The sequence below is a fragment of the Gossypium arboreum genome, chromosome 9 (assembly GCF_025698485.1).
Source record: "Gossypium arboreum isolate Shixiya-1 chromosome 9, ASM2569848v2, whole genome shotgun sequence".
NCBI lineage: Eukaryota > Viridiplantae > Streptophyta > Magnoliopsida > Malvales > Malvaceae > Gossypium > Gossypium arboreum.
This window is the reverse complement of record NC_069078.1, coordinates 4,521,106-4,593,194: the sequence shown is the minus strand read 5'-3', so window position 1 is coordinate 4,593,194 and position 72,089 is coordinate 4,521,106. Positions and strand designations below refer to the sequence as shown.

Sequence of the window (72,089 nt, the reverse complement as noted above, 5' to 3'; positions counted from 1 at the left end):
TCTTTTAATTAAATGATTTTAACATATTTGTAATTAAGTACCAAGAAAAAAAAAGAGAAAGTACTATGTTATTGGAGGGGTGAAAAAGTAATTAAGCACTAAAAGTGCTTTTGGGAGAGGAAAAGCTAAAAATTTTAGCTTCTCCTTTTCAGAAGTGCTTTTCAAAAGCACTTCTGAAAAGCTAAAAATTTCAGCCAAAAGTAGCTTGTTCTGCACAGCTTTTCTTCTAGAAGTGCTTTTGGAGCCAGAAGTGCTTTTGAAAAGCAATGCAGAACTGGCCCTTAGTTCACCAGAAAAATCATACCCAGTACGATTGAGCACGATTTTCCGAACTCCCCAAATATTGGATATGGCTTTATTTTAGAATTTTTGAATGATAAAAAAAATTGAAAATTTGCTCAAAACACGTTTATCCGTTTTAAAATGGAATGCTTCATTGTATCAAAACATTTGTATGAAAAAAGGTTAATGAGCATGAAATAATAGGATACAACAAGTCGCAATTAACAAATCCACAATTATGTACAATTATTCTAAGTAAAATGACCAAATCTTAATCATAGATGACGAATAATCAATACAAAATGATATACAACAATAATTAACAGGACATAATATAAAATGATCCATAAAATATGTACAAAATGAAATGGAATTAGAACTTAGCATAGTATAGGACATTTTCAAAATAATGATGAATTAATTAACACATAAAATAAGTTGACAAATTGTTATGAAAACTAAAGATATATAATTATTTGACTTAAATATTGTAGAATAAAACATTTGAATCGAATAATATGCAAAACATTTCAAACACACATTTTAAAAATTGATAATATGCATGGTTGCTTAAATAACATATAAAATATAAAAGAAAAACATGATAGGATAGAGTGTACATAACAAAGAAAATCATATTTACAAAATACATAAATTTAGCGATGTATATTTATAAAACTGTATTTATAAAGGAAATTTAAAACAAAATATAACATAATTTTATATATAACAACTTGATTTGGATTGATGAAAATAATACATGTATAAGGATAATAAAATATGAGAGTATATACAATAAATAAATGGTACGACTTAAAATATAGTTCTTAAAAGAAACGCATTATACACATGAATAATTTTAAAGAAAAAAAATATATATATATATACGTAAAAGAAATATTAATTTGAAATCAATAATGTAGACTATAATAAAATAATTTAATATGGGTTATATACATATATTTTAGAAATAATTAAATGTTAGAATATCATGAAATAAAAATATGAATTGTAAAATTAACTTAATTTTATCACATACTATGCATTTAATAAAAATAATTAGGTACAAACTTAAAAAACTATATATTTAAAAATATCATGGTTTTAATAATGTATGTAAATTAAATATAAATATCAAAATATATGCTTAATGATAACTTAAATAATATATTAAATATGAAGAAATAATAATACATGGCCAAGTATAGTACACATAATAGATTTTCTTTTGAGACATGCACATATGATATATGAATAATTATTTATATAAACAAAATATGAAATTAATAATACATATAAAATTAGATTATCTTATAAATTATATACATACTATTATACTTACAACATTTAGAAGAGATACTAAATAAAACACTAAGATAATATAACATAAAGAAGCGTTTCAAGATGATAATTTTGTAAACACAAAATGAATTTCCCAAATAACCTTACATACATATTTAAATATTGAATTTTAAAACAATAAGTATTCTAAATACGAAAAAACCATTAAAATAATATATGTACAAATATACACAAAAATATTAACAAAATATTATATAAATTACTAAAACAATATAATGTAAAATAGCTTCAAAATAATAGTTATATAAAGTGAGAAACATAATTTAGCATGTATATATATGAAGAACCAAATGAATTCTCAAAATCATAGTGAACAGAAGACTTGATTTAAATAATATAACTGCCAAAGTAAAAAAAAAATTGAGTTAAAGGTTATGCAAAATAAAAGAACTATAACCTAATTGAAAATAAAATATAGAAGAAGCTGTTAACAAAGATTAAATTAATTTAAAAAATTAAACGAATTTTAAATAATACGTATCATAAATTAAAATCTCAATTAAGCTAGTACATGTACAACGTTGAATGCATGGTAGACTATACAAATAAAACTAAATTAAAATTGAGTTAAAATAAGAAGGAAAATTTAAAAATAAAACTATTAAAATCAAAATAGGGACTTAGACGTAATGCCTGCAAATGTATAAGGACCAGAATTGGAAATAATTTACATTTCAAAATGCTGAATTTAGTCGTGGATCAAATCGCGATAGTGTACAAATTCCCAGACGAAATAAAAAAATAAGTGTAGCATAGGTTGGATCCAATTGAAGATGGACATATGGGGGAAGGATCAGACGTGAAATAGCCCATTTAAGATAAAAAAAAGCGCAGATCCGACTTTTGCATCGGGTTTACACGCGGACTTTTCCATTTCAAAAAGCGCCACTTTCTACAAAAGTCTTAATGCCTTTTTCTCTTCTTTTAGATCAGCCATTTTTTAACCTAAATTAACAACCCTCAAAAATCAATTTGCTTGGGTTTTTTGCATCTGTCGAATCCACCATTTCATTTGGTGGTCAATGGCGCACCAGCAGCAATAGATGTTGCCTTTGGACCCCCTTTCTACTTCGATCTCAATGAAGTGAACGGAGATCGGTGGCCGATTCGCAAAGTGAGACTTGTTTTTCTCTTCTCTTTATTTTAAAACACAGATGATGAAAACAATGGCAAGAAAATATATAAAAAATAACAGAAGAATTAAAAAGACTAAAGAAAATCACCTTTTTAAAAATGCTTTTAAACTTTTCTATTCAATATCTGTATATTGTATGTGTGTATGCATACAGTGTGCGTAATATGCGTCCCTTTTACAGGTACATTTGACGGCTTTTTGTAGCCGGATTTACAGAGTAAAATAAAAAATAAAATTATATTTTCTTGCTGTCAATCGCTGTAAATTCTGTTAGCTTCTTTCTCGTGCATTCCTTTGCTGTTTATTTTCCTTCTTGCAGGTTCCGTTGACATAGAGGAACGGAGGTGCACGTGCGATGTAGAGAGGCCACTCGTGAAGGCTGCGGCACGAGGTTACTGACTTAGGGTTTCATTTTTTGAAACTGAAGCTTGGATTATTTGGGCCATTGGACTGTGTATTTTGTTGGGTTTAGGTTTTTTAATTTGAGCCCGTTATTTTTGGTTGTTGGGCTATGTAAGAAATGGACATTGGACTTTTTTATTATTATTATTTTTTATATTTTGATTTGTTTTTTAGTTTGTGTAAGCCCGGGCACAAATTGGGTCTTACAGCTGCCCCTCTTTGCTTATTGTCATGTAACGAGAATAGAGCAAAGACTTTAAATAGGGTCAATTTTACCCGGTTTTGCTTAATCTTGACTATAACCATAGGGAAATAGGACTGGTGACTTAAATCTGCCCCATTGCCAATATCCTCAATTTGCTCCGCAACTGCCAAGGGAGATAAGATCTGTAATATTCAGTTTGCTTCCTTGCTACCTCAGGAAGATAAGACTACAATTTTCAACCCGCTCTCTTGCTACCTCAGAGAGATAAGGTCTTGAGGCTTAAATCTGCTCCATTGCCGGTACATGGAGATAATATTTGCCTCTTCCAATCTTCAATCTTCAGTCTGCTTCCTTGCTACCTCAGAAAGATAAGACTTCAATCTTCAACCTGCTCTCTTACTACCACAGAGAGATAAGGCTTGGGCTTAAATCTGCTCCATTGCCGATACACGGAGATAAGACTTGCCTTTTCCAATATTCAATCTTCAGTCTTCTTCCTTGCTACCTCAAGAAGATAAGACTTCAATCTTCAAGCTGCTCTCTTGCTACCTCAGAGAGATAAGGTTTGGGGCTCAAATCTACTCCATTGCCGATACATGGAGATAAGATTAGCCATCTGCGAAGATCTGCTTCGCTGTAGCTTCAGGGAGATAAAATCTTCAATTCACAGTCTGCTTCCTTGCTACCTTAGGAAGATAGGACTTACTCTTCAACCTGCTCTCTTGCTACCTCAGAGAGATAAGGCTGGTGGCTTAAATCTGCCCCATTGCCAATACATAGAGATAAGATTTGCCTCCAATCTTTAGTCTGCTCCACTGTAACCTCAGGAAGATAAGACTTGTATATCGAGCTTGCCCCACTGCAACTTTAGGGAGATAAGGCTGGCGACTTAAATCTGCTCCATTGCCGATACATAGAGACAAGATTTGTCGTCTTTGGTCGGTTCCACTACTTCTTAGGGAAATAAGACCTACAATCTTCAACCTACTCCACTGCCACTTCAGGGAGATAAGGTTTGTAATCTTTGATCTATTCCACTGCAACTTCAGGGATATAAGATCTGACTTCACCGATGTTACTACACCGTCCTCTTGGACCTATCCTGTAGACTTGGTTTCATGTATCATGCTTATGCTAACTAATTAGGATGCTATGATCAAAATGAATCAAATACTCCTAATTAAACGTGATGCTTATGACACATAATTAGGATGCTATGATCAAAATGAATCAAATGCTCCTAACTAGATGTGATACTGATGTCAAATAATTAGGTCGCTATGATCGAAATGAATCAAATGCTCCTAACTAGATGTAATGCTGATGTCAAATAATTAGGATGCTATTATCGAAATGAATCAAATGCACCTAACTAAATGTGTTATGAATGATATATGAATGTAAAAATGAAAATGATCTTTTTTAAATGATCTTTCTTTTTTCCTTTTTTCTTTTTCTTTTTTTTTAAAAAAAAGCTTAAAGTATCATTGCTCATTGTTCACTAGAGCATTATCACTGATTTATTATGTTGTCATCTTGTTCAGCTGGTATTCTTGACAAAAAACCCAAAGAAACAATCACATTCTACTTAGCAAGCTTGCCCCGCTGTAATTCCAGAGTCCCTTACACTGTAACTTCTGGGACATAAAGTTTGAACTTCCCACTGCAACTTTAGGGGAATAATCATTTGATTTCTTCTATCCATCCTGCTATAACTCAGAGGTATAGGATCTTCAATTAATTTGATCTGTTACACCATTCCCTGGGTATAATGAATAGATGTATATGCCTGATATCTGCATGAATAAAGAATGCCATTTTTTTCTCAAGAATAACCCCATTGCTCATTCATTGCCCGGATTATAACACCAATGAATATCTTTGACAGAAAATCTAAGGAGATAATCTCATTTTGGGCTTTAAATATTTTCAACCCTTAAGCTTGGTGAGTTTTAAACAATAGTCCTATTTCAGGCTCTTGTATTATTTAGAAACTCCCCAAAGTAATATGCGAAACTTCCTTTATGAAAGTATTAATAGTCCAAAAATCATTATTTCAATGCAAAATGCTTGAAAAAGATCATAACCATGGACAAGAAAGGAATTAATTGAGAACATAGCTCGAAACAAGCAAGCAAATGCAACCAAGAAAGAAATCTATTAGGATGTGACCTGAAAAGAACAAGGTAAACAAAGATAACAAACAAAAAATAGGTAAAAATAGAAAGCTAAGTGCCCCAGATATCGCAGCTTGAGCTTCTCTGTACCAACTTCTTGAGGACCATTCTGAGCTCAATCTGTGTTTATGGGATCCGGAGTACTTTGTCAATGCCCCAAGACGTAACATTCTTCTTTCATTGTTAATTCAAGCATAGCAAGACTATTGTATGCCCCATTTTAATCCAAATCTGAGTCGCCCTTTTCGGGTTTTCAACTCAAATCCCCTTTGGTCTCAAAGCACCCTTTGTGGGTTTTCGCCCTGGCCTCTCATTTTTCTTTATTTTTCAATTTCTTTGATTGATTCTTTCTTTCTTTTTTTGATTTTTTCTTTTTATTTCTCTTTTTTTATTTTGATTTTTTTTAAGGTCTCAAGGCGCCCTTTGCGGGTTTTCACCTTAGCCTCTCCCATTTTAGGTAGAATACTCTTTGACTGCATTTTGAATTCCCGGAACTAGGCAAATCCTTTCAGTCAATATCAGTACTCCTCAAATATAGGCCGTCTTTACTACATAAGGTCCCTCTTGGTTCGGCATATTTCTTCTTTTGAAGTCCTTTTGTATAAGAAAGATCTTCTTCAACATCGAGTTCCCCTCATGGAGTTTTTATATCATTCATTTCTGGTGCATTGGACCATGATAGAATCTCCTCTCTTCGAATTCAATTGATCATATCAATTTTAGATCCATTTTGCCTTATCCAACGTCAACTCTGACAAGACTCGGAGAAAAAAACCTTGTCTTCAAAACCTATTTCAGTTCTGTAAATCAATGTGTTGCCCCGGTGAAGGTCCAGGCCCATGTTCGACAAATATAGAGGGTAAATGATAACTTCTTTGTGCCAATCCTTATAAGACTCAGTCATTTTTCACTATGACCCTTGTACTATTATTTGCTTTACCTTTTTTGTTTTTTATTTTTGTACTTTTGTTTTTCTTTTTGAATGCCTTTGCTGTACTGTGATATATTGTTTAATCTTTGAACAGATTGCACACTTTTGACATTGTGCAGCTTTATTTGAAAGTAATCATTTCTGTCATTACTTGTCACATCTTTTTTTTTGGGGATTTGATAATTATCAGTCTTGTAATATTGACATATGAAGCGACCTTCACCCTCTTCGTGGAGTAATCAATGGCTGTCAAGATGCATATTAGGCGAGAATGGCTCAATACATGCCCCATATAGAGAAAGTTTGTGAAGAAATGAATGAAGCTTGTTTCCCTAAATACAGCTTAACTAATGCAATCCCCTTCCATGGTGGATCAACAATACTCAAACCTCATGATTAGCGTGGCTACCATGAAACCATTAACATGTGTCCTTCTGGCACGGTATAGACATTTTGTATCATCCACAGATCTTAATATCTCAAGTATATCTCGACATTATCATATGAAAACATCTTTGAATTATTGAAGTAACTCAAAGGCGATTCATTTTGTCCTTGTGGTGACTCAGGTTTCAATCTTTGTCCCTTGCTCACAATGTCCATTGACCCTTCGTAAAGTAGGATCCGTTTTTTTCCATCTTGTTCTATCGTCCTTAACAAATCAGGAAATAAGTCACAATCTCTGTCATCTTCAAAGTCCTGAGATCCGCTTAAACACATATCTCACCCCAAAAGGAAGTCAATTACAGCGTTGCTCATGTCATTGATATCTGGGGATCTATTGTAGGTACAAAGGCAAATTCCGAAGAATAAATGATTCTAAGAATAATTATTTGTATAGTATGATCATGAATAAAGAATGAAAGCATATTTGAAAATGGTCCAAAGAAAAAAAGAATATAAAAAGAATGAAAGAAAAAAGAATGTATTTTATTGAAATAAAAATTTTGGACACAAGCCTATTTCACAAAAGGATTCTTATTGCCCCTAGGCTAAAAATAACAAGCGCGTTTTGAACATTACTTTAGATTAGCTCTAAAAATACAGGGATCTTTTCCACAGTCCTATTGCTTAAAACACCCCCAAATACATAAAGGTTTGGAAACTTTTATTCCCTGGACCTCTCCTTGGATATGTCATTCAAATTCTCTTTGATAATTAGTGGTTATAACCCTTGGCTGACTTATGTTGACCAATTCGGACGATTGAGCACGATAGCACTATAGCACGCACAATAATTGCCTGCATCAATACCTTCAACACCAATTTATTTTACACAAACACCATAGCACGCACAATCATATTAAACACCGATGTCGCCAGCAACATCGACACATCTATTATCACTGACAATTCCCACCTTTTATTCCCAATCAGCCTATGCAACACCATACAGTCATCTGTCGATAGTGTCGCAAAAACCCCCAGTATTATTTTTCTTCCAAGGTGGATCATCCTCACAACTATTGACTCAAATAGAGGGATGTATAATGGGCGGCTAAGACATAGTCGTAGTCAACCACGAAGGAAGGAGATGAATATGGCAATCAACCCCGACGTGCACATGAAGATGAAAACGAAGTTGATGAAGAGCCACCAACCCAAATAGTGTGACAGAACCTTGATGATCATTCTATGATTCACTAAACTAGACTACGATCACGACAAAGGCAAGCGCATCTATCAAATGATAGTATAGCTATGGTGAGTTCAGAATATCGTATCCACTAGGACTAAAAGTACTAGTATTAACTATCTTTCTATTGTTTAGCCTAAAATAAAAGGGATTTGTTTTAATCTAAAATTAACAAAACTAATTAACTAATGAACGTGACAGAAAGCGAATTGGGAAAAATACTTGAAGAAAACTTATAAGGAAGACAATACCCAGGAAAGAATACTTCACTTATTATTCTAACTCTGAATCAAACGATTTATTCACTTGTCTTGATCCGTAGAAATCCCTAAATTATGTTAATATCTCTTTCGAGACTAAGAACAACTTACTCTAGGTTGATTAATTGAAATCACTTTCTACTTAAAACCCCTATCATCGCATTAACTCGATTTATGGATTCCCCTATTAGATTTGACTCTAATCCGATAGATTTATGTCGTCCTATTTTTAGGATTGCTTGCAACTCCGCTTAATTATGCTAGATCTACTCTTAAACAGGGACTTTTGCTCCACTGAATAAGCACATCAAACTTGGAATAATATCCTGAAAATATTAAAACAAGGATTAAGAACACATAATCAAGAACAAGAACAAGTATTTATCGTGTAATTTAGATAATTAAATAATAAGATCCATCGTAGGTTTCATTCTCTCTAGGTATTTAGGGAGTTTAGTTCATAATGTAAAAAGAAAACATCTCAAATTTAGAAAAACAACAAGACACAAAAAACCCAAATAAAATTCGAGAGAAATTTGAATGGAGATCTTCAATCTTGAGGTGGATCTGCTTCTGAGATGATTCCAACTGCTTCCTTCGAGTAATTTCTGCTTTCTACTTTGTGTGTCCCCTTAGGTCTTCTTCTAGTAAGTATTTATAAACTTTTGAATGCTCAGAAACCCTAAAAATTGGCTTTTTCTGCATGCTTGGGAAACAAGGAGCGATATTGACACGGGCTGGCACATGGGCATGTGGCCTGCCCGTGTGGATCCTAAAAACTTAGATTTTGGCCCCTTTTTCGTTCCGTTTGCTCCCAAATGCTCTCCTAAGTATAGAAACATGAATTTAAGGGATTAGGAGCATCAAATTCACTAATTTACATCATTAATCATCCTTAAACGCATTAAGAATGGAATTAAAAGATGTTATATTTATGGTTTATCAAATATCCCCACACTCAAGCATTTGCTTGTCCTCAAGCAAAATCCTCAACTCACAATTAAAATTAATTCTTCTCAACTTATAATTTTCATGAATAATGTTTCGAAATAATTCACAAATAATCATGCATTAAAAATTCAACTAAAAGAGCCCTAAAGATTCAAACAATCCAAGTCACACATTTTTTTAAGATATGAAAACATAGGTATCTCCCCTTATCTAAGTAATTACCTTTAATTCAATATCGACAAGATTTTACATCCTCACTAAAGATTCACTCAAATCACTCAAAATGTTTAAGGTTCAAAAATTAAGCACTCAAAAGTCAATTATAAAAGTCATTACCATAGGCTTGCATGAAAATCAAATCTCCACCACTATAAAATGAGATTATAAACAAATCAAAAGGTCTTTAAAAGGTTGTAATAGGGATTGGGTTGAAGGTGTGGATAAAGGCCGAAAAGAGGGTCAGAATCGAGATCAAATTGATAAATTGCCAAGCTAGAAAAATAAACTAATGCTAATTTACATCAATCAAAACTTATTCACTAAAAACACGAGCTTCTCATAATATGAAGTTTAACTGTTCAAGCTCAAAAATCATAAAACTAAGTAATAATCAATAAATAAAAACATGTATGTATCTTCTTATTTTTTTTCTTATTTTTTTGTTTTTTTATCAAAAACAAATAACTTATCAAATGAAACAGAAGAACATAGATAGGCAATTCATCAAATCAGATCTCGACAAAAATGGTATCAATAAAATGGGAAAATTTCTCAATGAATCAAAAATAATGAGTTATGGGTTAACATTAATGGGTAATCAAGAAATGGTGTGGTAGGCTCAAAGGGGTTCACTAAAGGTTAATTATGAATGTAGGCTTTTATGGGATAAGTGGGTTAAAACCTAAGTGCCTTTATCATCTCAGTATATCAAACCAAAGGTGTGGTCTCAACATGTATAATCGAAGCAAGTTCTAGAATAACAATTCAATATTGATGCACTCATAACCAATAAAAAAGTGAGCACAAAAAGTGTATGCTCTAAAGGTTCAAAATCTCTCAAACATTATGGTTTATGATGTCAATCTTGCGAATTTCAAATTTCAAGGTAATACCTCAATTTTGGGAAACAACCTAAAATTTTTAATTCTGAAAATAGACTTATCATGCTTTATTCTCTACTGTCTTAAATTTTAAACCATCAATGCACAAATGCCTATGAATTTAATCCAAAACATATCAATAAAAATCACAAATCGAAGAAAAATTTATTCGAATAGTAACATGAGAAAATTACTTAAACACAAGACATAATTCAGGGATTTTCTAATAATTCTATAGATAACCTCCCCATACTTAAGATGTACATTGTCCTCAATGTACAAACATATATAATCACAGTATAAACAAAATATCATAAGAGAGGGAGAAAACTGAAACAGCCCTGAATATTGGATGAAATCTCCAGAATAGTGAAAAGCGGAATTGTAGTCAAATTTAAATGTAACTCATGATTCCGAGCAAACTAACAAGAAAATAAACAAAAATAATAAAGAAAATTAAGGGGTTATAACTCAATTAGAAACAACATGTAACGCCTAAAAAATTTAGTGTCTTTATTTTTGCAAGCTTTGACATTAATATCATGTTTTCTTTATGGTCTAGTAATCTGGGTATGTTTAGGGGTTTTTAGGAAGCTTGGGTTCAAGTATGGCCTTTGGCAAGATTTTGATTTTTGCTCTTCTGGAAACCTGGATGTTAGCTGATAGGGCATATTTTAAGTTGTGTTTGTTTTGTGACACAAGAGATCTTGTGGCTTGGTGGCAAGTATGACTGGGCATGGTGAGAGCAGGAGTTAGAATTCCATAATAAGCATTGGGATTTTATTTTGCTATTTGGGTGTCAAGTCTTTGTGGTGGATTCGAACTCTAAGGAGTGGTTGTAGACTTTGTAAAAGGGGAGGAGTATCATGGGATAAGATGTTGGTTGTTGGGGATTTGGAGGAGGAAAATGTGGAGAGATAAGGGGAGAAAATCGTGGAGTTGGTGAGGGGAAGAGTTGTAGCCAAATTAGGGAATTTGAGTGTGCAATTTCGGCTAGGGAACTCATTTTTGGTGTTTTTTTGACAATTGGTGGGTGTGGGAGCCGGGTTTCCTCTTTGACATTTTAAGATTTGTTCTTTTGACCTTTTTGGCTTCTTTTCTCCTTAGTGTCATTTTCACAAGTGACCATTTGGACTCTTTTTCTTTTGTTGGCATTGTCTTCAGGTTACATTCTTGTTACCTTGCTGAATTTCCCATTTCTCTTCTTTTCAAAATAGCCGAATATAGTCTCTCTTTCTTTCTCTAAGTCATTTCAATCTTTCTTTTGATTTTCTCTAAGCCGACCATTTTTTCTTCTTCTTCTCTTTAAGTTTCTTGTCTGCCACTTAGTGTTGTGGGATTATTTCGGTACACTGGAGTGTGGTGGTATCGATTTCATAAATATTTTGGTAATCGATAAGTACTCGTAAGATCTCCTTTTACTATTCGGTCAATTCTATATGTATTCAATTTGTTTATTAGACTCTGTTTTAGGGGAAGCCGAATGTTATGTTTTCTTCTTATCGATGCTAATTGCAATTCTTATTTATTCTTCATGGTGCATTGAGCGATGGTTCTAGGGATCTCAATGGAGTAAGGTGATCGTGAAGCCATAGAGCTTTTCTATTCATGAAGCCATAGAGCTTTTCTATCTCTTATCATTCTTTTAAGGTAAACTCAACACCTTGTTTTAGATATTGGCCGAATACTCAAATGGGTTATAGGGAAACATTCTTTTAACAAGAAACTATTATGGTGTAGTTAATCGTCAGGTTGCAAGGGTTGTTTTGGCTGGCGATTTTGGAGGGATTAGTCCAGAGCATCTAATCGTGGTAGGTGATGACTGTTTGATCGTGGTTTTAGTTCTTGAGAATATTAACAGTTGTAAGACTGAATAATTAATTTGGATGATGTAGGTTGGTGTTCAAGGGGTGATTCGTAGGCTTTCACAAACAGGTGTGTAACTGTACATCCAATTTTTCTACTGTTTAAATGTGGGATAAAGGTGTGTATTCACACCACTACGTTACTGTGAATCGGCAAAAGCTGAAAAGCCAGAAAGCCGAAACAACTTATATTAGTAGGTAATCTAATTGATCCATAATCTAATCTAAATTGAGAAAATCAATTAAAAGACTATTATCCCATCTATCAAGTCCAAGTAGGAGATACATTGTCTTGAGTATCGAAGCGGGTGACTCCAGCAAGATAGAGACATAGGTAATATTGTCTGGATTGACAATACATCAGACAAGACCCAAATAGAATAATTCCTAGATCCATTTATGGATTTATTCACTTGTGGCGTTCATAGTGTGGCTTACTTCAATCCGGAGTAAGTGACGGACTATGTGTGTGTAACTCGTATACTTTGATGTACCGAAAGCATAAGTTCAACCTGTAGTTGAGTCGAAAGCTAGTACATTGGATATAGGACTTCTACATGATATAGTTTCACTTCCAATAATGAAATTCATAGTCCGATAAAGGGTAAATGATATCCTCTCATTGGCATTACATGATAGATGGAAAAGCCACGTAGCCACGGGTAATGTCTAGGACAAATAATTTAATTACTATGTGTTAGTAATTGACTTTTTCATGAAGATGTAATGGTTACCATGAGATAAAATAGAATCGTATTGGGTAAATGGATTTAACATAAAGAGATTAAGGATACCCTATGAGGGTAACACACATAAGACAAGGTAATTGGACAAGCACTTGATTAGTAGTTATCGTAATGATATATAATAAGGAGAGCTCGGTCATGGTACTTTAGTGGAATGACTCAATGACTAAATAATGTTAGTAGACGAAGAGTCAAAACTTAATTACACATCATTTGAGTACTAATTATATATGTCCAATTGGTTTCTCCGTTAGCTCAGTATAACCTTGATGGTTTGCATTTGAATTGATTAGATGAATATATGAAAACAATGAATTAGAGAAATATATTGCAAGTATCACTATCCACAGTGAATGTGCTTTCTTGCTATGAGCAAGAGATGATTTAGAGATTAAATTAATTTCTTCGAAATATTATTTTATTGGTTGTAATTAAATAATTTAAGTTTGAAGTGAAACCTAAATTAAGTAGTCATCCCAGTCTTGTTGAAAAGGTAATTAAATTTGTTTACTTATAGATTCTAGTATGGTAAAGTTGTCATGACTTTAACAGAATTAGCATTGCATTGAGAAACTAATTCAATTAAAAAATTAAAAAATTTCAGTCAAAAGTATGATAAAGAGAGAAACGCGAGAGCTGCCTTTCTATTCAAAGCATTCCTTATTTGAATATGGCTAAAAATCTCTCCAGATAATTTTAAGGGATAATCTTTAAAACTAATCATCTTTCCAAAAATGTAACCTAAGTTAAATCCCAAAATTTTTCTTTAGTTGAATTTATTAAATACTATTATTTAATAAATTTGATAAATTAATTTTCAAACCATATAAAATATATGTGATTCACAGTATTTTAAATGGGCTTCTCTTTATATGTGCGTCCAATACACCCATATATGTAAAGTACATTTATTTAACCTTGTCGAAATAAATTACTAAGAACATTTCTCATATGATAGGTTGAATATAAACCCAATTATCTTGGATTCTACTTATTCTAACTAGAGGGTATGATTCAGTAGGATATTGTAACGTTGCAATAATATTAAAAATAGTGAGTCACATATAGCAATGTATCAATGACCCACAAAATTTACACTCAAATTTACACTCAGAAAAGTTATATCACGAGCCCGAATTTGAGTGTTAACTTTTAAGTTAGTCGTGGTTGAACATAACTTTTTTGTTGATAATATAATCAAGTAGTATATCTTTTTGTTCATGATATTCAGATTAAACACAAGTCATGAAATAATCACACTTGGATAGCCGAATCTTTTATTTCTTGATTCTCGAGTAAACTAAGATAAATAAATGAGTATGATATCACATATCAACTCTTTTGTGTACGGCCATGCATTTCTAGCCTTAATCAAGGGGCCTGAGTTATCGCTCCCATTATGTAGAATGAATAAATCCTATCTTAGTCATACATATTCCTCTACATGAATTGTGACATGCCAGGAATGGACTTTATAGTGCAACCATTTACGGAAGACATTTGGATGTGCCAAAGTATGTAGTTGTCTATGTTGGAACTACGATGACCTGTCGTCTAAGAATCTTACCTACTATTATCACTATGAGAATTGTTGTGACTATTACATAAAAATCCAAGAAGCATTCTCATGACGGTAGTGGTGGAGCCTAAATTTTTTTTTTGGGGGGGGGGAGTCAAAATTAAATTGTATATTTTTACGATAGTATCGTAAAAAATGCAATTTCATCATTTTAATAGCCTATATCTTTATAAATTTTAAAAGGTTAAATCAAATTTTTTTATCATTTTTGGGGTCCAAAGTGCAATTTTATCATTGCTAATTTAAAATTTTATAAATTATAAAGGGCTTAAATTAGAATTTTACCATATTACGGGGGGAATGACCCCCTGGGTCTCCACTACGCTCCGCCACTGCATGGCGAGTCAGTTCAATACATTGTTCTCTAACATGTACTTATGCATTGACTTTGAAATCCTCATGTCAATGACAACACTTTGTTATCAATCAACTACATATCAATCTCAATGCATTATTATTGTCCAAGCCTACAATAATACTTGACTAAGGACATTTAATAATAGTTCTATTATTCTTAGGACTATATTATTAAACAGTTTATTTAATACACTGAAATAAAAACTAAAATAACAATGATAATGCTTTTTATTAAATTGGGTGAGCAAGTATATGATTACTGTCGAAACCCTTTTTCATTTTTTAAAAACAATAGGGATCGACTTTTGAAAACAAAAATGTGTAGTCGCCACCAATCTTTTTATTTAGGTGTGATTGGATCACCTAATAAAACATTTTAAATCAATTTTGGTCTACACAAATTCAAAGATGGGTTCGGGAGTCGGTTACGTATGAGGAAGGGTTAGCACCCTCACTACGCCCAAAAATTGGTACCAAAGTGATTCGATGCTATCCTTATATCAAAGATTTTAAGAAGAAAGATCTTTTAAAGCATGATTCTTTAAAATGTTTGAATAGTTTAAATTAGTAGTCGCAAATCTCTCATTTCAAAGATATGCAGTATCATACCCAGTACGATTGGATACGATCCTTTATACCTTTAAAGACAATTGATTTTTGACTTTTGAAAATTCGTACGCTAAAATTATAAAAAAGTTATCCAAATATTTAGTTCACCGAAAAATCATACCAAGTACGATTGAGCACAATTTTCTGAATTCCCCAAATATTGAATATTGCCTTATTTCAGAATTTCTGAATGATAAAGAAAATTGAAAGTTTGCTTAAAACGTGTTTATCCCTTTTAGAATGTAATGCTTAATGAGTTGTATCAAAACGTTTGTATGAGGAAGAATTTATGAATATGAAATATAAGTCACAACAAGTTGCAATTAACAAATCTACAATTATGTATAGCTATTCTAAGTAAAATGTGACAAACTCTTAATCATGGATGATGAGCAATCTATAAAAAAATGATATACACTACAGGAAAACAGACTTTTAGCGGCGTTTTTTTTTGCCTTTAGCGGCGTTTTTAAGCGCCACTAACACTTTTAGAAAGCGCCTAAAAAAACGTCGCTATATACACCGCCGCAAAAATTAGTGGCGTTTTTTAGAAAAAAATGCCGCTAAAGATCAGGACCTTTAGCGGCGCTTTTTTTAGAAACGCCGCTAAAGACCAGGACCTTTCGCGGTGCGTTTTTCTAGAAACGCCGCTAAAGGTCTCGGTCTTTAGCGGCGCTTTTTTTAGAAACGCCGCTAAAGACCAGGACCTTTAGCGGCGCTTTTTTTAAAAAACGCCGCTAATTTGCCCAATTTTGCTATATATATTTTTGCACCTATATCCAACCCTCTTGCAAGAAACTCAACCAAAAACAGCAAATATACCATGAAATCCAACCAAAACCTGCAAATTTAAATAATACAAAATTATACGAAAAATATATTATATAAATTGTAAATGAATATTCAAAATATTCTTAAAATAATGTTTAAAGTTACAAGAAAACAAATGTTTAAGATGGCGGATTTTGAAATTGCTGGAACATAGTCATCATAGACTGAAGTTGTAGCTGGAGTTCATTGTATTTTCTTACTCGCCCGCCTCCTCATTCCGCCTCCGCTCTAAGTTGAGAAATTTGCTCATCTGCTAGCTTGTATCTCGAACTATCTCGATCTTTTAGCCTCGAACTTCACTTGACTTTGACTACCGGAAGGCATGTATTGGTGCGAGGTGGATCCAAAATATTGGGTCGGGTTAACACCAGATCCTTGAAATCTAACCCGACCATACCTTTCAGGACCCAAAACTTTATTAATAATTACATTATCAATATTCTCAAAATTAACAGAACTATCGATCAAGCGATAAACGCTTCATACTCGCCTTCTTATCTTTTAGTTTCTCCTAATAAATCACCAAAGAGTTAGAAACGAAATATACAATAAAAATGAATACAACATAACATTATTTAAATTAAACTAATAAAACGCATTTAATTAAAACATTATAATTAAATATTATAAATATTTATAATGAATCAATTTTATTAAGTAAATATACCATAATTTCTGCAGATCGGTGTCATTGGAGTTCTATCTTTTTTCACATGCGTAATGTCAAAAAGTCAAGGCGTCCAACTTTTGACCAGACAAGGCTTCCTACAATATAGTAGTAAAAATATTATTTAATAGTAAAAAGTCATTAATACTTGATAGAATTAATAAATCCATAGTACCGTGGCCTGAGCTACACAAGCAAAACTTCTCGACCCTGCAGTGTGCGTAAATTTTTGTTTTTGCCTGCTGCTTGTTCCAACTCGCTCACGGTCCTACATAATGAAATTATTATTACGTATATAGTAAAAACTATAAACCGAAAAATTTATAAGAGTTTGCAAGTACATAATACCTCTCCTTTCTTCGAATTCCAAAATCGAACCGCATCTTCCCATTGGTACCTCAGCATTCCCGGTGGGACATTTTGCAATTTTTGTTCGAGGCTCATGGGTTTTTTAAAATATTCTTTTTTCAAAATGCTTTTATTGTCTCTCCATTTTTTACCCAATGCCTTCTTGATATAGGCATCAGAGACCTCTAAAGCAAACCTCTCCTAAAAAACACAAGTTTAGAAAGTAAATATAGATGAAAATTAAACCAAAGTATTATAATTACATTAACGTTTTGTTACCTTAATATTAGAGAGAGCTTGATTTTTATTGCTATCAGGCATGTTATGCCATGATTCATAGTTGATGGGCAACATATTTGCATTTCGTGCTATAATGCCCAAATAGCCTGCTAAAAGTCGAGCTTCTTGTCCAACAGGCTGACCATGGCTGTTTCTAGTTACTTTGACACGGTCGGCAGAATTTAAGTTATATAAATCTGTTAGGAGCATACGTCCTCGACCTCTGCGCGTCCCACCATTTTCAGCTGAAAAATAATATATTATTACTATATTGAAATTTAAAAATAAATCAGTAATGAAATTTAATACAATTTGTAAAATAAACTTAACATTACTTTGAAATTCCACAGACTCGTCAAGTGTATCCGGCACGCTTGAAGATCCAACAACTATCTGTTGTTCAGTACTTACTTCTTCCGAATTTGTATTCTGTATAATAGTAAGATCTCTTAATCTTCTTCTAGGCATTTTTCCTGCAACACATAAAACAGTTAAAATTTTAGTAAGAAATAACAACAATAGCAAATATAAAATAGTTAAATTATATAACATGACCAATGCTAAAATTATAACATTACATATAAATAAAAAATCATAAAATCTTACTACATCATAAATCGTAAATATCTTCGTCCACATCCTGACGAACCCATTGAAATTGTGTACTAGTACTAGGGATATCTTCATTTAAGTCTTGTTCTAGAAAAGGCAAAGTTTCAGAACTTTCAACGATGTCATCTCTATTTCCATTCCCCATGTCAAACAAGTCTCTAGAGGTGTTTCGGAGTACAAAGTACCAACCCTCATCAATTGGATCTTTCAAGTAAAAAACTTGTTTAACTTGAGAAGAAAATACATACGGCTCGTCTATCAAATGTTCTCCAGTGTGAATTAATCGAGAGAAATTCACCATTGTAAAACCAAACTGATCATTTTTAATTCTGCGAGTAGTATTAGCATCATCCCAATCACATCGAAATAAGACAACTTTCCATTTTCCATAGTAATCCAAGTCAATAATGTCGGTTAGAAGTCTGTAATACTCCACATTTCCCTCGACAGGATTACTGTCCCTAGCACTAGCGTAACTTGTAATTAAAGAATTAACAACTACTCCACAATTTTGAGTTCTCCTCAATCTCTCGCGGTATTTGGTATGAAATCTGAATCCATTCATAATGAAACCACTATATCTTTTTACAACTCGATTCGGACCTTGGGAAAGCCATTTAACTTCGTCATTAACGACATTCCCACACCAAACCTATTGAATCGAAAGTAAATTGAGTAATTATAAATGTTATGAGAAAACATTATTATTTGTCAATAAAATGTTGAGTTGCATACCGTTTGACTTAACCATTCATGAAAAGATTCTGCGAATAACCTATTAATCTCGGGTTGTTGTAATCTTCGTGAGCGTGAATGAGATCTTGAGATTTGTTTGTACTCACTATATTAAAAACATGTTTAATTCGTTAAAAAATAAACAAATCAAAAAAAGATGAATATTTATCATATTCTAGAACTTACTTGCGTAATTGTTCAAGTGCATCATGGTGGAAAAGAACATATCTATGTGCTTGTATCCAAGATCGGTCATCTAATTCTGCAATTTCAACTTTGCCAATTGGTTCTCCATAACTTTGAAATAAATAAGTTTCGGCCAAGTTAGGATCTGTGACAGCCCCAAATTGACCCTAGTCGGAAAATGGTTTCGGGACCACGAAACCGAGTTTTATCAATAATTAAAGGTCATATTCTGTGTTTATGATGTGCGTAAATGTTTGTGTGGTAGTTCCATACTTTAATTTGGTCAGTGTATGTGAAATTTATTAGTAGGGACTTATGTGAGACAATTTAGAAATATGCTAGGCAAGTGTTAAAATGGCCTATTAATACATGTGGGAAAGTGTTTGTCCTTGCATGTCAAATTAGCCAAATTGGAGCATGATGGTGGCCATGCTATGGGTGGAAACATGTCTCCAACATGTTAGGCTAGTGATGTATGTAGGAAACAATAAAATAGAAAGCTAGTATTAAAGAAATGGAAAAAGAAATATGATGAAAACAAAGAAAAAAAAAAGAATGCTCATCTTTCTTCTCCATTGCCGTGACTTGAAGGAGGAAGAAGAAAGGAATTCTTTTGTTCATGATTTGGCTTGGATGATGCTTAGGAAGAGGTAAGCACTTTGAAATCCTTGGAAATTTAGGTATAAATGAGGTGATTAGTTCAAGTTCTACTCATTTCATGGATTAAATTTGGTTGTTTGGAGGTTTGATATTCGGCCAAGTAGTTGAAGCTCTTGGTACATATGTTTTTTTTCTTGAAGGTTGAAATTGGTTTGTTCATAAGGGGGGGTGCCGAATGTGGCCATTGAAGGGTCTTAATGAACAATATATGTGGCTTGGGTTTATAACATTCGGTTAAGGAATGTTGTGTGCTAGCAAGTTTGGTTTAATATTAGATGTAAATCACTTTGTATTTGATGATTTGAAGAAAATAGTGAAGGGCAAATTAAAAAGGTGTTGGATGAATTTTTAGCTTAGTTGTGCTTAAGCATTCGGTCAATTATGGGCATTGTTGTAACCTAATTGTAATTTGCAACTCTTAATTTTGAGATGTGAAGCTATGCTAGAAGAGAAAAGAAAATTCGGCCAAGTGTTCATGGGAGGAAACTATGTGTTTGAAAGAATAAAAATGATACTATAATTGATAGTATAGGTATTCGGCCATTCAATCAAGTGTATAGGTGATGTTAGATCGAATTTTAGCACATTCGGCTATATAAGTATACCCATTTATGATATTGCCTTTGATTGTATAAAATCGACTAAAATGGGTAGTTAGTAAGGGTGGTTACCTAATATACGAATATGTATATGTGTATGTGTGATTGGATTTTTGATAGTATGGTAATTACATAAGGCTATTAGCCGAATAGCTAAGAACATAAGGTAGTAAGATAAAAATTTTACCATGTCGTTCCGTATGTCATAAGATCATTAAAATGTGGATACCAATATATGTACCAAAGCGGTTGAATGAGTTAATTTATTTGTTTAAGCTCAAGATCCTAAAGGAGAGGCGTCCAACAAGGGGAAATCGAAGGTCATCGAGTAGCCGACTTGGAATTATTTACCCAACACAAGGTAAGTCATTAAGCATATATTTGGTATTGATTTAAATGATCATAATATCTATGCGATTGTGTTTAATGAGATGATATGTATATAAAATGTATGTGTATGGAATGATGACATTGTTGAATGTATAAAGGTAGTAAAATGCGTAGAGTGTTTAGTCTCGGCACTAAGTGTGCGGGCAATAAATGGGCACGGTGACAAGATTGGCACTAAGTGTGCAAGCTTGAAAAGTATGGCACTAAGTGTGCGAACTTAAATTATATGGCACTATGTGTGCGAGCTTAAATCACATGGCACTAAGTGTGCGTGATCGATTATTAAGCACTACGTGTGCGAATTTAATATATATATATTCAATCGATTACTTACATGGAGGGTGTGACCTTATCGAGTTGATCATGGACAGCGGGAAGAGTAAGTACCTTGAGCTCATGGTGAATAGGCGCTATGTTCATGCTCGGGGTTGAGCTTGGTAAGCTTTAAATCTATGTGATGATTAAAATTGCAGTCACGTAAATAAGGTATCATGGAATAGATGAAAGTTCATTTGCTTGCATGATTGTGGTGAAAATGAGTTGATGTATGGAAATGCCTCAATCACCCTATTGAATAGTATATGAAATGTCATTGGGTGAATTAGTAGGAGATTGAACCGAAAGGTTCAAGGGACTATGGTATAGTTCGGTATTGATGGAGTACTTAGCCTTGTTTCATTGTTTCACTTTGTGATAATTTTGCTAATGGATGATTGTGGAATGCTTATGACTTACTGAGTTATATACTCACTCGGTGTTTGCTTGTCACCTATTTTAGGTCTCTTGGACTCGTCTTTCTTTGTGTGCTCGGAACCGTCATCGAAGTCATCACACCGGCGAGCAATCTTTTGGTATTATCTTCTTAGTCGATCTAGGAGAACATTTGGCATGTATAGGCTCTTTGTTTTGTGAAATTTTGGGTTGTAAACTTTAAGCTATGCGAATATGGCCTATGTGGTCGGTTGAGTGGGGTTCTAAAACTCATAGTCGTGAGTCTTAGAAATCTTAATTTTGATAAGGTGGTCATAATTTGTGTTATGTATGATGGATTATTAGTAAGATCATGGAAGAATTATGAAATAGGCATTGTTTGCTTTATAGCAATGATGTTGACAAAGAAGATGATGTGAGATTGAAAAATCACTAAAAATAGTAGAAGTGGAATTAAATAGTGAACAAATTATGTAATTGAACCTTGATGAATCTACTTTCATGTGGGATAAAATAAACGGTCACATGAGTTGGATTTTTAGAGATATTCAAGTTTTTAAAAGCAGGGCCGAACGGTTTCGGATCCCCGTTCGACTTTGAAAATCCATTATAAATTAACCAGAGAGAATTAGAAGTTATGCTCTATATGTACAGATTCCTTTGTGAGTCTAGTTTCTTTAGAAACAAACTGCATAAGTGTTGGAGCCCTTTACAGGAAGATATCAAAGTCGTAATGCGCAAAGGTCAGTGTAGTCGAACCCTGAAACAGGGGAGACTTTAACTAATAAACTGTACTAATTGGCTCGACCAAAAATTCTAGAAAAAATGTAAATGTAATTATGAGTCTAGTTTCAGGAAAAATTTATGGCACTGGTTTTCGAGTTCTGGAACTCTAGATATGATTTTTAAGGTGACAGTGATGCAGTTAGCTAGCCTGCCTGGAACAGAAAAAAAAATTTATAAAGGGGGAAATAAGTGAAGTAAGCCCGGTAACACCTCGTGTTCAACTCCGATGACGGTCACGAATTTGGGGTGTTACAGGATCATTGAGTCCGGCATTTCTACTTGGTCTATTCAATCTTGTTTCAACATCTTCTAAATATCTAGAACAAAATGTCATACACTCCTCTGCCAATTAGCCTTCAGCAATTGATCCTTCCGGATAACGCTTGTTACGGCAATAAGACTTCAATTTGCTTAGGAACCTAAACACCATATACAACATTATCAAAACTGGTAACTATAGGTATAACGGTGAATGCCTTTGAAATAAATTAGCACCTTTCAATTGGATACATCCAACGATAGAAAACCGGCCCACCAATTATTGCTTCACGAGGGAGATGAATGACAAGGTGCACCATAATAGTGAAAAAGGAAGGTGGAAAGATCTTCTCCAAATTGCATAATGTCAAAGCGGCTCGATCTTGTACTTTTTCAAGTTCTTCAACATTCAGAACTTTTCCACAAATTGCTTTCATTATATTGGACAGTTCAATTATATAGGACGTTACCTTCTTTGACATACAGCACCATAAAGCAACTGGAAGTAGATCTTGCATCAGGATGTGATACTCATGTGATTTTAATGAATATAGTCTTCAATCTTTAAGACTTACACATCGAGATATATTTGATGAATACGCATCCGGAACCTTTATATCCTTCAACACCGTGCAGAACATTTCTTTCTCTTCCTTTGACATTGCAAAAAATGTAGGCGGCAACCAATATTTTCCATTAGGACGTACTTGGGGATGAAGATCACGCCTAATTCCCATATGAACTAAATCAAGTCGACTCTGAAGATTATCTTTTGATTTACCATCGATGTTCAAAATTGTCTGGATGATGTTCTCGCAGACATTCTTCTCAATATGCATCACATCAAGATTGTGGCGTAATATGTGATGCTCCCAATAAGGCAACTCAAAAAAAAAATACGTCTTTTCTTCCACAAGTCCGCCTCATTAGGGTCATCCTCCTCGCCGATTCATCATCGATTCATCCTCGATCGTCTATTTGTTTGCTCGTTAGATGGTTGATTCACTTCCGTGAATCGAAATCTATATCTTTTAACATGAATAAGATTTCAGATCCAATGGTCCTTCAGAGATTTTTTCAACTCTTGATCATCAAATAAAGCCTTCTGAAATCTATATCTATGATTTTCATCTAACCACCGACGATGCCCCATATAGCAGAACTTCTTCCCATTATATAACCACTGTGAACACGTTTGAGTAGCACAACAAGGACAAGCATAACGTTCTTTGGTACTCCAACCAGATAAATTCGCATATGCCGGGAAATCATTAATTGTCTATAGCAAAGCAGCAAGTAGGTAAAAGTTCTCCTTTCTCGATACATCATACGTCTCAACACCCGCCCATAATTGTTTTAACTCTTCAATAAGTGGCTGCAGATATATGTCAATATCATTTCCGGGGCCTTTCTCTCCGGGGATAATCATAGATAATATCAAAGAAGATTGCTTCATACAGAGCCATGGAGGCAAATTATAAGGAACAAGGACCACAGGCCAAGTACTGTACGAGGTGCTCATAATTTTAAAAAGATTAAATCCGTCAGATGCTAACCCGAGCCTTACACTCCGAGGATCACTTGCAAAGCTTGGAAATTTATTGTCAAATGATTTCCATGTTAAAGAATCTGCAGGATGCCTTAATAATCCATCATCCGTTCGTTGATCATGATGCCACGTCATAAACTCGACTGTCTTTGACGACATTTATAGCCTTTGAAGCCTTGGGATTAGCGGGAAATATCGCAAAATCTTGTTCGGCTTTCTTCTTGACTGTGGCCTATATTCATCCTCATTAACATCTTCTGCATCTTTATTCATCCAACGAGATTTACCGCAAACATGATAAGACTGTTGATTTCTCCGATCACCCCAATACAACATGCAATCATTTGGGCAACTATGAATTTTGTTGTACCCAAGGCCCAAATCTTTTATCACTTTCTTCATGTCTTTATATGATTGAGGGATTTTTGCAAACGGAAACATTTCTCTCAAAAGCTCTAACAGCATTGTCAAAGAGTTTCCGGTCCACCCTCCCAAACATTTTAAGTGGAAAAGGCGAATATAGAATGACATTTTCGAAAATTTTAATCCCTCATAAAGTTCTTCATTCATTTCACCAAGTAACGTGTAGAACTTCGCTGCCTCTTCATTCAGTTGTTCATCCGGTACACTTCTTCTCGTTTCCATAAAAGTATTCCCACTGATATTATAATCATCGGATGCAACATAGTTTGGTGGAAATGATTGGAAACCTTCACTCCGCATATTAAATGCATCCCGCATCATACCTTCCATGTCATCTTCTAACATATCGACGGTAACCAAGATAAGGATAACCACGATTAATCGTCGAAGAGGCTCCACTAGGTGTACACTCTCCATGGAAAATCCATTTTTATACCCCGAATGAAGCCATCAACAATTAGATGTTCGTAGACAACTTCACGATAATGCCAATAGATATTGCCACACTTCTTACACGGGCAAAGAATCATATTCTCTTGGCTTGAATTGTGAAATGCAAAATCTAAAAAGATTGCAGTCCATTTTGATACTCGTTGCTTGCCCTTGAGAAATTCATCCAAGTCCTATCCATTTCGTAGTTGTTGAAGTCTAAAGTTGGCAATAAGTTACACGGGTAAGTTGTTTATTATGTAAGTCTTGATATGATATATATTTATGTTTTATTATGTAGATTATGTAAGTTATGAAATTTGAACTTTAAACTATATGCTTTTAAGGAAATTATTAGATTAAACTACATGTATTAGTTAAGTTATGTAAGTTGTTATGTACGTTATGTGAGTTATGTAATTTATTTAAGTAATGATCAATATTAATACTATTTTGATAAAATTAGTTATAATATATTTAAACAATGATCAATATTATTATATTGATAAAATTATTTATAAGTGGCCCATCAATGTTGAAATTTTTAATTCTTTTTTAAGGTCGATAGAATTATTTGTAAGCTCCATAGAACTTTGTTTGAAATCTTTTTTATACAAATACATTTAAAAATATTAAATATTAAAATCAAACATTATTAATATAAAAAATAGTAATTTGAATATAATAATATCAAAAAAGAATCATAGTTTAATTTTTATAAGTAAATTGGAAATAAATTAAGGTTATATAAATATTCAATAGTAAATGAGCTCGATATAACTTTTTTCAAGTCTTTTTGAATTTTTTAAGATTTATCATACGTGGCGTTGTTACACCTAGGGCGGATCCATTATATCTTGCAGCTCGATATAAGGCAACCCGTCAGGTTTCCAGCCTATATACTTTGAATCTTCAAAATATTTAAAATAAGGTTGGAGATAAGGTCAGCTATTGTTGTAATTCTAATGGACAAGCAAGTTACACGGTAATAAAATTAATTCATACCTATTCATACTTAAGTTGAATCAAATAATAATTAAGTTGAACCAAATATAAAAACTTATTCATACTTATTCATACTTCAAGTAATAATTAATACTATTTTGATAAAAAGTAGTTATAACTTTTAAAGAAATTTAAAAATATTAAATATTAAAATCAAACATTATTAATATAAAAAATAGTAATTTGAATATAATAATATCAAAAAGAATCGTAGTTTAATTTTTATTAGTAAATTGGAAATAAATTAAGGTTATATAAATATTCAATAGTAAATGAGCTCGATAGAACTTTTTCAAGTCTTTTGAATTTTTAAGATTTATCATACGTGGCGTTGTTACACCTAGGAGGATCCAATATATCTTGCACTCGATATAAGGCAACTTTGTCGGGTTTCCAGCCTATATACTTTGAATCTTTAAAATATTTAAAATAAGGTTGGAGAGAAGGTTAGCTATTGTTGTAATTCTAATGGACAAGCAAGCTACACGGTAATAAAATTAATTCATACCTATTCATACTTAAGTTGAATCAAATAATAATTAAGTTGAACCAAATATTTAAAATTAATTTGGAAACAAAATAGTTCTACTCCAAATGAACCAGCAATTAAATCTTTACAATATCGCAACCCCAAAATATTAATTTTTCCAAAATCATCATGATAAAACTATTATTGATTAGAATTTTGAGATAAAGCCTACCTTAATAAAACGTACCTGGTCTACTCCACTCTCACCAGCAAACAGAGGTTGGAGTCAAAAAAGTAATATTTGTTAAGTAATTTAAAGTGAAAATGCATAGAAATAAGGAAAAAAATTTAGCAACGAAACCTGTACGTACCTAGAACAAATGCCAATGGCTGTGGTGTATTTAGTTGCATCAAATATTAATTCAGGTGCGTGATAGTACCTAGAACAGATGTATGATTATAAGAGTAGCACCAAATATATTTCAGTTTAAGCAAATATAAAAACTTTATCTATATCAGTTTTGCAAGTGCCCACTTGTACCAGGATCAAAGACACTGCCAATGAAGCTGTACACCTCAGCAAAATCTGGCAAAACTGCACAGTAAACACATAAGTTGGATAGAAACATGAAAACATACCAAAAGAACATCTAAAAAACCAAAATGGAATCACCATTATTATGTAAACATGAAAATGCACAGCTTTAAACAAACCAACCTTGCATGTGCAGAATCATACTCCACAAAACTCATAAACATTAACTTCTCCTAACCAGAATACCAACCTTATGTTTACAGAGGCCTTGATGAAAACTAACATAACTATCGTCCAACTAAATTCAAATTAAACTCTAGCTGAGAGGTTAAACCTGGTACACCCAAGTCCTAAACTCCTTTTGCGGTGATTACATTGTCAGAAACGAGATGGCATGAGGACAAAGGAATAAAGCCCATTAAAATGAGAAACACAAATAACTATCGTTTGAATCGAACACTAAGGCACTTTCCTGTCTTAAAAGAATAAACAAATGCTGTGATATTTTTATTTTTCTGAATTCTGATACACATCACACATAACGTTGTACATAAGTTTCCGAATGTTAAATCATTGTCATAATCTAAAGACTTAATGTCTTTTAAATTTTAATTAAGATTTATGATAATATATTAAATTAAACATAAATCTACATCGTTAATATCAAATCCAACTCTTGCCGGCCCACAAAACAAGTCTCAAGAATATTCCACCCTATTACCAAATTAATGATGTAAATGTACATTATTCGGACAAAAAACATCATATTTGATAGAAATATAATAAATTTTAGGTTAAATTCATAAAAACCATTTTAATAGGACCCTTGAAAAAATTATAATAATGAAATGCAATTGTTTAAGAAACATTGGATAATAATGATTTGAATTTGTTTAAGGGAATTAATCATGGAGAGTGTTGAAGATTAAATAATGATGGTGGCTAGCTAAAGCTTGAAAGCTAAAAAGAAAACATAACATGTGAGAATGGGAATCTATTTGGGGAAACATGGAATCTCCAAATGAACCTAGAATGAGGGGGATACATAGTCTAATTGCTCGACATCAAACCAAATGAACTCAGAAAAAGAAGCAGGTCTGTAGCAAGACAAACCTTGGAGGAAAACACGGAGCTACGTAATCATAAATATCTCCAAGCTAATTATCAAAAAAAAAAAAAGAAAAAGAAAATCACACGTATCAAATACAAAAGAAAATTTCTCTAAAGAAAAGGTCAGAACTAAAAAAAAAAAAAAAAACTAAAAAATACTACAAGCAAAAACTATTAGCAATCAAACATGAGCTCCCATGATATACACACACGTGTATGTATGTATGCATGTGTAGAGGATATGAAATGAATAACTATTATGATAGGCTACAGAAGTCAATGTTGAAAGTGCAGCAAGAGATGAAGTGTCATGAGCGTTTCACAAAGAATATTTGCTATGTGCTCATCAAGATATTAATACCATATTAACCCAGAACAAGAAACCTTTAGACTATAACTTAAATGACAGGCATAGAAAGATGACTTAGATAAATGTGTTTTTAAAGTCCCCAAATGGCAATTTAGCCAAAATTGCAATTATACTATGTAAACCTAGAATCTAATTTCAAAAAAGAAAAATAAACATGCAAGTTTCTTAACAAAAATATGATAAGACGACAATTGTAGAAACCCCATATATCATAAGCTTAGTATGATTTGATTTTTCTAAAGGAAGTAAAAATTCCTTGTTGCAACTACTCAAATCATTATATCATATCTAATCTTTCCCATTATATGGAATGATTTACATTAAGTAATTTATGTATTATATTGTGGACTAGGGCTGGGTAATATAAAACTTTGTTGTGTGTCAGAACTTTGCAAATCATGCTGCTATCAATTATCTTTCAGCTAAATTGAAGCATGATTGTGAATTCCATGTAAAACCTTTATTAAGCTTCTTCTAAGTTTATTTTTCTAACAATGTTTTAGTTTTTATCACTAAGTTGAAGTGTTTAAATAATTTCTATGCAGAACAGCAACCAATGTACTAAATTACCATATTTGGGCTATTTTGAAGTCCTTTGAGTAAGAATCAGACACAAAGTTAGAAACCAATATAGTGATCAGTTGAGCATACCGTTTTAACTTCCTCCAGAGCTACTTTTAGGTCCTTGTAGACAAGCTGGGGTTAAAAATACCATTAGAATCATATGAAAGGTTAAGAAGGATTCAATATACCATTCTCATGTACTAAGTTGATTATTACGAAAAGTACCTCTGTCAAAAGGTGGTTGAACCGCTCTTCAACTGTCTTCCTTATTTGCTCATAGCATTTATCCTTGTAGCCTTTCCCCTGAACCTTCAACTTTTGCTGTGCTAAATTTTTAGAAGAAGCTGCAGACTTGGTGGATTTTCTACATTGTCATAAAGGATAACTTTAACATATAATTATTAATTGATCATTCAAAAGCGTTAACAATAGTTTGCAAATAAAATATGTGGCAGTAAACAATCACACCAGATACATACTTGCCAGCTCTGACCGTCGACGAGAGGAAAGGGAAAATAGTTAGGGATTTCGGGTATGGGGGAACAGATTAAGGGAAAAAAAAAAGGGGACTTGGGGAAAATGTTAGGGATTTCGGGTTTGGGGAATTAGGGGATGATTTAGGGAAAAAGAAAGAGGTGTTTGTTTTAGGGATTTGGGGAAGGAAGACGAGATGGGGGAAAATGACTTAGCAAAAAAATGAAACCGATTTCGGGTAAAGGGCATAAACCTCAGGAGAGAAAAATCGACGCCGTTTCAAATAAGGAAAATTTGTGGCGTTTTCAGCAACGTGCCGCTAATAAAACCTGTAACGCCCCAATTTTCGGGAATCCTGTGAATGTTGGCATAGGTTTAATTATGTTAGTGGGCCTCTAGAAAGCCCAAACTTAAGATAGAACCCGACAATTTTAGTTAATTTTTGTTCCATAAGAAAAAGGGGGTGAAATTATGAAATAGAACCTATGTGAAAATGTTTGAAAATGCTATAGGCTAAATTGAAGTGGCCAAATAAATAAATAGGAGTACAAAATAGGAGGATTTGCATGACAAACCTCCTATTTTACATGAAGTGGCCAGCCATCATGTTGTTGTAGACAAAATGTGCACTTGATATCCATAATTTATGGTACAAATTGATACAAATTGATAATAGGTTAGGTAAATGTTTCATGATAATGGGTTAGGTAAATGTTTCATGATAAGAATTTCATGTCTTTTGTATTAAAGAATTAAATGGATGAAATATGAAGTTTTATTAAAAGAAAAAGGGGTGAAAAGAACAAAGTTTTGTCCATCTTTGTTCATCATAGCTGAAAGTTAGAGAAGAGAAAGGAGAGGAGAAAGCTCTTGAGTATTTGGTCATTAGGAGGAGGAAAATTGAAGGTAAGTTCTTGGTACCTTGCTTCTATTTTGAGGTTCATGAGTTCTTCTTGATTCTACCTTAACTCTTGAAGTATATTTTGATTTTTAGTTGTGTTGTGAGCATTTAGTCATGAATTAAAATGAAGGAAATGGTTGTTGTTTCATGTTGTTTTGATGAAAAATGGAAGATAGGTGAAGTTAAGCCAAACAAATGAGCATGCATGTGCCTTAGATGTTAAAGGGAAAAATCAGCTAACATGTTGTGCTTTAAAATGATGAAATGGAGATTATACTTAAGTAAAATCATAGATATGTGATGATTGATTGGTGATATACATGTTTAAATAACATGCATGCAAGGTATGTGTGAAAGAGTTGATTTGGTAATAAATCTGCTTGGGACAGCAGCAGTAACGTGACTTTGGAAAATCACCATAAATTGTGGGAGATGAATTAGAAGCTGAATAAATTATGTAATTAAAGCTTAATGAGTCTAGTTTCAAATGGAATAAACAAGAACATATTTTGAATTCTGTACAATGAGAAATTTGATTCGTAATGAAGAGTGGTCAGATTAGTCAAACAGTGAAACATGGGAAACTTTAAGAAAAATCTGGTATTGATTGGCCAAACCCAAAATTCTGAAAATTTTATGGATAGAAGATATATGAGTCTATTTTCACGGAAAATTAACAGCACTTGATTTGGAGTTTCGTAGCTCCAGTTATAAATGATTTAGTGACTGTTGCTCAGGAAGACAGCTTGCAGTGAAATTATGATTATGTGGTAAACATTGACAAAAATTTGTTAATGAGTTGCTCATTGATTTCTTATATAGGTGTGGTTGGCCGAATATTGTAAGGGGTTAATACATAGTTCGTATTTGAATAGTTAGATTAACGTGTTAGTAATCCAATTGTAGGCGTTCGTGTGTGGATCTCGCCGATATCGCCGCAAAGCAGTGTGTAACTAACACCCTCTTTCTTAGTCGGATCGACAAAAGTCGAAAAGCCGAAATGCCGAAAGCGGTATTTTGTAGATTTGCGAGTGTGCGAATGCTCGTGAGGTAAATCGATTAATGTTTTTGGTAAACTGCAAAATTTGAACGCAAAGTGCATGATTTACGTGCTAGATATTTTTGGGCTTAATGGGCCAAAATTGGAATGATGGGCCAACGGCCCAATTCGTAAGAACCCTCGATGCGTGATTACGTTAGTACGTGAAAAGTAGGAATATGCATGAAAAACCCTAAAATAGATAAATTACTAAAATACCTTTAAAAGTGGAAAATTTACAGTTTTACCCCTAGTAGATAAATTATCGAAATACCCCTAGGGTTAAATTGACCTAAATGCATGTTTGACTGTTGTTATTTACTGCATGCCATGTTGTTATTATCTGATGCATGGGACTGGGATATTGACGGAGGAAGTACTGAAAGTGGCTTGTCCACGTCTTGGAGGCTTTGCCTCAATTTATCATAATTGAGCGTTAAGGCCGCAATCGTGGAGTGTTAAATGGGTGGGTTGAGCTATTCCCCACATGGAGTGTATGGTTGGTACGGTGGAGTGTAGTGGTTGGTGGGTTGAATAGTCTCCCAAATGGGCTTGCATATGTTTACTGATGTTGCATGTATTTTGAAATGGGCCTATGGGCCATATTGTTATCTGAATAAGGGGTTAAGGCCCAGTTTATTGTAATCTGAAAAGGGCTCTAGTCCAGTACCACTGTTACCTGAATGGGCTTAGGCCCAATAGGCTTGAGCTGACTTGGGCCTTGAATGGGTTTTCCTTACACACTGGGTTTTCCTTACACACTGAGTTTCCCCAAACTCACCCCTTTTAATTTCATCCACGCAGGAAATCCCCAACCATAGTGGGCTTGGAGCTGTGAGGGAATTCGGAGTGGCCACCCGTTCTGAAAGTTTGATTTTCTTCTGGTGAATTGGACATTCTTTTAATTACGTTTGAGGTTTTGGGCTTTTAAATGTAATAAGGTCGCTTATTTATTTTTGATGGTTTTTAATATGTATTACTAAGATAGGTAATACTTATTTTAACTGTTGAAATTGGATAACTTTAGGGCGCGTTTTCAAAAACAACAGTTGTTTTCAAAATAACACGACAACAAGCAAAGCTTCCGCAATGAAAGTATTTTCCAAAATTAATCACTTTTCCTAAAAATGACTTAATCGAATCGGTTTCCTAGAAATATCCATGACGTTAAGGTGTGGCAATGGCGGTATGCATGTCTAGGATTGGATCCGAAGGAGCTTGGTATTAGCGATCAGATGGACTCACCACCTCTTTCCGGTTTCCTACCGGTGCACATGACTTCCATTCACTTTAACCCTTAATGAATTAATCTTTTGAACATCAAGTACGATTTTCTGGACTTAGAATGGACAAATTTTTTTTAACGTTTTTGATGTGGCATGCCGGATCCGGCCATAATTTCTGGGCCGGGTTTGGGGTGCTACAAGACCTTTTGCGGCGTTTTCAGCAAAGCGCCACTAACACCTATTTTATCTACACTATAAAACGACGCCGTTCTAATACGCGTTGTGGAGTTTATTATAGAAACGCCGCTAAAGCCACTACTATTCAGAGGAAACGACGCCGTTTTACTCTAATGTATAATGAAATTTTGTGACGTTTTCTAAAAAAACGCCGCTACTTTCTATCTTTTGCGGCGTTTTATGTATAAACGCCGCTAATACCTGAATATTTTATACAAATTGATCAAAATTTAAAACTATATATTTAGAATTTCTTTTAAATTATATATAAACCCTAAAACCCTAACTATAGTTGAAACTTTAATTTTGATTTAATACACATTTTAAAATACATATATATTATGTATGCATATATCAATAACGTGTAAATATTTTACAAGATCTAGATCAAATTACAGTTCATGTACACAATTGCATACTAAACCACTTTTCATATATATATTTATATATATTTTAAAATAATATTTTATATATATTTATCTTATATACATTTATCTTCTAAATTAAAATCCAAAATTATACTCTAAATTTAAAACCCTAAACCTGATACTCTAAACCCTAAACCTTAGACCACAAACACAAAACCCCTAACCCCAAACTTTAAACCCCAAAACCATTCGGTAACCCCTAAACCAACCATAACTCCTAGACCATAAAGCCCAAACTATTAAGTACTCTAAAAACTGTTAACCCTAAACCATAATAAACATATTTTTGGGAATTGTGTGGCCAATGTTAGTGTAGTACAAATTAAAACACATATATATATATGTTTATATTCTTATATTAAATAATATGAGTACGTATATACAAAAATATAACATGAATCTTAGTAAAATCCAAATGTTCTTCATTAATTTCTAGCTAATAGTATCATTTCCTTAAACCCTAACCTAAACTTAATTTTTAACATATTTTATTTCGACATTCTATTTAATCTAAATATATTTAAACAAAAAAAATAGATAATTAAAATACACAATAGCATTATTATTTATACAAAGTTACATAACTTTAATAAAACAATTAATTCTCTATTGGAACACTCTAGTTATAATGTCCACGATCCGTAAGATATTTCTATGTTATATAAGCTTGGAAATTATACATAGTTCAACAAATGCTAATTTCACATTCAAAATCACCCTTTCTTAATAACATCCTAGCGGTAAGAATCTGGAAAGGAAATTATCTCTTAAGAAGTTAATAATTGTCCCATTATAAACTTTAACCCTAACCTTTAAACCCTAAATCATAATCCATAAACCCCGAATTCATCATAAACCTTCAAATACTAGTTAACTCCTAAACCTTAAACCATAGTTAACTTATAATTAAACCTGCAACTAAACCATATATCTTAAACCATAAACCTTAAATTATAATGATAATTAAGTCAATATTTTAAATTCAATACTATCTCTTTTATGATTATATAAGAAAATATTTAATATATTGTATAATCATAAATTTTAATAATTATTGTTTTAGGGTTATAGATTAGTGTTTATGATTCTTTTGAGGTTTAGGGTTATGAGATTTTAGCGGCGTTTACTGGCGCGCCGCTAATGCTCAACTTTTAGCGGGCGTTTTAAAAGCGCCGCTAATGCTATAACTTTTAGCGGCGTTTCTGAAAAGCACCGCCAATGCTCGCTTTTAGCGGCGTTTTACCGAAAGCGCCGCTAATGCTATGGCTTTTAGCGGCGTTTTTCGAAAAGCGCCGCTAATGCTCTGGCTTTTAGCGGCGTTTTACGAATAGCGCCGCTAATGCTCTGGTTTTTAGCGGCGTTTTACCGAAAGCGTCGCTAGTGCTCAGTTTTTAGCGGCGTTTTTTTTAGAACGCCGCTATTGCTCTGAATTTTAAAATTTTGGCTGCGGTTTTAATAAAACGCCACTAAAAACGCCGCTAAAGCCCTATTTTCCTGTAGTGATACAACAATAATTCACATGACATAATATAAAATTGTAGCACCCCAAATCCAGCCCAGAAGTTATGGCTGGATCCGGCATGCCACATCAAAAACGTTAAAAAAAATTTCTTTTCCATTCTAAGTCCAAAAAATCGTACTTGATGTTCAAAAGATTAATTCATTAAGGGTTAAAGTGAATGGAAGCTGTGCACCAGGTAGGAAACCGAAAAAGAGGTGGTGAGTCCATCGGACTGCTTAAGTACCAAGCTCCCTTTGGATCCAATCCTAGACATGCATACTGCCATTGCCACACCTTAACGTCATGGATATTTCTAGGAAACCGATTTGATTAAGTCATTTTTAGGAAAAGTGATTAATTTTGGAAAATACTTTCATTGCGGAAGCTTTGCTTGTTGTCGTGTTATTTTGAAATCAACTGTTGTTTTTGAAAACGCGCCCTAAAGCTATCCAATTTCAACAGTTAAAATAAGCATTACCTATCTTAGTAATACATATTAAAAACCATCAAAAATAAATAAGCGGCCTTATTACATTTAAAAACCCAAAACTTTAAAAGTAAATAAAAGGATGTCCAGTTCACGGAAGAAAATCAAACTTTCGAGCAATGTGGCCACTCAAATTCCTCACGACTCCAAGCCCACTATGGTTGGGGATTACTGCGTGGATGAAAATAAAAGGGGTGAGTTTGGGGAAACTCAGTGTGTAAATTAACCCAACCATAGCCTATATCACAACCCACAAAAAGAATAAGTTGGCCTTAGCCTGCAGCAATTCTGAATAAAGCCCATAGGCCCATAATGAGCGTAATGATATTACATGTTTATGCAGAAACCCAACCATATCCAACCGTATACACCCCCGTACCAACCTTACACCGTGTGGGGAGACAACTCGACCCACCCAACCGCTACACACCATAGAATTTACAGCATGGCTGCCAGAACAGATAATGTGACAGAGTCACCAGATACAGATAATCGTGGCAGAGCCACCAGAACAAATATATGTGGCAGAGCCACCAGATCAGATATTTGTGGCAGAGCCACCAGATCAGATATTTGTGGCATAGCCACTGAACGCTTCCTCCATAATATAACCCATGTCCCCATGCAATGATATATAATCGTGGCATACATCATACGTAATCGATCGTCATGCTTTTCACTCAAAATTAACCCTAGGGGTATAAAGGTAATTTTGCACCTAGGGGTATAAAAGTAATTTTCCATACATAGGGGTATTATAGTAATTTATCTACTTTTAGGGTTTTCATGCATATCCTAACTATTTACATACTATCAGAACACTTACACAAGATACTTACCGATTTGGGCTGTTGGCCCATGAACCCGATCTTTGGCCCATTAAGCCCAAATTATCAAAATGTACGAAATCGCGCGTACTGCAGTTTATTACTTTAGATTACCAAATATAAAAACCCAACTATCTTACGAGCATTTGGACACTCGTAAATTCCCAAAATACCGACTTTTCGGCATTTCGCTTTTCGCTTTTGCCAATCTAGTCTATGAGAGGGTGTCGATTACACACATTTGCTGACGATATCTTGACGAGATCCACACACGAACCGCCTACAATTGGATTACTAACACGTTAATCTAACTATTCAAATACAAACTACGTATTAACCCCTTACAATATTCGGCCAACCACACCTACAGATCATAGTAAGCTTATAAGAAATAAATAAGCAACTCATTAACAAATTTTTGTCAATGTTTACCACATAATCATAATTTCACTGCAAGCTGTCTTCCTAAGCAACAGTCACTAAATTATTTATAACTGGAGCTACGAAACTCCAAATCAAGTGTCGTTAATTTTCCCTGAAAATAGACTCATATATCTTTTATCCATAAAATTTTCAAAATTTTTGGTATGGCCAATCAATACCAGATTTTTCTTAAAGTTTCCCATGTTTCACTGTTTGACTAATCTGACCACTCTTCATTACGAATCAAATTTCTCATTGTACAGAATTTAAAATATGTTCTTGTTTATTTCATTAGAAACTAGAATCAATAAGCTTTAATTACATAATTTATTCAGCTTCTAATTCATCTCCCACAATTTATGGTGATTTTCCAAAGTCACGTTACTGCTACTGTCCCAAGCAGATTTATTACCAAATCACTCTTTCACACATACCTTGCATGCATGTTATTTAAACATGTATATTAAAAACCAATCAATCATCACATATCTATGATTTTACTTAAGTATAATCTCCATTTCATCATTTTAAAGCACAACATGTTAGCTGATTTTTCCCTTTAACATCTAAGGCACATGCATGCTCATTTGTTTGGCTCAACTTCACCTATCTTCCATTTTTCATCAAAAGAACATGAAACAATAACCATTTCCTTCATTTTAATTCATGACTAAATGCTCACAACACAACTAAAAATCAAAATATACTTCAAGAGTTAAGGTAGAATCAAGAAGAACTCATGAACCTCAAAATAGAAGCAAGGTACCAAGAACTTACCTTCAATTTTCCTCCTCCTAATGACCAAATACTCAAGAGCTTTCTCCTCTCCTTTCTCTTCTCTAACTTTCAGCTATGATGAACAAAGATGGACAAAACTTTGTTCTTTTCACCCCTTTTTCTTTTAATAAAACTTCATATTTCATCCATTTAATTCCTTAATACAAAAGACATGAAATTCTTATCATGAAACATTTACCTAACCCATTAATGGAACATTTACCTAACCTATTATCATTGAACATTTACCTAACCTATTATCAATTTGTATCAATTTGTACCATAAATTATGGATATCAAGTGTACATTTTGTCTACAACAACATGATGACTGGCCACTTCATGTAAAATGGGAGGTTTGTCATGCAAATCCTCCTATTTTGCACTCCTATTTATTTGGCCACTTCAATTTAGCCTATAGCATTTTCAAACATTTTCACATAGGTCCTATTTCATAATTTCACCCTCTTTTTCTTATGGAACAAAAATTAACTAAAATTGTCGGGTTCTATCTTAAGCTTGGGCTTTCTAGAGGCCCACTAACATAATTAAACCTATGCTAACATTCACAGGATTCCCGAAATTTGGGGCGTTACAAGAATTCCATAAAATATGTACAAAATAAAATGGAATTATAGATTAATATGGTATGGGATATTTTCAAAAAGTTTGAATCGAATTATATGCACATTATTTTAAACACGAATTCATCTAAAAAATGAAAAAATGCATGGTAATTTGAATAACGTATAAAAATATGAAGTAATAATAAAATACATGATAAGATATAATATACATAATAACTTCATAAAACACACACATATATATAAATGAATTTGAAAATATTTGTTTTTTAAAAAATGGCATGGAATTGATAATGTGTGAAAAATTAAATAAATATATAAATAATACATGAGCAAATTTAGAAAACATAATCATATACACTAAAAGGGTAAAACCTATATTTACAAAACATTCAAATTTAGTGATGTATACTTATAAAACTATAGTTATACACGAAAATTTAAAAACAAATAATAATATATAACATAATTTTACATACGATAAATTGATTAGTATTGATAAAACATGTAAATAATACCTACACAAAGATAATATAAGAATGTATGCAATAAATAAGTTGCATGATTTAAAATATGGTTCTTAGAAAATATTATATATATAAATAACTTTAAAGAAAAATATATATATACATAAAAATATTAATATGAAATCAATAACGTGGATTATAAAAATAATTTAACATGAATTATGTATAATAGTAATTTAAAATACACAAAATATGTAGGACTTTCCTCTAAACAACATAGATGTATAGGAATAAATTTAAAAGAAATTATGTGTATAAAATAATACAATATTAATAATATACATAGAATAAAACTAATTTTATCATGAATTACATATATAAATAATATAAGGATAATTTAAATTAAAGATTATACCAAAATTTAAAATAATATGATACAAATAGAATAATAATTTTATACTTTAAAAAAACAAAGAAAACTTATCTAAGTAACTTAGAATGCATGTAAATAAGATCTACAAGATAGATGTTAAATGCATAGAAAACGTAATGAATTATATGAACTGAAATAAAAACTTAATTGAACTAAAATCAAATTAAAAGGTATAATAAGTAAACAAAATAAATCATTAAAATAAGAATAAGGACCAAAGTGCAACGCGCACTAGAATTGAAAATCTCCCCGAGCTCAAAACGCAGCATTGTATCTTGGACTAAAGTGAAAGCATGCACAAATCAAAGAACCAAAATTAAAAAAAAAAAAGGCAAAATGAATAAGGCGTGATTGAATAGTTCAACAAAGTACAAGGACTATGTGCGCAAAATTGACCATTCAAGGTCAAAAGCGCGGATCCGGGTCGCAAAATGGGTTAGTGCCCGGATCCACTTCCCCATGACCGGCGCCGTTTAGTGTTCTGCATAAAACAAGTTAAAAAAAACCTAAAACTAACATTTATTACTTAAAAACAAATCAAAACAAAAAAACTAAAGCTTATTCCCCTTCTTCATTCGGTCGATCCCCAAGAAAAACACTCCTGCCCATTTTGCCTTCATATTTAGCTGACCGATGCTACACACCATATCAGCGATCTACATGCTTGCCGTTCGACTACTTTTCTGCCTCAGATTCCCTCTATGCTTTGATTTCGACAAAGCAGAAGGAATCCACGGCATTTGGTAAAGTTTTTCTTGTATTTTCAAATGCTTTAAAAGTATAATGAAAAAGAATAGAAGGGAATAGAATCGAAATAAAGACATAGAACCCAGAAAAGATAAACCTAAATTCACCTTTTAAGAACTCTTTGGATTGCTCTTATATTTTCTTTACAATATGCATGTATATCTTTTGGGAAAATCGATCCTCTTTACAATTGATTATCTGGCTTTTTATAGCCGAATAGAGAGAAATAAGAAAAAATAAAAAATAAAAGAAAATACAACGGCCTTGGATTTTCTGTTATGCCTTTGCTGTCAATTGCTGGATATCTTCTATGTTGTTTGCTAGTCTGTTTTACAGGTACAAAGGTCGTGGTGTTGCTGATGCGGTGGAGCTATTCGTAGGAGCTACAGTAGAGGCTTCCAGAAGCTTCAACCTGCTTGGGCCCTGTGAGCTTACCCCGTAGTCAAGTTGCTGGGGTTTGGAGGCTATTGTGGCGCGAGGAAGGTTCAGAAACCCTTAGGGTTTCTGAAAGAATTTAGATATCGGGCCCTTTTGGGTTAATTTTACTTGGGCCAAAAGTTTAGGTTTGGGCCGTTATTTTTGGGCCTTTGTACTTAGGCTAATTGATCTGGACTTATTTAGGTTTTAAATTAACCCAGGCTCTTTGGCGTTTATTGGGCCATAAATGTAAATGGACTGGGACTATTAAGACACTTGGTTTTATTATTTTTATTTTTTTGTTTTATTATTTTTTTTTGGTTTCGGTTTTGGTGTAAACCCGGGCACAAATTGGGTCTTACAATTACAATCATCTCATGGTTGGTCTTTAGGCATACTCCATAAACGCCACCCACCTTGTCTAGTTCTAGTAAAATTGCATATTTTCTATTAATATATTATTATTCAACTTCTTCTTGTTTAAGTTATTCCAATTTACTTAATTAGTCTCATTTACTTATTCTTGAATTTCAATTATTAGATAATAAATATATATTAAAACTAAAAATGTTTGATTAAACTCGAATCAATATATTGGAAATTAGTTAATTTAGTAACACAAAGTAATTGATGTGGACTCAACAATGATGAAACCAATTTCGCATTTTCTTGAACTAAGTCAATGTAATTGCAAATTTAAGTCTCATTTTTTACGCACCAAACTCATTACTATCTCAATTCCCAATGATTGCTTTAGCAGGTGATGCGGTCGTTGAGAGCACCAAAAATAACCTATTCCCTGTAAAATAATAAAAATAATAGAAAAAGAACAGTAAAGGGGAAGTAGGGTCGAATCCTCAGGGACCGGATTATACGGATGCTTGTTTCTCGAAATCCTGGGCAGAATCGTGCCCAAGAAAACCTGCGTTCCTAGAAAAAATAAAAAAAATAGAATTTAAGAATTGATTTTGGAAGTGAAAATAAAATAAAAACAGAATTTAAAGTTTATTGAAATTATGATTACGAAAATAATCTCCGGTTGTCTCATTCCACCTTGGGCTCAATCCTTGGCTTTTGGATGATCCTTCTCGACTCGAGTAAGCCGCTTATAGTGGAAGAGGACGCCACGACCACCGATTCCAAAGATTAGACTTACGATTTTTAGGGAACCCGACTCTAGCCATAATCTATGCTAGATCAACGCTTCTCAATGGCGAATCCGCCATTTTGTCTCTCTGGCTCGCCAACCTCGACGCGCAGATAAGTTAACGAACCGATTGTGCAATCCTTCCAAGACATACAAAGCGGCCGCCTTTGCATATCTTTGAAAAGCTTACTTCTTAAGGGCCATGGACGGAGCGTCGGCCAGTGGCGCGAGAAACGATGAATACTTGGCGAGAAGGCTAAGTGCGGATTCTAGGCCTCACGAACCCTTTTTGGGAAATATTGACAACTTTTGGCTAGAAGGGTTTTAGTGGCTCATGATAATGGTGGGAAAGTAAATAAAATTATGGAAAAAGAAATTTTATTGAAAGGAAAAAAATATGGAAAGAACAAAAGACTTTTGGGGGGAGAGTGTTTACAGAAAAGATTCTCCTAAATAGGGTCACTTCACCCCCTATTTATAGTGCTAGGGAGATAGTCTAATTGAACTTAAATTCTAAAAAGATAAATACATTTAATTAAAGATAAACAAAGATAATTAAAATAAAATCCTAAATTTGAATAATCCTAATAATTATCTTAATATTAATTATCCTAATAGAATAAAATAAAATAGAGTCTTTCAAAATAAAATCTCTTCTATTTGCTTTTAAGTCCTTGTGCCTTCCATGTTCGCACTTTTGGCACCATATTTGTCCCACGTTGCATATTGGCCCATTTAATCTCCAAATTGACGCTTTTTCCCTTGAATTTACTTTTTGCCTCCAATTTAGTCCTTAAAAGATAAAAAGACATAAATAGCTCAAATTAGTAGGCTCAAGCTCAAAATAAACACATGATTAATATATAAAAACACGTCATTTTAGAGTATTATCAAATTCCCCTACTTAGCCCATGCTTGCCCTCAAGTATGGTTCCTATTATTGTGAAAGCTAGATTACGCCATAAAAGAAATACCACTCCAAAGTTTCATAAAATTAGTTAAAATGCATATGAAAAATAAAGAGACCCTAAGCTTGCTTTAAGTAAATGAAAAAGTATTCTAATTAATTCACACAAAAATTAAGATCGACTTGAGTTATGCTATTTAGGTAAATAACCAAACCTACTAAGACACCTTAATTATTTCCACCTTTAGTCCCTGAAGTGCAACTTTATTAGTACTTATTTTTTTTTCTTTTTTTCTTTTTTTTAAAAATTATTATTATTTATTTACTTAGGAATATATTAAACATTTTGACTCGAAGAGAGATGACAACCTAAGCACCCCACCTCGATTACTCAGCCTAACATACTCCTAAAATTATTTATTTCCGGTTAGCGGAGTTTTACCCAGTACGTCACACAACCTTTTGTCGCGAAGTAGAATGACAACCCAAGCACCCTACCCCAGTTACTCAGTCAGTCACGATTTGAGCCATACTCATAACCTTGGCTAGTGAAGTTTTACTTGTCACGGCACATAACCTTTTGACACGAAGTAGAATGACAACCCAAGCACCCTACCCCAGTTACTCAGTCAGTCACGATCTAAACTGTACTCATAACCATGAAAAACATTTATTAAAAATTAAACGATATTTAAAATTCTTGAGAACTCAGGAAAGAAAAAATTTAAGTGTCAAAAATAAGTTTCAATAATCACCTAATAGCCATGAACATTAATTAAGCATGCAATCATTTTAAGTGTTCACTTTATATTAAACTTGATCAATTTGATGAAAAGCAAGATAGAATTAACCCTATTAATCACAATTATTTTTAGCCTAATAAAAATAAAACAGTGGAGATGGCATCAATTATGGGAAAAATCATAACTTCCTTACAAGGTAAGAATCATGCTTGTAGGTCAAACAGTAGGCAATTCCTGGTAAAATCTTGGGCATGAAAAGCGACAGGATATTCTTAAAATAAATGGGCAGAAACGAGCACAAAACAGCAGCAATAACAATATGACAGCAAAAATAGCAGATAATAACAACAAAGAATGCCTCCCCCCACTTAAAACACATAGTCCTCGATGTGAAAGTAAAAGGAAAACAAATAGGTGGAGAAAAAAAAAGTTTAAAAAAACTCCCCATGTAGTTACCGTCAGTAGGCGCACACGGTGGAGAAGAAGATGGCGAAACAGCAAGAGGTGGAGACGGGGTGGGTGACGTGGCAACGACGGTTCAGCTTCGGGTTCTCACCATGGTGGCTGAGAAATCGGCGGTGGGTGGTGGAGGAGAAAGGAGTAGGTGTTATGGAGAAATTTGGGAAAAGAAGAAAAAAAATGTAAGGTTTGGGGGTTTTATTTGCTGAAAAGGGGTGTTTGGCTGTAGGTTTTGGGGATTCTAGGGCTAGAATAGGACTGTTTGGTAGCAGGGATATGGCATTTTGGTGCACACTTTCTGTCTTTTTTTTTCTTCGTATTTTCGCTCCATTTCACCTAGATTGAAGAAGAGGAATTTATTAATATTTAACTAAAATAAAATAAAATAATAAATAATAAAAGAAAAGAAAGAAAAATAATAAATAAAAATAAAAATAAAGATTGGGTTGCCTCCCAACAAGCGCTTGTTTAACGTCGTTAGCTCGACGCCTTGAACGATTTTATGGTGGCCCTAACTAAATTTTCTCGACTGTGTGGGCCTGGAAATTCTTGTAAAATGGCTTCAGCCATTGACCACTGACTGTGAACCGCTTTCCTGATTCTTCACTCTCTATTTCAACTGCTCCGTTCGTAAATACTTCAGTCACAATAAAAGGTCCTTGCCACCGAGATCGAAGCTTACCTGGGAATAGCTTTAATACGGAGTTATAAAGCAAAACTCTTTGTCCTACTGAGAAATGCTTCTGAACTATATTTTTGTCATGAAACATCTTTGTTTTGTCCTTATAAATTCGAGCATTCTCGTAGGCATTATTGCGAATTTTCTCCAATTCTTGAATGTCCAAGTTCCTTGCCTTCCCCGCGGGCTCTAACTCTATATTACATTGTCGAATAGCCCAATAAGCTTTCTGCTCCAACTCTACTGGTAGATGACATGCTTTTCCAAAAACAAGTCGATACGGGGTCATGCCAATTGGTCCCTTATACGCCGTCCGATAGGCCCAAAGCGCGTCATTGAGCCGAAGACTTCAATCCTTACGGTTGGGTCAAACCATTTTTTCCAAAATTGACTTAATCTCCTGTTTGAAACCTCTGCTAGGCCGTTCGTTTGGGGATGGTAGGCTGTTGCTATACGATGATGAACCCTATATTTTGATAATAGTGCCTCCATGACCTTGTTGCAAAAGTGGGTACCACGATCACTGATCAAAGCTCGAGGTGTTCCAAACCTAGAAAAAATAGTTCATTTTAGAAACTCCACAACAGTTTTAGCATTATCATTGCGAGTAGGCTTTGCTTCTATCCACTTAAAAACATAGTCTACTGCAAAAAGTATGTATACGTTTCCAAATGAAGAAATAAAGGGGCCCATGAAATCAATGCCCCATATATCAAAAATCTCACATACATGAATCGAGGATAGGGGCATTTGATTTCGTCTAGTGATGTTACCTGTATGCTGACATTTATCGCAAGACTTACAGAAGTTAAACACGTCGCGAAAGATTGTAGGCTAATATAGCCCACACTCCAATACCTTGTGAGCTGTCCGCTTAGGGCCAAAGTGACCTCTACAAGCTTCTGTGTGACAAAAAGTAAGGATAGACGTTACCTCGGTTTCTGGAACACATCATCGTATTATCTGATCTGAGCAATGTTTCCACAAGTATGGATCGTCCCATATGTAATTTCGAGCTTCGAGTCTAAGCTTGTTTTTTACGGATTGAGCTAACTCAGTGGGCAGCAATCCCGCGGTTAAGAGATTAACTATGTCTGCAAACCACGGATAGTAAGCCTCGGTTGAGAATAAGTTTTCGTCGAGAAACTCATCCTTTATGGGATCATCATCAAATGGAGTTTTTATCCTACTCAAGTGGTTGGCCACCAGGTTTTCACACCCCTTTTTGTCACGAATCTCGATGTCAAATTCTTAGAGCAGTAAAATCCACCTAATGAGCCTTGGCTTTGCTTCCTTGTTTGCGATTAAGTACCTAAGAGCGGCATGGTCAGAAAAAATAATCTACCTAAGAGTGGCATGGTCAGAAAAAATAATCACCTTAGATTCCAGTAAATATGATCGAAATTTATCTAAAGCAAACACAATAGCTAAAAGTTCTTTTTCTATGGTTGTGTAGTTGCTTTGTGCAGCATCTAGGGTCTTTTAGGCGTAACAGATGACATGAGGCTCTTTCGCTATCTTTTGTCCCAATACGGCTCCCACGCTACGTTCGCTTGCATCGCACATAATTTCAAAGGGATAGTTCCAGTCTGATGCTTGTACTATAGGGGTGGTTACCAACTTTTGCTTAAGTGTATCAAAAGCCTCCTTGCGTTTTGAGTCAAACTCAAATTTTTTGTCTTTCTGCAATAGCTCGCACAATGGTTCAGCTATTTTTGAGAAGTTTTTTATAAAATGCCTGTAAAATCCTGCATGGCCAAGAAAAGAACGTATCTCTTTAACAGTAGAGGGATATGGCAAAGAATTTATAATGTCAATTTTGGCCTTATCAACCTCAATTCCCTTAGATGAGACTATATGACCTAGAATCAAACTTTTGTCTACCATAAAATGACACTTTTCATAGTTCAAGACAAGATTAAATTCTATGCACCTGTTCAAAATTATCGTAAGGTTTTCAAGGCATTCAAGAAAAGCAGGTTTCCATACGATAAAATCATCCATAAAAACTTCAATAATTTTTTCTACATATTCAGAAAATATACTCATCATGCATCTCTAGAAGGTAGCCGGTGCATTGCAAAGTCCAAATGGCATCCTCCTGTATACAAACGTGTCGAACGGGCATGTAAAAGAGGTCTTTTCCTGGTCTTCTGGCGCAACAGGGATCTGGAAGAAACTTGAATATCCATCAAGACAACAAAAGTGAGTTTTACTAGCTAAACGTTCAAGCATTTGATCTATAAAAGGAAGAGGGAAATGATCTTTTCTAGTATAAGCGTTCAACTTCCTGTAATCGATGCAGACACACCACCCGTTCTGCACTCGGACCGGTACTAAGTCGCCCTCAGCATTTTTCTTTACTGTCACGCCCGTTTTCTTGGTTACGACTTGTACCGGACTTACCCATCTGCTGTCAGAAATGGGGAAAATGATGTCAGCATCCAGCAGCTTAATTATTTCTTTTTTCACCACCTCCATCATATTCGGGTTTAAGCGTCTTTGTGCCTCTCTCCTTGGTTTCGTGTTCTCCTCCAAGTAAATCTTGTGGGTGGATGTCAAAGGGCTTATCTCCTTCAAGTCAGCAATGGTTCAGTCAATCGCCTCCTTATGACTCTTTAGTACCTGGATCAAACTTTCCTCCTCGGGTTTAGAGAGTTTACTTGAAATTATAATGGGTAAGGTATTACCTTTTCCTAAAAATGCATAATTGAGATGCGCGGGAAGCGATTTCAATTCCAAATCTGGAGCCTGCACAACAGAAGATAAAAGTTTAGTTTCTGATGGGGATAATAATGTCTTAACAAATTCATAATCATCATATCTATATTCAGATTTGTCTTCATAAGTTGACTCAAAAGTCTCGTCCACTAATGAGTCAATCAGGTCGATGCGGTTTACACTCAAGATTTCACTTGGATGGCTAATGGCATTGTAAACATTGAATTTCATGATCTCCCCATCAAATTCCATCGTAAGAGTGCTACTTCAGACATCGATCTTGGTGCTAGCAGTACTAAGGAAGGGTCAGCCCAACAGGAGGTCTGAAGATCCAGCAGTGTTGTCCTCCTCCATCTTAATTACATAAAAATCTGCAGGGAAAATAAGTTCATTAACTTTTACCAAGACGTCCTCGAGAACTCCTTCGGAATGCATAATAGACCTGTCTGCCAATTGAATAATAACACCTGTCTTTTTCAAAAAACCCGCGTTAAGTGATTCATAAATAGAATAAGACATTACATTTATTGAGGCCCCTAGATCACACATAGCCTTCTTAATTCCCAAATGGCCAATTTTGCATGGAATAGCGAACATACCCCTATCTTTGCATTTAACCGGCATTTTTCACTGTAGAACTGCGGAAACATTCTCACCAACACTTACCTTTTCATTACCTGTTAGTTTTCGTTTGTTGGTGCAAAGTTCTTTGAGGAACTTGGCATACCGCGGAATCTGTCTAATGGCATCTAACAGTGGTAAGTTGATCTCAACATTCCTGAATGTTTCAAGGATCTCCTTGTCTTCCTTACTTTTTCGACACTGATTTAATCGTCCTGGGAATGGAGGTTGGATTTTTAGCAGTGGGGGTTTTGCTCAGATCTGTTCGTCGTTTCCTGGAGTTTCCTGGGCTATTTCTTGACCAAGATTCTTGCCAGGAACTGGTTCCAGGATTTTTCCACTTCGTAACGTTATTGCATTCGCATTCTGCCTCGGGTTTGGTTCTGTTTGTGATGGCAGTTTCCCTTGAGAGTTTAATTTTTCAATTGATGTGGTCAACTCCTTTATGGATGCTTTAGTTTTCTGCTGAAAACCCTTCATTTCTCTTTGGAAATTGAGAGTTTGCTGTTGAAAATTAAGGACATTAGTTGCTAATTTATTGACCAAAGTTTCTAAAGAATTACCTGAATCTTACGACTGTTGTGGGGCTCAATTTTGGTATGGCTGGTTATATCGTGGATTAGCCTCATAACTAAAATTAGGGTGGTCCCTCAATCCTGAGTTGTAGGTATTGGCGTAAGGGTCATATCGTCTTTGTGGTGGCCCAGGAAAATTTCCCACAGCATCTAAATGGGCCATAGAATCATCACACAGACTAGGGCACGCATCAGTCATATGTTCAGGTGTAGCACATATTCCACATACTCGGGCTGGTTTCGATTTTTCTGTAACAACGGAATTCACAATATTAGTAAGTCTATCAAGTCTATCTTCAATGGTAGAATTACTTAGCTGGTGAACCCTTCTAGGGGGTTCAGGATTGGCTCGAAATTGCTGGGAATTCGCAACCATTGTAGAGATTAAGTCTCTTGCTTGTTGTGGAGTCATGTTGACTAACGCTCCTTCACTAACGGCATCTACCATATTCATCTCCATGGGTTTCAAGCCTTCATAAAAGTACTGGAGCAAAGACTGTTCCGTTATACTGTGTTGTGGGCAACTTGCACACAACTTCTTAAATCACTCCCAATAGTCGTATAGAGTCTCTACGTCTTTTTGCCTTATGCCCACGATTTTTCTTCTTAACTCAGCCGCTTGTGATGCAGGGAAAAACCTGTTAAGGAATAAACGAGATAGATTAGCCCAAGTTGTAATGGATCCAGGAGGTAAATAAAATAACCATTCCCTAGTTGAATCTGCTAGGGAAAAAGGGAAACCGCGCAATTTAATTTGATCCTCAGTTACCCCCTGAGGTTTCATACTCAAACAAACCATATGGAATTCTTTTAAATGCTTGTGAGGGTTTTCATTTTGTAACCAACGGAAAGTTGGCAGTAGCTAAATCAAGCCTGACTTTAATTCAAAATTAGTATCCATAGTAGGATACGCGATGCATAGTGGCGGTTGTTTTGTCGGCGCTTCAGCCAGTTGCCGAATTGTCTGAGCCATAAGTTGAGGTGTTAAATTAGGGTTTTCGTCAACCCTAGTGTTCAGCACTTCTTCAGGGGAATCGACTTCTTCTTCTTTACTTTCTAACATTCGAGTAGGGTTTTCGTTAACCCTAGACTCTACTTCATCGTCGATTCTAACTTCTGGTGGTGGATTGCTTTGAGTTCCAACCACCTCTGACTACTTTTTCCTTAGTTTTGTTTCCTTTCGATTAGCTTTTGCAGTCTTTTCGATTTCTGAGTCGAACGCAAGAGTACCTGGAGCAGATCTGGTCATAGAAAACAAAGAAAAACAAGATTAGTATGTTGCCGATCCCCGGCAACGGCGCCAAAATTTGATGCGGTCATTGAGAGGACCAAAAATAACCTATTCCCTATAAAATAATCAAAATAATAGAAAAAGAACAGTAAAGGGGAAGTAGGGCCAAATCCTCAGGGACTGGATTATCTGAATGCTTGTTTCTCAAATCTGGGCGAATCGTGCCCAAGAAAACTGGGTTCTGGAAAAATAAAAAAAAAATTTAAGAATTGATTTTGGAAGCGAAAATAAAATAAAAATAGAATTTAAAGTTTACTGAAATTATAATTACGAAAATAATAAAAATAATAAAGAGTTTTAAGTGAAAAGAAATTCTTATGGGAAAGTTCCAGCCTCCGGTTGTCTCATTCCGCCTTGGGCTCAATCCTTGGCTTTTAGATGATCCTTCTTGACTCGAGTATGCCAGTTATAGTGGAAGAGGATGCCTACGACCACCAGCTCCAAAGATTAGACTTACAATTTTTAGGGAACTTGACTCTAGCCAGTAATCTATGCTAGATCAACGCTTCTCAATGGCGAATCCCACGCCATTTTATCTCTTTGGCTCGCCAACCTCTGACGCAGTAAGTTAACGAACCGACTGTGCAATCCTTCCAAGACATACAAAGCGGCTGCCTTTGCATATGCTGAAAAGCTTACTTCTTAAGGGCCATGGACAGAAGCGCTAGCCTGTAGCGCGGAGAAACGATGAAGTCCTAGCGAGAAGGCTAAGTGCGGATTCTAGGCCTCACGAACCCTTTTTGGGGAAATATTGACAACTTTTGGCTAGAAGGGTTTTAGTGGCTCATGATAATGGTGGGAAAGTAAATAAAATTATGGAAAAAGAAATTTTATTGAAAGGAAAAAAATAAGGAAAGAACAAAAGACTTTTGGGGGGAGAGTGTTTACAGAAAAGATTCTCCTAAATAGAGTCACTTCACCCCCTATTTATAGTGCTAGGGAGATAGTCTAATTGAACTTAAATTCTAAAAAGATAAATACATTTAATTAAAGATAAACAAAGATAATTAAAATAAAATCCTAAATTTGAATAATCCTAATAATTATCTTAATATTAATTATCCTAATAGAATAAAATAAAATAGAGTCTTCCAAAATAAAATCTCTTCTATTTGCTTTTAAGTCCTTGTGCCTTCCATGTTCGCACTTTTGGCACCATATTTGTCCCACGTTGCATATTGGCCCATTTAATCTCCAAATTGACGCTTTTTCCCTTGAATTTACTTTTTGCCTCCAATTTAGTCCCTAAAAGATAAAAAGACATAAATAGCTCAAATTAGTAGGCTCAAGCTCAAAATAAATACATGATTAATATATAAAAACACGTCATTTTAGAGTATTATCAGCATGTGAGAGATAAAATGCAAACATTAAAATATGATTACAAAATATTACTATACGAGGTGCATTGGTAAAATATACGTGACTTTTAAATTGATTGGCATGAAATTCATTTTCTCTTCCTCTATTATAATGTGATTGCTTAGTTATAAAAAAAATAGGTATAAAGTCCAAAAGAATTATATTGGAAACAATATGATATTTATTTGTATTACACTGAAGGTGTTTATGGGCCGAACATTTTTAAAAATAAAAAATTTAAATAAAAATATTTGTATTGCTGTTTAAACAATGTAATGGATCAATTTAACGGAGCTTATGTGGGTTGGGCTCAATTTAGATTTTTTTTAAAAAAAATTGAGCCGTGGCGCAGCATGGCTATGAATACATTTATATTACACTATTTACTTATTTTTCTTTTACAAAAAAATAATAATCTTAGGATTGAAAAGAATCATAAATATTGAATTTACTAAACTATTTTAGTTTTAAAATAATTATAAAAGGTTATGTCTTATAAGTTTTTAGTATACTTTTCTATGAGTTCTGTGTCAGTGTTGGAGGGCTTGGTAGGGCAACGAAAAAGGTTCGTTTACATAAGAAAGAGTTGCTAGAAAGGGGGGCAAGAGGATGATTGTATTAGTGCGATGGAGGATAGTTTAGTAGGGATCAAGCATCTTTCAGGGATATGTTGTTGGGTATGAGACAGGTTTAGGCGGATGTAACACCCTATACTCGATCTAATTACCGGGTCCGAACTATGAGATGCCACATTTGTTACTGGAGGAACTACGACATCTAGTTACAAGAGCAAATCTTTGACTGGAAGTAGGAACATCATTATCATTTTTTGGTCAATCATGAGCTAAGTGCTCTAAGGATCCACATCATAGACATGCTCCTATTTTCCTCCAGTATTCAATTCTATGCCTTTTCCCACAATGCTCACAACTCGGGATGCTTACATCTCGCTTCGAATCCTCAGCATTGCCAATAGATACTAACGATTGTATAGTCTGGTTTTTCTTTGATTTGGCATTCGGTGAAATTGATTTCCAAGATCCTCAGGACTCTTTAGTTTGCTTTGGCTTAGGTTGTGAACTAGTGATCCCAACTCTTTTTTCAAATTCTTGAGAATGCTCAACTTTCTTATCCAAACCCATGGCTTGTTCAACCATTTTTGCTCGTTTAGCTAGATAATCGAATATTTTAAGCTTGTACGAAACTAGCTGAACTCGAAGCTCATCTCTCATATCCCTAAGGAATCATTTGCAACTTTCTTCTTTGTTGAGCACTAACATGAGAGCATACTTGCTGAGTCATATGAACTCTCGTTCATAGTCAACTACTAGCATATCCCCTTGCTTCAACATCATAAATTCTTGCTTTTGATCTTTCAAATACAATTCACCAACATATTTCTTTTGAAACTCAAACTAGAAGAATGTCCAAGTCACTTGACCAGTTGGTACATGACGGGTGACAATTAGCCACCATTGATAAGCTTTTTCTTTTAGAAGAGATATTGCAAATGTAACACACTCGAATGTTCAGTATTCCAGCTGCTGTAGAACTCACTCGGTTGACTCTTGCCAAAACTCAATCCATACTTTTGGAACTCTTTTATTGGGGTTCGCCGAGTTGCAACTGTTGGTGCAGCTCCCGCAACTCTCTAAAGTACTTTCGCTGTGTACTGCGGAGTAGATTCTCATCACTTCGACCATCCCGACGAGGTCTATCAAGTCTATTTTGTCGAGCTTTGGCCTGATCAACGTCGAGTGCCTCGATCTCAACTCTATTCTCACCCTCAACAAAGTGATCATTGCTATTAATTTCATCTTCAACAACATTTCTTGAATCCTTAAGACATTTCAACTATAAAACAAAAGAATTCATAATCAATGTTCAAATCTCGACTTAGACTCGACTTGATCTTGGCATGTACCTCTAAACTCAATTTCTAAGCTCGATTTAGTTCGAGAATCAATCAAAAGTATCTTTGATACCATTAAATATAACACCCTATACCTAATTCAGTTGTTAGGTCTGAGCTAGGAGATGCCACATTTGTTGCCGGAGCAACTACGACCTCAAATGCAATTTAATTAATCAATTTATACATAATATCAAGTTCATTACATCATTAACACATGATATATAATAAATTTAGAGGTTAAATGAGCTTATGAAAGCGCTTTTGATAACTTGAGGTCAAATGAAGGTTAAAATGTAAAATTTCAAAACTATCGGGTTGGCGTCTCGACCTGAAACCCCCGAAGCTTGGCCTGCCCCGAATATATGTGTTAAATAATAATTATATATATTTATATTAAATAACTAACCCAATAACAATTAAACCCATTACCCAAAACCTAAAAAACTTACCAAACTAAATAACCCAACCCAAAATATAAGATTTTGAAAATTATATTTAATAAAATAAAATATTTATTATATTTATTTGTGGTTATTAATATAATAAAATATTTATTATATTTATGGTAGTGTTTTTAATATAAATACTTTTAATTTGTTAGAAAACTTTTATTTTAGCACTTTTTATTCATTTAGTGTATTATATATATATTTTAAAATTACTTTTAAATAAAAACTAATCTAAAAAACCCAAATATAGGCGGGCCGAGTCGGACCCGAATTTATCTTTCTTAAATTGGGTTGGGTTTTGGCAAAAAAGTAAGTCCTTTTTTCAGGCCAGGTCAAGCTTGAAAAATTGTTCTAGATATTTGCCGAGGCTTGGTCTGAACCCGACCCAACCCATGAGTACATTTACTCCATCATATAGATATAATATATCAAGACTAATAAAATTTTAAAATTTACTTATATTAATTTTAAAATAATTAAATAATAATTAAAATTTAAAATTGTATAAATAATTCTATATAATTTAAATAATATCTATACAATTTAAAATTTTTATAATGTACAATATAAATATTTTTATAGTATTAAAATATAGTATATAAATAGTTTACAATACCCAATATTTAGAATACATTATTTCATACTATATGTGAAATTGTACAAACTTTTAAACAAATTTTACAAACAAATTCAATATTTTGTAATTATTACATATAAGATAAAACTAGTCTATTTTTCTATAATAGAAATATGCAAAATAAAATAAAATAAAATTTACATTTATATGGATTCAAATAAGGATATTAGGTTTAATATTTAAAAATTGTTGAAAAAAATATTTTTTGCATTTGTATGGGTTTAAGGGTCAATTCATTTAAAGTTAAAAACTTTAAACTACATTATTAGCCATTCAACTATTAGCGAGTTTTTGTTGTGGTTGTTGAAATACAAAAAATTCCTATTTTATCACCAACATTTTCGATTAATTTTATTTTGGTAACTCTTCTTTAAATTATTAGCAAAAATGATGATATAACCTTTTTTCTTTTATGAACTTAAATTTTTTCTACTTGAAAAATTAAAATTGTAGAACACTCGTGCCTACAACACCACTAAACTTATATTTAGTTACACCTCCTAATACTCCAAAATAAGAAAATAAAAGACGAATTAAAAGAAATGAGTTGATTTGGAGCAAATAATACTTGCAACATAGGTCATTATATAGACTCAAGGTTTTACTACCCTTGTTTTTCTAAGCAATATGGGCTATGAGTTTTATATAGACTTATAATCCTTTGCCTTTTGTTCCTAGCCAACATGAGATTCATTCCTACTAAGAAAACACTCTAAACTTAGTTCCTACAAGTTAAACTTTATACAATATAAACCACAAACAAAATATATTTTCTATTATACTAAATGGTGGTTATAAGTTGGTGTTGGAATTTAACAAAAATTGTTTACAAATAATAGAATTTGAAGCCTTACCTGTCATCTAATAATTTCAATTGATGCTATTGAGGCCTTAGCTTAGCTGGCAAAGTTGGAGGCCTTAGGTCTTGAATATCTAGGTTCGAGACTTATTATGGGCAATTATATATGTAAGCCTCTGAATTCTATCATGTGTAAGTATTGAGGATTACATATGTTATTATATTAATTAAAAAAGACCATGTCGTCATTTGTTAATGATTTAAGGGATAAATCTTAAAATTATACGTGAACTTTGATTTAATATGTATTTTGACACACAAACTTTGATTTGGTTCAATTATAGACATGAAACTTTGATGGTGGTTCAAATGTATATATGAAACTTTAACTTTGATTCAACAATACACATTTAAGGAAATAAATATATCAATTTATCTTTATATTAGATAAATATAAGTCTTTGTGTACATAATATATAGACATGAAATGATGTTATATCAATAATTGTTTAACAATTTCATGTATAAAATTGCACAATAGACCAAAGCTCATGTATTTTTTTATATTTATTCCATGATTTAATGAAGATCAATAACCAAAGCAAAATTAAATGAAAACATTAATAATTAGGGACAAAAAACAGAAACACGCTAATAGTTAAGTGATTAATACTATAATTTACCTTGTTTTTATCATTTTCAGTTTTACAAAACATTTTGAATAGAAAATAATGAAAGCAACTTTTATTGCTTTCTAATTTTCACATATGTCTATTTTCATTTTTCAAAAACCAATTTTAAAATTTTCACCATATCAAATCTATGCATAGAATACCAATTTTCTTTTCCAATAATTTTATATGTATCGGCAGGGGCAAAACGGGGAGGCTGGCAGGACCCCCTAAAATGAAAATTTTTTCATTTTGACCTTTTAAAAATTTTAAAATTTTAAATTTGTAAAGGTAAAATTGTACTTTGGCCTCTCAAAAAATATAAAAATTTGATTTAATCCTTTAAAAATTATAAAGATATAAACTATTAAAATGATGAAATTACCATTTTGCTATCATAAAAATTACAATCTAATTTCGACCCCTAAAAAAGTTTTTGGTTTCTCCCCTGTGTATCAGACAATAACTTTCTATTCAAACACAAGTTTATAAGCAGGTTCTTCAATGTCAAGATAGGCACCGTGGCTAAGCAAAGGGAGTCTCTAAAAAGAAGACCTAGAAATCATCCTACTTTGACTTGTTCTAACTCCACCCGCTACTTTAACCTTTTTCCTAAGTTTTTGATTTATCAAAATCTTCCATTAGATTCAAGTTTGTTACTCTTAGCACCAAACATTTTACTACTTTTAAGTTAACATTGTAGCTTTCCTTTGATGCTAATCTCCTTAATAATATTTTGAAGCTTTATTAATAAATGTCTTTCAACTATACCTTAACTTTTAGATTAATCTTTAAAGTTTTTTGTTTATTAGAAACGATACTGAAACTATAAATTTAATCCTAGTTTACTAAAAAACAATGTAATATAAAAAAAAAACATGTCACAATTTTATTGGATGTTGTATACTTTTTAGGGCAAATTATCTTGGTCACCTAATTTTTAAGGCGCTTTCATTTTGATCACCCAAAATGAAATCCTTGCAATTTGGTCACCCAATTTTTAGGTTGCTTTCATTTTAGTCACCTAAGCATTAAATATCTAATAGTAGTTAACTGTGCATGCCATATCATTTAAATTTTAAAATTTATTGCTTGAGTGATTAAAATGAAAGCGCCCTAAAAATTCGTTAACCAACTGGGTAATTTACTCTACTTTTTAAGTAAAATGAGAAAATTATAATTTATATACCACTTTTTTTAAAAAAATAAAGGCACCTTTAAAAATTAATATAGAAATTGGAGTATAATTCAAAGGTCAATTATCAATACTATTTATTAAGTCTTTCACTAAGTTGGTGCCAACCATCAACTGCATCCCAACTAGGGAATTGCCAGAAAACCATTTTATTTGCAAAGTATGTCATACGATTATGTGAGTGTTTTTGACTTTTTATATTTTTATAAATCAATAAAAATTTATCCTTAATTAGATTTGAACTAGGAAAACCATACATATAAAATCAAGAAACTAGGCAAAGAGTGAGGATCATGAAAGCTAAGCGTGTGTTGGATCATAATGTAACGCCCCAAAAAATTTATTGGTTTTAATTTGTGTATGTCTAATAATTGAATTTGGTCTAGTGGATAGGTGTTGATGTGTGTGAATGGGGTTCTGGGTTTAAGCCTTTTTTTCCTTGAATTTTTTAAATTTTAACTCAATCCCTATCCCTGATCTTTCGATTTAAATCTTATTTTCGTGCAAGTTTTGATAGGATGAACTTGTTGGTTTGATGGTAAGGCATTTTTTTAGTTTACCCTAGTGTCCTTATGTTTGTAAAGTGGGAATTCTTTTTGTTTCCTTGGTATTGGTTGGTAGTTGAGTTGTATTAGAATTCTTAAAAAAAAAAAAAACTGATGGGTTAGGATTTGTTTGAATTATCATTATTTTTAATTTTTTACTTCACGTTTATTTTTCTTTACTATTTCTTCTTGTGCTCCTCTTTTGTTTTTCTTTCTTCTTTCTTTGAGTTTCACTTCATTGTTGGTTAATTCTTGATTACTGTTATCATATTTTTCTCTATGTTCGTGTGTGGTTTCATTCTCCAATCATACTTCAAAGGTAGAGTAAGTTTCGTTAAAGTATTTGTACAGCCCAGTTTTGGGCCCAAACTAAAAAAAACCCTAAGTCCAATTACAGCCCATAACCTAAACAGAGAACAGAAACCCTAGGAGCCGCCTCTGCCCCCTGTCCCATCGCACCATGCCTGCTCCACCGCCTTTGTCAGCCACCTGCAGCACCTCCACTTGCTCCACTTGCACCTGCAAAAGCCAAAAGAAGAAAAGACATCAAGTATATATATATATATATATATATATATATATATATAATAAAGTTTGTAAATGGCTATAAAAGGCCATACTAAAACCGATTGTAAAAAAAGGGTTTTTTGGAGGAGAAGAACCGATTGCAAAAAATGAGAGTTTTTTTTGGAGAATACAATAAAAAAAGAAGTGTAAAAAAGATCTAAAGAAGGTTGCTGCAATTCATTTTTTTTTCTTTTTATTTGTATTTTCTTTCTTTAAGTTTCGAATCTATTTACACAAGCTTTCCCTATTTTAACTTTTAAAAACAGTATATATGTATATATTTACATAAAAAAACTAGAAAAAAATAAAAAAAAATACCCTTTTTGGCCGGCGACGATGGCCGACGGCGGTCGGCATGGCAGACGAGGATGGTCCGGTGACCGGACCAGAGGGGAAGGAGAGAGGACCAAAGGGTGCTCTCAGGTTTTTTTTGAAGAAAAGAGAAGGAAAATGATTTTTTTTGCAAAAATTTGGCCTTTTATAACACTACCAAAACGATGCCGTTTCATTTAGCTGCAAAACACCCCAAAACGACGTCGTTTTGAGGCGACCTGACCCAATCCGACCCGCTCCACTCAGGATCCGCGTGTTTTTATTTTTGGAGTTAATTACGTTGCAAGTCCTTCCACTTTTTTTTATGGTTTTGTAGTTAAGTCTTTCGTTATTTCGTTATTTCGTTGTTTCGATTTCAATTTAGTCCCACGTGAAGTGATGCGTTTGGAGGGTGGGGATATTTTCCCCTTTAGCCCCTCCTTGTTATTCACTCTTTCAATGTGGTCCATTTTCGTCATTATTTGTTTCAAATTCACCCCAAACTTTCTGTTTCAAATTCAGTTTAATCCCTTTTTAATTGTTTAGCTATTTTACTGTTAAACTAGTTAATTTTATTATTTTGCTATTATTTATATTATTATTATTATTTCTCATATATATATTATTATTTATATTATTATATCATATATACTCTCCATATTTATTTATATTATTACTATCATTATTATTACTTCTATTATTTTTATTTCGACTACTATTATATATATATATATATATATGTATTATTGTTTGTATTATTATTATTATTATTATTATTATTATTATCACCACTATTGTTATTACTTTACTTTTGTATTCTAATATATTATTAATATTACTCATATTTTCATTATTTTTTTGTTACTATTATTATTATATATTAGTGTATATTTTATGTATATATATATATATATTTATACATAGTATTGTTTTTTATTACTTTAATTTAATAATTTTATTATATTTGCTTTTTGTATTTCTATATTTATTATTATTATTATTATTATTATTATTATTATTATTATTATTATTATTATCATTATTTTTGAAATTACTATTACTATTGTGTTATGACTATTATTATTTTCTATCTATGTTTATTTTCCTATCATTCATCTATCTATATTTATATTTTCATTATTACTATATTTTAGGTATTATATCTATATTTATGTTTAGGTATTAACATCATTATTTTATAATTCTTATATTTATCATGCTATTATTATTATCACTATTATGACTATTAGCACTATTTTTATTACTATTATTTTATTCCTTTTATTATTGTTTATTATTAATATTTATTATTATTGCTATTATTGCTATTATATTTTAATTTATATTTATTTTATCTAATTTTATTTATCTCTTTATATATATGTTTATATTTTATGTATTATACCTATATTTATATTTACGCATGAACATTATTATTCTACTATTGCTATTTTATTATTATTATTTTCATTGACATTTTTACTTATTATCATTTTGTATCTTTATTAACACTATTACTATATTATTCTTATTTTTACTACTATTATTATTATCATTACTATCACATTATTAGCATGTTATTTTTTTATTAACACATTTTACCTTTTGTCAACATTATTATTTTTCTTTTACTATTTTATATTTTACTTATTTATTTATCGGTTTACTATTAAGTTTCTTTTTTATTCTTGTTATCTTTATTTATTTTTATTTCCATTTTATCATCTTTATTATTGTTATCTGTCACTCTCTTCTTAAGTTACATAGCTTGCTCATTTCTTTCATTTTTGTCATTTATACTAATTCATTATTACGCTTGTTAACATCATGATTTATTTCTTTTCGTTTTTACTAATTCGCGTTATATCATCCTTTACCCGACCCAAAATAATTCTTTCGTAAAAGTAAATATTCCGTATTTGGTAATTCGAGACAATCGTGCCCTAACTTACTGGGTTTCGACTTTTCTCATTTAGCCTAAATAACGGAATACTCTTTTAAAATATCCTTTTAAAAAGGTCAAAATACATGAATTTCAAATAAAGACAAGCTCATTCTCAAAGTTCGAAATGTCGTGTCCTAACTTACTGGGCGTGACGTTTTATTACTTCGGAATGAAGGAGTCCTAAACATCCGTTTTAACTTATTCGGTCATCTTTTAGCATTAATTCGAAGAGGGATTGTATTTCAAAGTCTTTCAAGTTTTCAATCTTCGACACTAAGATGCTAATTAATCAACTAGGTACCAATTTTGAGCGTATCGAGGGTGTTAACCCTTCCTCGTGCGTAACCGACTCCCGAACTTATTTTTTTGATTTACGTGGACCAAAATTGTTGTTTAAATAAATCAAACCATTTATTAAAAACAACCATTTTTATGAGGTGACCCGATCACACCTCATCAAAAAAGATTGGTGGCGACTTCTTTATTCGTTTTCATTTTCAAAACTTAAGTCGATTCCCGTTTTCCAAAAAAATGGTTTCGACAGTATTCTTTTTTTGTTATTTAAGCTTTGGTTTGTTCTTAAGTAATATTTAGGTTATTGGTGTGAGTTTTCATTCGAATTTGTGTTAAATGGTTCTTAATGATTGTTGTTAGGTGAAGTCTTGGGAAATCAAGTTCCTCCAGTGGAGTAAGCTTTGTTTCAGACGATGTGTTTCAAGAGGTAAGAGTTCGGCTTTGGTTTTGGGGATTGATTTTATAAGAGAAAAGAATGTGTTTTTGGTGGTTTATTGTATTAAGTTGAGGTTGTAATCGAGGTGTTGTGATACTGTTTGTAGGGTTCATGAGTTTCTGATAGTGTGGGCGATCAATTTCAGTATCAGAAGTGTGATCTAATTGAAAAACTCATCGAAAATTTGGAAGAAATTGCAAAACAGGACTGTACCTCGAAACTGCCCAGCGCCACACAGCCATATGTTAGGCCGTGTGGTAGACCGTGTCCACCACACGGCCGGCTATGTGAAATTTTACATCCCGCGTAGCTTGACCGTCTGGCCATACGACTGTGTGTGTTTTTGTAGACTGCGTGGGTAGACTGTGTGGGCTAGCTTTTTGGGCCGTATGGGCCCTTTTGGCCAATTTTTGGGCTCGATTAGGGGCCATTTGAGGGACTCAAATTTTGGGTCCGTAGGCATCGTATGAGACCGAAAAAGCATAAGTTTTAGCATATAACATTATATGGATAAGCTTAGGAAGTATGTTAAGTAAGATACGTTACAATTAAATCATATACTATGTTATGATCTATATGAAAACATGTGAGTATACATGCCATATTATATGTGATATAAATATGTACAATATATGATTATGATATGCATGTGTTTTGGGGGATGAGTTATAATATGATGGAGGAAATGTTATATGATAGTTTATACTGCAATTCTGGAGGCTAGATCGTAAATTTCAGTTTGGCAGCTTAGACGCGTATATATATATGAGTGGCACACCGCGACATATTGGTGTGATTGGTTGGATTGACTCTTGTTGCCTTATACAGTGTGATTGGCTGGTCGGAGATGGTGTGTAGCAGATGACGATAGGATATGATTTGATATGATATGATATGCTATGTTACAATATGTTACGGTATGTTATGATACGATAAGATATACTACGATTTGAATTCTAACATTCTATAAGACGATATGATATTTATATTTACTTTTACTAAAATTATGGGCCGAATCACACACTAGGCTTAAAGCTAACTTTTTTATTTGCTTTATTTTAGGCGATCCTCCAACTTAGGATTGGACGGCGACTCTGGAGCTCGAATTTCATATTTTTGGTTTAAGTACTATGAACTTTCTTTTTTGTTTAATATGGACATTTTCAGAATTTTCTTTTGGGTTTTACAGACATTTTAAGTTTTTCTTAGATCGTTAGAATACTTTGATTTACAACGCAAATGTTTCCAATTTTTAAATGACGCTTACTGTAAGATAATAAAAATGAACCATGACTTTGGAATCATTATGCTATAAGGTTTTCCTCTGCATGATTAATGGATTCTCTAAAGTGTGTTATCTCGCAAACATTTTAAGTAAATTGGATTTGATTTTAGTAAAACTATTTTAAACTATGGTTTCAGAAATTGCTACGATTTTCAAAGAGCTATTCAAATTGACTTTTCTTTTTGTGGAAAATTGGTTTTCTTTGAAAATAAACATTTGTTTCCTTTACAAGTGCGATGTAACCTCTATGATCCTATCGTAATGTCTAGGTCGGATATAGGGTGTTACACGTAATAATTTTTCTTCTGAGGTCACAAAACAATTACAATCACAATTTCTTTTCTGGGTCAAATATGCTAGTTCAAATTTGCAAAAAATCATATCAAATATCCTTCTTCTCGAGAATTTATTTTTATTGTTACTTTTATTTTATTATTATCTTTATGTTGTTTGAAAGAAGGAAAAACTTGATGATGTATGCAGATTTGAATCAAATTGCAGAATTTATTTCTTCCATAGCCACCAAATAAACAAGTGTATTCAACATTACAATTCATTACATCATATATAACACAAAAGCTAGTTTAGAAACAAATCATGACAGCACGATAAACAGTATCTAACAAGCGCATGGACTTTGAACATCATAATGTTCAGTTTTGCCTCCAATATGGATTTCACGGTTCACAAGTTGTAACAAAGAGATCATCCGAAGAGGAATTCCCAAGGATTTTTGGTCACAAAGAAACTCTTCACACACTTCTTTCATTGTTGGTCGAGACTTCGGTTGTGGATTTAAGCAAGCGAATGCTAGTGTAGCAATGTGAACAAGATTTTGTGCAACTAGTTGGCATATCGGAAGTGGTAAACGGTTGTCTAACACATCAATCAGCTTAATATTTACCAAATAAGTTGGTGATGACAACCATGGTAACACTTCTTCAGGATGTTTTCCCATTAATGTTTCCAATGTCACTATTCCAAAACTATAAACATCACATTTTTCGGTAACAACCATTGAATAGGCAAGTTCTGCATATGGAAAACCAAATAAAAGGAAAACCAATTATATATTAAATTAAGTTTATAAATTCAAAAGAAAATATCAGTAAATGAAGCAAAGAAAATCACCTGGAGCTACATATCCACATGTGCCCACAATAATGGTCTGATTGGATGAGTCAAGATCTAGCATTTTAGCTGTTCCAAAGTCGGCTACAAAGGCCTCAAAGCTCGAGTTTAAAAGGACATTGTTACTTGATATGTCTCGATGAACTATTGGAGGGTTGCAATCATAATGCAAGTAAGACAAAGCATGTGCTATGCCTTTGATGATCTTCACTCTTTTTGTCCAATCCATTTCCACAGCTTCCACTTCATCTCTTAAGTTGCAGAACAAACTCCCTTTTTCCATGTATTCGTAGATCAAAAACATAGATCGTCGGTGTAGACAAAACCCATGAAGCTTCACTATGTTTCGATGTCGTATTTCCGTTAGAAACTTGATCTCATTCTTGAAACTCTTGTCAAAAGTTGGATTCTCGGCTTCTAAATGATGAAGTTTTTTCAAAGCAACTACTTTACCACAAGGGAGTTTTGCTCTGTAAACACTTCCATAGCCACCAACTCCAATACAATATCGAAAGTCGAAATCCTTTGTTGCTGCGACAATATCCTCGTATGCTATCTTTCCATCATAGTTCCATATGGAACACAAATCCCCATTCTTCGTTGTTTGTATACCGACACGATTATTCTTGAGCTTAAACCGTGAAAATAGAAAACATCCCAAAATGGTGAATGCGGATAAGATGGTAATAGGGAGGAATATTTTGATATAGTAAAGAATTCTACTGCTTTTGACTTTGTTGGTTTCTCGAGAAGGACGCATATATGGTGATAAACCACTATTGCCTTAAAATGGATTGGAAGAAATCTTGTTACAGTTATTTCCAGCATCGATAATGCGAAGTTTAGTGGCAGACAAGATAGGGACACTACCTGAGAGTTGGTTGAAGCTGAGGTTTAAATTTGATAGGGGAAAAAGCCTACCAATTTCTTCAGGGCTAGGACCTTTTAATAGATTTGAATCAAGTTCTAAGTTATACAAATTGGATAAATTGTCAATACAAGATGGGATTGCATCACTCAATTTTTTGGGAGAGGTACAATGAAGTTAAATTTTCTAAATTACAAATTTCTTAGGGAATAGGACCTTTTAATAGATTAGAACCAAGGCTCAAGATCCGCAGCTTCAATTAATTACCAATACAAGAAGGATTGGACCACTTAAATTGTTTTGGGAGACGTGTAATAAAGTTAAATTTACTAAATTACAAAGTTCTTGGGGAATAGAACCTTTTAATAGATTAGAACCAAAGCCTAAGTACTGCATTTTTGATAAACTACCAATACAAGAAGGGATTGGACCATTTAAATTGTTTTGGGAGAGGTCTAATAAAGTTAAATTTGCTAAATTACAAAGTCCTTGGGGAATAGGACCTTTGAATAGATTAAAACTAAGGCTCAAGTACTGCATCTTTGATAAACTACCAAGACAAGAAGGGATTGAACCATTCAATTTATTTTGGTGGAGCTCTAATGAAGTTAAATTTGATAAACTACCAATGCAAGAAGGGACTAAACCACTTATTTGATTTTGGTCAAGATAGATTTCTTCCAAAGTGGGCAAACGACACAAAGCTAGAGGAATATGACCAGTAAATCTATTATTAGAGATGCTTAAAAAGCTTATTTTCTTGAAATTTTCGATACTTTTAGAGATTGATCCTTCAAGGTAGTTATCATCAATGTACAGATGTTGCAAATCCGTCAACTGGTACAGAGTAAATGGTATTGGACCAAAAAGCTTGTTGCTATAAAGATCCAAATAAACCAAATTTGATAAAAATCCTAATTCTGAAGGAATCTTCCCAGTAAGACTGTTGGCACTCAAGTTTAAACTGACAAGGTTCACTAGATTTCCTAGTTGTGGAGGGATGGAACCGTTAATATTATAATTATAGGAAATGTCAAGGTACTCTAATCGGCTTAGGTTTCCTAGAGAAGGAGGTAACTCACCGGATAAACCACAATTGGACAAGTTAAGGTACTTCAATGCGGATAGATCACCTATCTGATGCGGGATATTTCCATCAAGTGGACGATCACTAAGATCAAGAAGGACAAGATTTGGAAATGAAGAGAAATTCAATTTCCCAAATCTATCTCCAACCTCAATATTGGGCACATCAGAAATGTTAATTTTGGTGATGCTTCCAGCACTGTTACATGATATTCCAGCCCACTTGCAATGTTGTGGAGTATCATTGCTATAGCTACTCCACCAACCACTCTTTATCAACACTTTAGCTTCGGACTCATATGATGATTGATCTGCTGCCAACATGGTTGTAGCAAAGGAAAGAAGGATGGTAGCCCATAATACACCTAAAATAACGGAAATGGTTAAAGATGAGGACATGTTTAATTTGCTAAGCTTAATTATCTGCTAAAGGTTCAGTAGTAGCATATATGTTATAGTTTCCAAACCCAAGAATTTAAGGAAATTCATTATAGGTCTTGTTGCCATTGTTGTAGGGCCAGCTGATGTCATGGAACATATAAAAATGTGTTCCAAACTTACCTCTTCACGCGGAATGATTTTTCTTTTTCATTGGAATTCTGTATGTTGCAATTGTTAAAAGTCTTTGCAATTGCTTGAGTTTTTTTTTTTTTGGAAAAAAAATCAGTTTAATTTGAATTCAAAACTGCATGATGTTAAAAGATAGTGCGGATGTACTAAGTGCTAATTTAAAATTTGATTAGCAAAATTGTGGATAATAAAAGAAGTAGTAATTAATTAACAAAATTATTACTCAGATATACTAACATGATTATAAATTGTCATAGATGTTGATCCCATGACAATGACGGTTCCATCTTTTCCATTAGGTGTTGAATTTTCCGCAAGATTATGACTCGAATTCTCACATAGTTGAGGTTTTATGTACGAAATTTCTTATCTGACCATATTAAATCAAGACCCAAAAAGGGGGCCTTCAGATAAATTAATGGTGTTCTCTTTATTGTCATTTTAATGAAGTTATATTTATATTAGGGTGAATATTTAATATTTAATGAAGTATCAAATAATTTCTTTTTATATTATATATTTGATTAATGTTTTGTTTAAAGTTAGAAATATTAAATTTTAGGATAAACTATATTCAAGGTCATTAAATTATTAGTAAGTTTACATTTTAGTTATTCAAATTCAAAATGTTACAAAATGGTCACTAAATTATTCGAAAGTTTTAATTTAAGTCATTGAACTATTCTAATTTTCTAATTTTTTTATATAAGTCACCAAACTGTTAAGTTTTTTTTTTTAAATGTTCGGCTAGCAGCTCCAAGCGAGAATTTGACGATCGGTACGAAGGGTCAGTACCCATCAAAGAGTAGAAGAACATACATCAGATCCAAGTCAATCTGATGGCCAGTGTTGGATATCACTGTTTTGTAACTTTTTGAAGTTCAGTGATCAAAAAGTAAACTTACTAATAGTTTAGTAAATACTTATTAAATAATGAAAAACAAAAAAAAATATATAAAACTTATAACAACATGGGTCTAAACTGACTTCTGAAATCATTTATTATTCTGAAATACTCTCAAAATAGAAATAGATTAAGAAGCTGACGAAGAGTCACCCACTTCCTAAAAGAAATTTTTGGTACTTTATGAATTAACTAATTTTAGTCTTTGTGCTTTTAGAATTTTGAAATTTTAGTCCTAACCCAAACAATAGCAGTTAAATTTGTTTAGTTAAATTCAATTACTAGTCATGTACTATATGTATAGTTTTAGATTTATTTTATATTCTCCAATTGGGTTATTCTAAGTCTCTATACTTTTAAAGTTTTGAAATTTCAGTTTTTACACTAATAACAATCATTAATCCATCAACTGGATTTTTAGTGAGCAATACGTGGTAATAATCAACTAACATGATATTACATATATGATAATGGTTGCAATCATAAACCAACTAAAAATTTGACTAAGACAAATGCATCTATCAATTGATAGTATAGCTATGGTGAGCAAAGATATCATTCCCATGAAGACTAAAAATACTAGTAATTATCGTTTTCTATTATTTAACCGATAAATTCAAGTGATTGATTAAAAACTAAAACTAGCTAATTAAATTAACTAAAGAACACGAAAAAGAACAAATCAGGAAACTAATCGAGTAAACAACCAAGAAGCAAAACAATACCCAAGAAAAAATTCACCTAGATTTCATCTGTCATTACAAAATCTAAGTTATGCAATTTCTTCACTTAGTATCTTGATCTGTAGAAATCCCTAAATTATATTAATATCTCTCTTCAAGAATAAGAGCAACTGACTATAGGTTGATTAAATGAAATTTATTTCTAATTAGAACCCCTATTATTGCATTAACTCGATTTATGGATTCCTCTATTAGATTTGACTCTAATTCGATAGATTTATAGTGTCCTATTTCTAGGATTGCATGCAACTCCACTCAATTATGCTAGATCTACTCTTAAACAGGGTCTATTCATCCTCTGATTTAAGCACATCAAACATGGATTAATAGCCTAGAAATATTTAACCAAGAATTAAGCATATGCAATTGAGAACAAGATCTAAGTATTTATTACATAAAATAAAAATCAAAAGATAGAATCCATCATAGGGTTCACCTAGAATCTATCATAGGGTTCATCTCCCTAGGTATTTAGAAAATTAGTTCATGATTGCAAATAAAAACATCCAAAACACAGTATAATTGAAAGGAACAAAGAAACTCATGATAATCTCCTGAGAAATCAATTGGGAATCTTCAATCTTGATGGAAATTTGTTTCATAATCGATTTCAATGGTATTTTTCGAGTTGTTTTCTTGAATATTTTATGACAGCTTACTCTTATCTTCATATGTTTTACATATATACGTACTAGAATGACTGAAAAACCTAAAAATTGTGTTTTTTCACTGTTTGAAGTGCTATTTTGCGAAATTGACACGACCTGCCACATGGTCGTGTGGCAGGCCCTGTCACTCACACGGCCGTATGGAAGGGGTCAACCTATGTGGTCCTTGTACCTTGCTTCAATTTTCCAGTTTTCTCTCGTTTTTCACATGTTTTTGGCTCCTTTTGCTCTCAAATACTCTTCTAAATATAGAAACATGAATAATCACCCAAAAATGCATTAAGAATGATGTTAAAATATATGACTTTTAGCACTTATTAGATAATATGCTCACTGCATCAAATTTTGGAAATAGCATAACTTAACTTAATGATTTTAATCGTTATCATTTGGTGAGAATTGAATTTTAAAATTTGAAAAGTATAGGGACTAAAATGACCAAATTAAAGTATAAGATTAAATCCACAACTTTTTTAAAATACAAGGATTAATAGCAAATTTTACTTTAATCTAAAAGTGCTACATAAATTTAACTAAGTTATATTACTTCATTATAATAATTATATGGTCAAAATTATAAATTTATCTTATCATTCATATTAATAATTTAAAATTTTAGAATTTGTTACTGTTGATACAGTGCTACCTTAAGTTGCTTGTTTAGTTAAAATGGCAAATGCGACAAAAATGCTAGACTGCATGATAAATGTCAAAAGTACACTACAGGAAAATAGGGCTTTAGCGGCGTTTTATCAAAAAACGCCGCAAAAATTGTAAAACACAGAGCAATAGTGGCGTTTTTGGTAAAACGCCGCTAAAAACTAGAGCATTAGCGGTGCTTTTGTTGAAACGCCACTAAAAACCAGAGCATTAGCGGCGCTTTTGGTAAAACGCCGCTAAAAACTAGAGCATTAGCGGCGCTTTTGGTAAAACGCCGCTAAAAGTCATATAACCCCTAAACCCAAAAAAATCATAAACACTAATCTATAACCCTAAAACAATAATTATTAAAATTTATGGTTATGCAATATATTAAATATTTTCTTATATAATCGTAAAAGAGATAGTATTGAATTTAAAATATTGAATTAATTATCATTATAGTTTAAGGTTTATGGTTTAAGATATATGGTTTAAGGTTTAATTAATTATCATTATAGTTTAAGGTTTATGGTTTAAGATATATGGTTTAAGGTTTAAGGTTTATGAGTTAACAATAGTTTAAGATGTATGGTTTAGGGTTTAAGGTTTAGGAGTTAACTAGTATTTGAAGGTTTATGATGAATTATGGGTTTAGGGATTATGATTTAGGGTTTAAGGGTTAGGGTTAGAGTTTAAGGTGTAAGGGTTTGGGGTTAAGGGTTAAGGGTTTAGTATTTATGGGACAGGGGTTAAAAGGTTTAGGGTTTAAATTAATTAGTATTTTTAATTTATATATTAAACGATTTCTTATATAATTGTAAAAGAGATAATATTAATTTGAATATATTAAACTTATGATTATAGTTTAAATTATTTAAGAGATAATAGATAAAATTTATATATATATTAAATGGTTTAAGATTTAATCTAAAAATATTTTGATATATTAAAATAATTCAATTCAAATTAATTCCTCTACACTTAATTTATTTAAGTGAAATTTAAACTTAAAATTTAGTCCTTATATTTTAATTTGATTAGTTTTAGTCCCTGTATTTTTCAAATCGATCAATTTTATCTTTTGTACTTTTCAAATTTTAAAATTTTAGTCATGATCACTCAAATGATAGCAATTGTATATGTTTGGTTAAATTCTACTATTAGTCTTGGTATTGTGCGTAAAGTTGTAGGTTGAGTTCATGTTATCCAATTAGATCATTCTTCATCCCTATACTTTTCAATTTTGAAATTTTAATTTTGACACAAATGACAACCGTTAAATCCATAACGGCTTTTTGTGAGTAATATGTTTGTTACATTAGATTTTAGAAATAGCAAAACTTAATGAATCTAATAGCTACCATTTAATTAATACTACAATTTCAAATTTTCAAAATTACAATGACTAAAAATAACAAAATTAAAGTAAAATGACTAAATTCACAACTTACATATAATTCAATGACTAATAGAAAAATAATAATAATTAAAAATATTTAACTTGTTTATATTTAAAAATTAATAAATATCAAATGAAAATAACATGCATGTATATATTTATAAAAAAATTAAAACAATATCATTAGGTTTAAGTAAATTTACGTTAAGTATTTATAAATATGATGTGTTTTAAGTAAAATTTAATTAGAAATTTAAGGGGTTAGCGGCGTTTTTTGAAAAAACATAATTGTTTAACTTAAAAGGTGTCCTTTTCCTTTCTGAAATGTTTTCTTTTTTCTCATGCCTGACACTAAAACCCCTAATTTTTTCCCCTAAAATCAATATCCTCAAAACAACCCCAACCTCACCCCTCTGTTGCCCTTTTCAATAAAGAAACTCTCTAACAGCAGCGTCTCCAAGCTCTTATCGAAGGTGCCCACGATTACTCTGGGGTGATGGGTATTACACGGGTGAAGAAGATAAAGGGAAAAGGAAGTTGTGGAGTAATTCCTTGTGGAAAGAAGGAATTTCTTGCAGAACTTCATCCAGTATTCTATGCACAGTAAGTTAGGTTTTATGTTTTATGTTTTAGAATTTTTTTTTTAAGTTTTTTCTATGTATTTTGAGGATTCTTGGAGGATTATATCCTCATGCTCATGTCTGGATATGCATCAAACACGGATACTTCTAGAAAAATGAATAGTCGGAGCAATAAAGTGTGTTAGTGCTAGATTTCCAATGTTAGCTAAAGTTTTCTGCACTTGAAAGTTCCTTTTTTCCCCTTACTGGTTAGAAGTTGGGAAGCTTTAGGCATGAGCTATGACCAGTCATATTTGCTTTGTGAACTAGTTTCTGATGCCAAGGTGCATTAGGGTCCCAATAAAGAAAGATTAAAGAGCAATAAGTCGAGGCTTTTTTAAGTTGTTGCATAACATTTTCTTATTATTTTAAGATTTGGAAGTTTTCACACCTCTGTACAGATGTGAAGTGTTTCTCATCCGGCATCTCAAATTCCCCAAATTGAATAGAGTTTTAGTTTGCAAGTTCAAGTAAGACTTTAACCACTTGCCACGGTAGAGATAATGATATATTTGAAACATTGGACTTGCCGGGTTTTGCCAGACCTAGATATTGACTGCCTTCACATGTTCTATCATCTTTTACTTTTTTGTGCTACAAACATGCCATGTTTTCAATTATAATTTGATCCTTCTAACATTTTAGTACTTGTAGCCACTGTTAATTGTTCTTTTGAAATGTTCAATAAAAGACTAGGCAATAGAGACTTGTTGGAAGATGGGAAAAATTACTGGAAGACGCTTTCCTCGCAATGAGCACTGCTCGAAAAAATGTTGTTTGGATTAGATATTGAGCAAACTTCTGGTTTCCATATTTTCCAATTATATCGTCATCTTCATTAAAGGAATGGTGAAGAACATATTCTTGATAGTTTCCCTTATAGCATTATTTTATTAATAGATCCAACTTTTTTGAGCAGTCATTGACCTGCTATACAAAAAAAAAAAAGAAGGAAGGTTTTGAAGAATCTATTTATAACAATAATTGCTAAGCTCACTACCTTGAAGTTGAGCTAAGACATTCTCCACTTTTAATGGATGGAAAGGCCTCCAATTGTGATTTTAAGTGGAGGTTGGTAATTAATAAAGTTAGGTTTTATGGTAGTATGTTATATAAATGTTTGAAAGTAGTGCATGATGAAGGCAAGGTGGCGTGCAGGGAAAGAACCATTGGAGGGCTATAGCATCTTCTCTCTGTATTATTCTTACTCAACATTAAGAAGATAGTTGAAGTTCTGGAGAGCAATGATTTATCATATAGCATTGTAGCAAATGTAAGATAACAATTCTCTAGCATTCGCTTTTATGAAGAAGCTCTAACTAAAACATTTAGTTCCTGGATGCTTCTCCAATAACATCTTTCATTTGATCCATCTTTGTAAAAACTTCTAAACCTGAACAAGTTTTTGATTTTTCATGTTTAGTACTTTTTGGAGCTGATGAAAGTGCCACGAGTAGAGTCAAAACTAAAAGTGTTTTGTTTCAAGATTCAGTTTCGAACTCAGGTTTGCAGGTATCTCCATAGTAAATCTGATTTGATAAATTTACAATATTATTCAATAATTAATCTCCTTCTTGTTTCTCCTTTTTCTTTTATTGAATCACTTGTTTATCCTCTATTCTTTCATTTTTTTACCACCTGCAGGTTTGTGAATTTAAAAGGAGCTTAAATACTGTAAATTCTATGTTGTGTGGTAGCGTGTGAAAGAGAAAAAATATTGTACTGAAAAATCACACTAAGTTCAATTCCCAGGAAAGAGAGGTAGATCACGAAGATCACTTAAATACCAAGTCTTTCCTAGCCAGAATATCCCTCTATCGTAA

At 32.9% G+C, this 72,089-nt stretch overlaps 3 protein-coding genes and 3 long non-coding RNA genes across 6 annotated transcripts; 2 read left to right on the top strand and 4 right to left on the bottom strand.

Moving 5' to 3' along the window:
* Positions 1–26,952: 26,952 nt before the first annotated feature.
* On the bottom strand, positions 26,953–29,356 carry LOC128280586 (uncharacterized). The gene is made up of 4 exons (XR_008270679.1): positions 29,339–29,356; positions 29,201–29,245; positions 27,070–27,129; positions 26,953–26,974 (listed from the first exon to the last, which is right to left on the bottom strand). It is a non-coding gene; the product is annotated as an uncharacterized LOC128280586 (long non-coding RNA).
* Positions 29,357–30,307: 951 nt separating this feature from the next.
* Positions 30,308–32,573, top strand: LOC128280585 (uncharacterized). Its single transcript, XR_008270678.1, has 2 exons — positions 30,308–30,493; positions 32,332–32,573. It is a non-coding gene; the product is annotated as an uncharacterized LOC128280585 (long non-coding RNA).
* A 6,653-nt stretch (positions 32,574–39,226) lies between these two features.
* Positions 39,227–40,353, top strand: LOC108455974 (uncharacterized). Its single transcript, XR_001866848.2, has 2 exons — positions 39,227–39,659; positions 40,000–40,353. It is a non-coding gene; the product is annotated as an uncharacterized LOC108455974 (long non-coding RNA).
* A 3,498-nt stretch (positions 40,354–43,851) lies between these two features.
* Positions 43,852–44,304, bottom strand: LOC108455049 (uncharacterized). Its single transcript, XM_017753663.1, has one exon. The coding sequence runs from the start codon at positions 44,302–44,304 to the stop codon at positions 43,852–43,854; it is 453 nt and encodes a 150-aa protein (XP_017609152.1).
* A 17,815-nt stretch (positions 44,305–62,119) lies between these two features.
* LOC108455048 (MDIS1-interacting receptor like kinase 2-like) lies at positions 62,120–63,546 on the bottom strand. The gene is made up of 2 exons (XM_017753662.2): positions 62,767–63,546; positions 62,120–62,667 (listed from the first exon to the last, which is right to left on the bottom strand). The coding sequence occupies exons 1-2, from the start codon at positions 63,524–63,526 to the stop codon at positions 62,255–62,257; spliced, it is 1,173 nt and encodes a 390-aa protein (XP_017609151.2). The 5' UTR covers positions 63,527–63,546; the 3' UTR covers positions 62,120–62,254.
* A 4-nt stretch (positions 63,547–63,550) lies between these two features.
* LOC128280750 (LRR receptor-like serine/threonine-protein kinase SIK1) lies at positions 63,551–65,119 on the bottom strand. Its single transcript, XM_053019096.1, has 3 exons — positions 63,994–65,119; positions 63,869–63,887; positions 63,551–63,782 (listed from the first exon to the last, which is right to left on the bottom strand). The coding sequence occupies exons 1-3, from the start codon at positions 65,117–65,119 to the stop codon at positions 63,551–63,553; spliced, it is 1,377 nt and encodes a 458-aa protein (XP_052875056.1).
* Positions 65,120–72,089: the final 6,970 nt, after the last annotated feature.

What these genes read in the sequence shown, in the direction of transcription:
- LOC108455049 (XM_017753663.1), bottom strand. Translation starts at nt 44,304, where the DNA reads ATGACCCCGTATCGACTTGTTTTTGGAAAAGCATGTCATCTACCAGTA.
- LOC108455048 (XM_017753662.2), bottom strand. Translation starts at nt 63,526, where the DNA reads ATGCGTCCTTCTCGAGAAACCAACAAAGTCAAAAGCAGTAGAATTCTT. An exon ending in ATGTGGATATGTAGCTCCAG is followed by an intron (nt 62,668 to 62,766) that starts GTGATTTTCTTT and finishes TTCCATATGCAG; the next exon opens with AACTTGCCTATTCAATGGTT.
- LOC128280750 (XM_053019096.1), bottom strand. Translation starts at nt 65,119, where the DNA reads ATGTCCTCATCTTTAACCATTTCCGTTATTTTAGGTGTATTATGGGCT.